Source organism: Photinus pyralis, unplaced genomic scaffold (assembly GCF_008802855.1).
Source record: "Photinus pyralis isolate 1611_PpyrPB1 unplaced genomic scaffold, Ppyr1.3 Ppyr1.4_LG1, whole genome shotgun sequence".
Classification (NCBI taxonomy): domain Eukaryota; kingdom Metazoa; phylum Arthropoda; class Insecta; order Coleoptera; family Lampyridae; genus Photinus; species Photinus pyralis.
In genome coordinates, this window is record NW_022170249.1 from 2,655,606 (window position 1) to 2,727,694 (window position 72,089).

Genomic DNA, 72,089 nt, shown 5'->3' on the forward strand with positions numbered 1-72,089 from the left:
ATCGATGATAGTATAGGAGTAAGTAATTCATTTACAGTGGTATAAAAAATTGAGTTCTAAAGAAACCTCTATGAATACAAAATCCTAATCGCGACTTTCATTCTCTACTTACATAAAAAATTTCTGCTGATATCGTGCATATTAATTAACTACAGATTTTTATATAACCACTGGCAACGTCAGCAATGAAAAAAGGTTGATTAATTTTATCAGAGGGATGAAATCTGTTCAGGATAAAGAGAATGAAAGTGGGAACAAGTGTAACCATTTCAGTTCCGGATGATTGCGTGTGTGCGTTTTTCCTTTTCAAAATGCATACATTTTAAGGTTTTAGAACGGGAAGTAAATTGGCACCTCCACTATCGGGCTTCAAGTCATTTGCGTGTTTAATGGGGATTACTGCAGTAATCCTCCTTATCTGACTTACCATTAAAACTGTATCGATCCTACCGAAATAAACTCGTTAAAATCTCGCTTATTTGTTTCGTTCTTGTGAGCAATATCGCACTTTCTTTTAGAGTTATGAGGACTGCTCGCGTTTAGACAAAACGAAAATATGCTAGCTGCTCGATATGTCTACGAAATACTCATTAATCCTAAGAAGCATGTTTCCCAATCACGAACATAGAGACTGTTTACTATTTCAAGGGATAAAATTATGGAACGGTCAAAATCGATCAATGCGAACGGTCACGTAAATACTGCAAAAAAATTTTCAATATTTTATCCGCTTTTTGTTTGTAGGTGTGGGAGTGTAATCGTTTTGGACGTGTCCTTTCAGCCATTACATTAAATTTCTCTAGAGGTAACTAAATAATTTCAGCCTCTCTATATCCCTCCTAAATATGCCGAACTTCTCTAGCGTAACGTCATCATAATTGAATTGAGCTTTCAAAATGTATTACGTAATTATTATATACGATTACTTACTCATACATCACGCTCGCTCGTACGTTGATGTGAAATAACTGCAGATTCCACTTACCTAAAAACAAAATTGAAATTTAGTACGACATTTTTAGATAAATATTATACTAAAAGTTAGAAAGAAAGGCTGATGAAATGATGTCATACATGTCTATCTCTCTTCTTTGCAATTTGATATCGATATGTCCAATGACAATCCGTTAAAATTATAAACACTTCCCCAAGTCGAAATTGTAGCAATGCCGAGAGACAGAGTTTTACAAATTAATGGTCAGTTTTGCTCATTTTACTAATTTTAATCATTATTCTTGTTACTATTAAATATCCCGATATAGCAGGTGTCTTATTTGGAAAGAGAATTAAAAATTCTATTAAATAGGTAATTTAAAAATCCAATATCACGCCTATTTAACTTCAGGAAGTTGGTAAATGTTCCTCAGAAGTAGCCTCAGGAATTTCCAAATTGTGAGAGTATCAAATTATATAAAACTTTTTTTGTATCTCGTATACTTTTGATGATATTATTTTGAACTTTCACAAGAAAATTTTAAATAAGCGAAACTGCAAAACATTGTCTATTTAACCAATCCTCTATCTTTAATAACAAAAACGTTACGCATGCCATCCCACGCGATCTGGGACACGCTGTATAGCCCCAATGTAAGTATGTTGGCGCAGTATTGCATATCTTTTTATAATATTGGACGTACATACATGTTAAATTCTGTGTCAAATTCATATGGAACATTATCAATGTTACACCTATAAATAGGACGTATATATTGCAAAGCCAACATTTTGAAAGTTTGTTCGATTAGGGTAGACCGGGTAAAAACGCCCCACATTTTGAAAAAAATTGATAATTGGCACAAAAAAAATTTAATACCAAATTTTATTATATAATATGTAGAAGGTAACATTAATCTTTCACAAAACATATAAACGAAATTGTATTCTTATATTTTAGCCAAAAAAACAAAAAAAAATTTTTAACCCGCACTGGGGCGTTTTTGCCTGCAACAATGTAAAAACGCCCCACTATAGATAATTATACTTAATCAGGTCTATCCTCTTTGGTACACTTATTGCAAATGTTTTTGTTGCTGGTACATGTCTCATGAAGCCAACCAGAACACTTGTCGCATTGTATCCAGTCAACTTTTGATTTGGTTGTATAATAATAATCACCACATTCTATGCAGAAGTCTTCACCTTCATCCGACACTTCATCATCCGTCGAGCTTAAGACACGGTTTTCCAAAGAACTGTCAGAAGAACTAGAAAGTTGTCTTCGTGGCTTAACAACTCTTTTCTTCTTGTTCGAAACAGTTTGCGTCCTTCTCTGACTTACGTTTGTACAAGGTTTGTTTTTCTCAGCCTTTTTACTGGCATTTGCTTCCTTTTTTTCAGAAAATACTCGGCGCTTTACACGATTTTCTGGGGACGTTAGTTCAACAGCCGATTGTTTTCTTTTGGAGACTCTATGAGGGATTAGTGGAAGCGGCTGAATTTCCCTTAAATATTTTGAGGGAGTTTCCTTTTCATCCGCCGCAGATGATGCCACAGTTTTCTCTCGATTCGAGGGCCCAGGTTCATTCATGGCTTGCATCAAATTTTGCTGCTGCGTGGGTTCCGGCGGAGTTGATGGCATCGGAAAATTTTCGTCTTGGTAAGGTTGAGTTGTATTCTCTAAAGATGCATCGGATATTGCAAAAAAATGATCAGGTATTGCGTGGGGATTAAACGGATGTATTCCACAGGCTTTAAATCCCGAGATTGCGTTTGCTACTGTTGCAGATTTGCCCCATGCGACACCTATCAATCTAGCAATTGTCGTTCTTGATAACTTTCTATCCTTGTTCTGAATCATCCAACTTTTCGCTTCTTGAAAAAAGTACGTTTTTAATGGTTTAAAGAAACACCTATCTAGTGGCTGAAGTGCCTGCGTAGTGTGGCTTGGCAGACATAGAAGCACCACATCATTTTCAGTGGCCAAGTCTAATAGCTCGATTGCATTGCAATGCGAGGTGTGGCCATCTAAAATAAGTAAGGCTTTGCCCGGTCTCTTTTTGGGTAAAAAACATTCCCTGAACCATTTCAGAAACAATTCAGCATTTATGTACGACGACTTCTGATTCATAAACACCATCGAACCTGGCGGGAATCCATCAGAAAACTCATCTTTTTTGTATTTCCCTTTGAATATTACAACGGGAGGTATATAATTACCCTCCGCATTGCAGCATGCAACCAAGGATACATTCTCTCCCTTCTCAGAGCTGGTTAATGAATAAACATCTTTCGCACCTTTCGTAGCGACTACTTTACCCGGTTTGTTGTTTATCTGTATCCCCGTTTCGTCGACATTATAGATTTGCCCGGGCTTGTCAAACAAATCGTTATTAGTGCAAATTTCTTGAAGTAATGTAAAATAATCGCCTACCTCCTTCCTATTCATTCCATTTGCTCTCGCTACAGACAAACCTTCGGATTTTCTAATGCTTAATTCTTTATTTCTATACAAAAATCTCTTAAACCATTCATCTCCAGCTCTTTCCTGAACTTGTGAAAATCGGTGGTTAATGTTTAATTTTTCGGCAAATTTGTAAGCCATACTTCTCACCGCAATAGCATCGGGGGCAAAACCGATCTTTTCCAGAGATTTGATATGGGCAACAAGTCTTTTCTCGTGCTCTGGCCCTAATTCTGGTCCTCGACCTAGTTTTACAATGGAGCTTCCACTTTTCAGATGTCTTCTCAGTGTTCTGGAGGAAATTCCGTATTCGCGACTAGCTTCATTTACTCCCATCTCGTGTGAATTAACTTTATTCATCGCCTCTGCCAAAGTATCTTGACTGAAGTTAGCTCTAGTTGTCTTTCTTACATAAGTTTTGCCCATTTTCTGGAAATACAATTGCAGAATTTAGTGGGGCCTATTACCCTAAGATTTGCGAGGCGTTTTTCCCAATGACCGGTGGAAAACGCCCCATCGTGCTAACCAAGTACTTGTGCACCGAACAGAGGCGACCGCATGGCAAATTGTATGGTTAGGAACGTAATATACAACACCGGTCACGAATCAACAATATCTAACTACGTTTACCAGAAATAATTTTTTACTGACACTTACCAACAAATTTTGCAGGTCGCAATTTACAAGACACTACCGTTTTTATTTTATTTCCAACAAACTAAACCACAACAAGTAATGCACAATGCGTCATACACAAATGTAACTGGCTTGTGGTGTCTGTATCGCCATCTATCCAAAAGCAATTGTATTTTTGCAGGTGGGGCGTTTTCGCTGGTGGGGCGTTTTTGCCCGGTTTACCCTAATATACAGTGATATTCATGAAAAAGTAGACATAGGGATTTGTGTGTATTGTTTTCCCTGTGTACTTTTACATGAAAAAATTTTATCTGAAAGACGTCCAATTTTATGCAACCAAAATAAAGAGCTGGCCGTCATATTAATTAATTTCAATTTTTTTATTTCTGTATTTTTATTTTCGTTTGTGTGGGATATATACAACTGAATAAAACGTTGATATTGCAGACTGGTATATTGCCGGTATCAGTTTCAGGGCGCCAGACCAAAATGAAACTAAAAATGTAGGACCATACGAGGTTACAAAGCTCCGGCACTAGGGGGTTCTGGCTTCTTGTCTGAATACTCAGCAATAGCTAACATATACAATTATTTAATTTCAATAACAAAATATTAAAGTAACCAATTCCGTATGTAAGTAATATCAAGATTATAACACTATTATTATTATAACAATAACCAGACCAGCTGTTTCTCGCCTCACCTTTATTTCCACTGTTTAAAACATGTCTGTGTATCCCGATACAAATATTCACATTCGTGAGTGCTCAATAGGCGCAGAATTATAACATTTGGCGACCGTGACAGGACATTTGTTCGTGAGTTTTGTTCTGGGAACATTTTTGTGGAAAATGGAGCAACTGGATGTGGAACGGCTTTAAAAACTTGATACTTCTTCCCGGCAGGCGTTTACAAAAGCGTACAACGTTTTAGGGGTTCTTTTAGTTGGAGATGTTATAACTACTAAGCGAAAATCTCTTGGCAATTATTACCGGAGAGATATGAGACATTACAACTGAGCGATTACACTACCTAATGTCAGCTGATGAAGAAATTTCGCAAGAGAGTTTCACGGGAGATATAGACGAAGCAGAGAAGTACTTACGCCGGTAAATTTCTAACGGTAAATACGGGGTAGAAGAGCCATTGCAACTTCTTGAGCCCCTACCTAGTACTGCATCAGTTCAATCTACTTCTGGAGGATCGACAACAGGCGTAGTTAATATACTTCATAAAATTTAGTGGTTCCACTTCCACCCGCGGGTGGTTACGGTTTTGGGGACAATTTGAAAAAATAGATCGTGACGCACAAATGTCTACCGAAGACAAATTCGAATATTTAAGCGCGGCGATGGTTTTCGGTTCGCGAGCTGCTGAGTTAATTGCACGTTTTCCACCTACTGGCGATAATTACGAAAACAGTTACTAATTAAAAAAATACGTGTTTTAATTGTTTGAAAAGAGGCGATGGTTTTCGACGGTGCAGCTTAAGTGTCAATGGGGTCCTAGCATCACGTCATGATCATGTGTAGAAACCTAGCGAATAATAATCAATCGACAGATTAACCTCCTAAAGCTGATGGCGAGGGGGTTAAGACACGGCCTCAAAAGCATCATTTGTACAGACTACATTTACGTAGTGTCGATGGTAGTTATGCTTGTACTTTTGAAGAGAAAACTCGAGAACATATGTGATAAAATTGTTTCAATCAAGTAGGGCACTATCTAGCGCATCGGCACATATAATTCCCAAAATACTTTTGGACTTGAGGAAAAAAGAAATTTTGGAGTAATATAATAAGGTAATATAAATAAGGCATTTTGGCAAATAAGTGTCGCTAGGGTTCGAAATTGTTTGATGTTCCTTTGGTGGTTCGATTCGCAAACTGCAAAGATGGTTGAGTGGAGAAATGCACCTGTTGTTTTCGGAGTATCGAGCAGCCCTTTTTTGTTGGGAGCAGGCATAAAATTACATGAAATACCGCGCCGATTTATTGCTAATTCAATGATGGAAGATGGATTGCTTATACACACGTCTTGCGATGCTAGCGGAAAAGCGTATGCTGCAGCTCTTTATTTGAGAGCAGCATCGTCTCAAGGACTCACAGTCCATTTGACTACAGCCAAGGCGAGAGTAGCACCTACGAAGTCAACCACGATTCCCAGACTAGAGTTGTTAGCGGCCCCTATTGGAGCCAGGTTAACTAATGTTGTAACTCAAGAGTTGCAATACCAGAATGTTCGAGTATACATATGGACCAACATCTGATTTCTGGAGATTTGTAACTAGGTGAATTAAATCCGGCGGACTTGCCTTGCCAAGGATGTTCAGCTAAGTATTTGTTAGCGCCGAATTGGTGGGACAGCCCTTTATGGTTAAAGCAAAATTCAGAAGAATGGCAAAAGTCAGCGAAAAGGGTTGGAGTAATAATTTCTAACTCAAATTTCGCTTTACTAATGAATCAATGGGTTTCCATCAACAAAGCTAGCTGTGAAATATCGCTATCGATAAATGGATTTTTAACAAAAACAAAGAGAGGTTCCATACAGAACATGTTGTCAAAACGCCTTTCGAATTACGATTTTCCTATATATACCTACTGTGCATTAGACCGATGAAGCAAAGCCCTGCTCTGAATCGCAGTAAATAATCTACTTTGAAATTACGCGTAACGTGTAGCCATAGTATCCTGCAAGTCAGATCACAGCTGCTCTGAATAATAGTACAGAATGCCAATACGCGTTCGGGCTCCTCGAACCTATGGCGATTTGTGTATTCTGTGTGACTTAGTTCACAACACACAAAATAGACGTTACGTCATCAACCCTAGGCCTTAGTAAGTCTGTAAGAGATTTTGTTGACAAGATTCCGTCTTTGAAATTCTAATGTGGGTCGGACCTGGCTGAAAACATAAAGAACACACAAAATGGTCCTAGTCCATGCACTAGTTATACAATGGAAAAGCCTCTCACAAAAAGTAAATCACCTTGGTGGATTCGAAAACAAGCCGTTAGGTACATAGGTAAGGTGCTGATTTCCGCTATATAAATGCAATCTGAGAGTGGAGATGGTATTCGTTCATCCAAACTCACTCTGTTTATAACCTTGTTAACAAATTCGTGAAGCCCTAATCTATATCCTGTAAATAATGGGGAGGATGGGGGAGCTCAAAAACGATATTTAGTGAATCCAAACACAATTCAACACCGCATCTTAAATTTTTCAGTTCAAATCCACAACTGTCGTTTTGAAGCTTTCGAATTATGATTTTATATCGATGACAATGTCCTCACTATGTATTTGCCCTTCCATTAACTCTTCTAAGCAATCGATGAATTGTATAAAAGTTTCATAATTGAAATGCGCACTTTGATCAACACCCATTTTCAACATCCTCGCACAACAACACTTGCTACATTAAGTAAATTGTAGAATGTTGCTTCCTGTATTATTTAACGGTATCGTCGTATTGTAAAACAGGCGACGCTTTTCCTTATGCGGCCGATCGGCACTTAAAAAAGTACATACTGTATTGAGTAACATTTTTATTACGAATACAACGATATACGGCCTACAAAAAAAAACAAAATTGTTGGTTTCAACAGGATGGTGCAACCACTTCCAACGCATTCCGAAATAGTTGTGGGGAAAGATTTTCGCATGCATACGACGCGTCTGTCGTTTACAAAATATGCTACCCCGTACCCACTTTTGTGTATTATATTAATAATGTGTCTTTATTAGAATAACGAGTGGCATTTAGGTAACCATGTAATTAACAAGTTTACCCGTTAATCTAATGAGGCAAAGTTCAGATGCTTTGGTACAAAGAAACCGCGCATCTGCTCTTCCACTTAACCCCTTTAGATTACATTACTTAAAGATAACGATAGTGGAAAAATAGTCTATTAGTCGCATAGAAAATAGTGGATACAATTCTTATCTCCTATGCACTAGCAACGATATTTAAATGTCAATCATCTAATTCCATTGTGTACCTGCCGAATATCCCAATCGAGGAACTAATTTGATTAATGGGTTTATAAGTTACTCAAAAACTTACTGTAACAAAGAAAGTAAACATTTCCCGCGTTAGCGTAAGTCCAAAATATGAAATTCTGCTGTTATATTATCATAACTGCCAACTCACTATAATCATAGAGCATTTTGATTGACAGTCATAGTAATTTTTTCGGGAAAAAATGTTTGACTTCTGAGACATGCACTTTGTAATAGAATTATAGACGAGCTGTCAACGTACGAATACATAAAATGTTAGTAGCCCTTAATGAAATTATAGTACAATACAATTCTCTATAAATTTTATAGACTTGCGCCTAATGATATTATTGCCACCATTAGTTCACGAAAACATGGTTTTACAATTTGTCACGTAATTATCGGTGTCGTATTCCTGTGCCCTTATTAAAACGGAGATAACATTTTTACCCGTAAATGTGATATGTAAAAGTCGCTGTAATACAGTAAAAAAGTGCAGTATATTTCATTCAGAATCCTTATGTTTATGTAGCTTTTAATATTAGTAGTATTGTTTGATCATTAAGCTTCGTGATTCTCGATAATGGATATAGCATTTCAATTTACGCTGTCATTAAACACCCATTTTGAAATCTTAAGCGGCAAGCGGAAAGCGGAGGAAAGAGAAAAACTTTGAGCGGGTCGTATTCTTTTCTCCTGGGAGAACAACTTCTATGCTTTCACAAAAACACCTGCAAATCGATGTGTATTGCTGGTAATATCTTTAACCGTTATTGTATTTTTATTTTGGATTGTATTTGTTGAATTTCTATAAGGAATGCGTAAGGCCCAATCGGTACGCCCCTGCACTATTTATTTTCCCTCTCAAAGTATCCAGAAGTTCACACGTTTTGCCTTCATCGACCTACGAGTAATGAATTATTAATACCCTCAGTCTCTTGTGCCTTAACTTATTCATGTTTGATTAGCCCCACGCGCTAGATCATTGTACGAGTATATTCATTTAAGAAATTAATACAAACGAAAAGATTTCAGGTTGGTTACAATGCCACGGCAGGCGGCTACGAAAAGTACGCATTTGCAGGATTTAGTGACAACATGAATTAAGTAGTACTTTAGTTTGCAGATTTCTTGGGATAGAATAGGTAAGTCAGACAGTCTGAGTGTTGTATTACTATTGGGTTTCGTTTATGAAGGAAAGAATCAAATACGTTCTGCTACAAGGCTTTAGACAGGTTTAAGGTGAATAGGGAGCTGCTGTTTGCATAGTTATAATGATTCTTCTTCGAATTACACATACAGATACCATACGTGGGGTTTTGTAAACCGTGCTACCCCGTTTTTATTTACATATCAAACATTCGAAATTATTGCTTATATTTAATTTGATGTCATTGTAACATGATAAAGTTGCAAATTTTTCTATATAAAATCTTGGCCCCTTTAGAAAGTGGAAGTGGTTGGCGATAATGCTTGTTTTTAAAAGGCAGTGTCGCAAAAAATTTGGGAGATTTACTTTTGAATTTGACGATCTGTTACGTCCGCAGAGGCTCTGAGATTTTCCTTGGATTAGACGTCCCGTGATACTTGAAAACGTTGAGTTTCTATCACTGTTTTGCCTTTAAAAAATTGTTTGTGTTGTGCCGGTACAATGCATCAGTAAAACTCGTCATTATAAAACTGAAGGACAACCTACATCGTTTTTGTTTTGAAATTAAATGCTTTAGTATGAATACTTCATCATCGGATATAGCAATCAACAAGATATCGTTTGAATTTAACAAAAAAAACTCCGTAACAATGCTCAAGTAGAACATGATACTTTCATCAATAATCGTGAGTATTTACCCGAAATGATCGTTTGTATCTTTAAGAATTTGTGAAACTGAGAGTGTCGACATATGAACAACCGACGATTATGCAAGAATATTAATTTTTGGGGAAAATTGCACATTTGAATTTGAATTACAGATGTAAAGCACCAAACTGAAATGTTAAAGCCAATATAACTTCTTGTAAACAATATTAATAAATGGAAATTGCTTGATTGAATTCCAAAACGTTCATTTCGCGCTTGGATGAGTTTGCAAACATCGGCAGTTATAGTGATATACGTTCCTGCAGACAATCTCACCCCTATATGTGTATGTCTAGACTCGCGCGCTTACTCAAGCGTCAATTTTCGTAAAATATTCTTAACTAATGGAAATTCATGACTAGAAAGTGTATTTCACGTAAAGATAATCATCGCAGTGTAGTAACGTCGGGTGGTTAATTTTTAACCTCGCCAATAAAGAATTGGGAGGTTATTGAAATTACTTCAAATTTCGAATCTGAGATTTCACCGGATCTTTACGTTTCAATGTCCCAGGAGTCCAAAAAAGTGGTTGTTAAACAATGTCTGTATGTACGTATGTGTGTATGTGCGTGTGGTAGGGTTCTTGTAAACACGGTTTAGTTGAAACTACCTGACCGCTTTGGTTTACATTTGAAACAAATGGTCTCGGGAGCTGAAATGCCTTTTTCGCAATAAAATCGATATTTAATGAATTACGTATATTTTTATAAGGAACAAATCGATTTGGTACCAATGTTCTCTCTAATGGTCCTGAAAGCTGAGATTTTGCGAAAAATGCGAAACGTCCTTTTGGCTATAAAACTTATATTTATGTAATAAGGTATGAGCAACAAAATTTTGATTGAGAGAAGATCGTGGGAATTTTAGGTTCCGTCTAATACTTTGACAGCTGGAATTAAGTTATTATTAAGCGAGTTGATTGTGTGATTAAAAACAGTTGCAGACAAAATACACCGTGTGTTGGAAACGAAAAAGGTATTGTGTAGGAAAACAGGTTAACGATCTGTCAGTAAAAATACAATAAAGTTTTCATTAACGTAAAACAACCGCGTAACTTAAGGGAAGATACCCCTTGAATTTGGTTTTATTTGCTCTCAATGTAAATGTTATTCCTATTTTAATTTGTTTGAGATTGGCCGCTTATTAATTTACATTTGATTGTTTAAACTCTTTAAGATTGATTAACGACTTCAATTCTTTGTGTAGAAATCTGCCTTTTTTGAGTGTAACTAACTTTTCGCCCGTGCAGAGGTAGATGCCGAAGTGATTAAGATACTTAGCGGCATCTCGAAATACAACTGTAGGTACTAAGGTTACCGTACCCAGGACCTTCCGATACCTTATTGACTGGAGAAGGTTGGGCTAATTAGCAATGTACTTTATGTAAAAGACTTCGGAATGTTATTCTTTCACAAATGGGAAAGAGATGGAATCGCTTTGAAATCTACTTGAGCTGGCGATTCTTTAACTTATCACGTCTTGTATTAAAGTAACGTCAGGTTTAAGTTATTCAAATCAAGGATTACTTCGGATTGTTAATTTTTGTAATTGTAGTTGCGATGTAAAATGTGTGCCATTTGCGTTTCACTTTTCCGATAATAAGCTTGCGAATACAACCTGGTTTTTCACAACGTAGGGAATTCGGCTATTGTTGAGTGTGAGGTTTGTTTTACTACGCTATTTCAATAACCACAGGATTTATTTTATGCTAAATATCCCGATAAGCAAATTCCGTCAATTGGCACAATCGAAAAATTTCACGTTGATGGTTGAATTGTTAATGAACATTACACCAGAAAAAGAACTTGTCGTTTTTTAAATGCAGAATTGAAGTTATGAAGTATTTCAACAAGAAACCCAAATTAAATTAAATTAAATTACTGTTTGTAATTTAGCTTGAGAATTTGAGATTTCACAAATGTCCGTATCGAATTCGAAAATTCACAGCAAATGCCAGTAACTGAACCTTCACCGAAGGCAAAGGTGGAGAGTGGCTACCATCAAGGTGGGCTGGAAATGTCACTGATGTCGAGTGTCATAATATAATGGAATTTTTTTCACTACTGGCGTCTGATGACATGATTATTAACCTTTTTTCCACTTGTAAAGTAGGCTTTCTCGGCATTTGTTCAAAGTGGTTAATAATTTTTTATGATTAACTAGTAGTCAATAATGAGAACTGTCACGCTGTCACTTTTAGAAAACACAACCCGAAATTTCGCTCAATGAACGTTTAGACAAGTTCTCTAAAACGAATAATTGCCACCATTCGCAATTTCCAGAGAAATTACATACCTAAAATTATCACATTTTGAAAAAATTCGAACGAAATTACTCTTTGAAAAATCTCAATGACAGAACAAAATACGGCCTGTTTGACTTGTACTTCCACGTACTTGATTGACATGTTAAATTAAGAAACAAACAATTCTGTCCAACCGTTAACTCTCTTATCAATATAATATGTTAATTTAGAGGATTTCAAGTGCTAGTAGTGAAAAAAATAATACCACGGAAGAGAAGTCTATTATTGCCTTCGCACCTTACACCCCTCGGCGCAAGCGCCTCGAGATGTAATCTTGGTGCTCAGGCAATAATGGTGGACTTCTCTACCTTGATATATAATGTACTATTATTGTGCAATATCATGGTATCCTAATTTAGATGCGAGTCGATAACGGCACGCCATACAGAAAATGTGGAAATCCATTACGTGAACAATTAATCAATAAATACGAGAAGGGAGAACGGTTGGGGATACCTACTGGTACACGCTTTGAGGATTACCTTTCCTCCACAGCGCGTAAAATTGTTTGAAGAATATTTGTTATGTAAATGTATTTAGAATCATATAAAAGTTTTTGATTAATGTTAACTACATCTCCGAGAAACGCTATACCATGATGAATGGTACAAGGAAATATACCCTTTTATATGTATATAAATTACCTTAAGAGAAATTTCGAACGTTTCCCTAGAGGGCGAAGCGTAAAAGTAAGTCTATTCAAACTTTTAAAGTTTTTTCATTACGCTTCGTATTCTAATCTCGCGATATTTGGAATTTTCAAACTTGGATAGTTTTAAAGACGAAAATGCGCGAGGATCTCCAATGAAAACGTAATCCCATTTACGCTAAATCTAACCGGGTGAAAAGGGCGAGCAATTCGTACGCTCTGACGGAATCACTCAATCTCAGATATTTATTGCTTATTCATAGAATATTGTACCGTGTTTAAAAAAAAACGCAAAGTCGTTTACATTGTTGGAAGGATATCGAATATGATTGCAGACGGCGGCGCCGTAAAAGATTAATCGTTTTAGCTTTTGAATTACACAATACAACACGAGTTCGATGTCAAATTGAAATTTAGTAATCTTCCGATATTGGATTCGTACCGTATACAGGTTTTATTAGGACAATCAGATTCTATTACACAGTATGTATAAAATTGAACCGATAGGATAATATGTATTTATTATTCAACAATAGCAGATGTTAATGAACAACTCTTTAATTTCGATTAACTATCTTATAGAATTCGCAATTTTGGATTAAAAAAGGAGACCGATTTAGATAAACTATTATTAATATTAAATGTCAAATAGTATCAAACGTGGGTGGTCTTACCAAAATGAAACGAAATATAAGTTAATTGATTTTTCATGTCTGACATTTTGATGATTTCTTTGAAAATACCCGCATTACTTACAGTTAAATGAAGTAAGGCAGAGCAACAGTCTATTTTTATTTAAACCTTGTTTCCCTCTGAGTGTCGAAATTTCTGTCGGATTGACATTGACATTGAAATGTACAAGTGTACTTGTGTGTTAGGAATCAAAAGTGATAACATGGTCAGTGGGTGTAGGTTTTCTATAGACCCTGATTTCCAGCAGTGAGTTAGATAGTTAGTTTCCCTTTATCGTCGTGTATACATCATTATAAAACCTCCCACGCCCCAAGTGGACTTATTACCTTTTCACCTTTTGCTTTATACAATTACCGGAAGAGGGACGCAATGGTATAAGATATAAATTAATATTGCTCGCGCGCTATGTAGTCCAGTAAGAATAGATAAAAAAATGGCAAATAGGGGAACTAAATGTATTACTAATTTCTTCGGAAATGTGTAGCAGAAGGTTCTCTGATCAACATATAATAAAGTCCCCCCGACTACAGGGTGTGCTAGAGGGGTGAAGGGAGAGACCGTGGTTTTGATGGTAAAATTTTAATTTTTTTAGTTACAATTCGAAAACGGTGCGTCCTAGAAAAAAATTCTTTTAATGTAAATACAAGTTTTTGACCCACCAAGATTGAATATGTGAATTATACACATGACCGTACTAGCCAACTCGATCCAAATAGCGTGGGATTTACCCTCCACAGCGGTGGGGTTGGATGAGAGGAGAGGATCGAATGCTGATGTGGTATCAAGACTAGCGACCCGCCAGCACCGTTCCATCTTCTGCCGCTGAACAACTAGAACTGGATGCGGCCCGAGGTGTGGGTGTCGTAAGACGGGCATCAACTGCACTTCAGCTTGTGGATGTGAAAGTGCGTACTTTAATGACCCACCGGTCCTCGAGGACAGCGATGAAGAAGACAACATCGACACATTCACTTTTTCGGACAGCGAAAATTAGTCTTAGATACTGTTAATATCTGATGTTACACATTGTATATAGCACGATCCACTTTCGAATTACTACCTCTCCTTTATACAGTTACGATGAGGTTTCCTGGAGGGAAAAAACCAAAGGAAATCATGATGTAGGTATTGGTCATACATATACTACATTGATATGTATAATCCACATATCAAAATATTCAACCTTGGATAGTCAATAACATAAAAACGATGCGTTTTTTCATAATTATGTATCCACTCAAAGTTATAGCAAATTTAATAAGCTTTCATTTTTATGTACAAATTTGTTTGCTATAGCGTACCTTTTCCACGGTGTAAGCAAAAAAACTATGAAATGGGACCTTCAGAGTCACTCTCGCTCCCCTTCCCCCTTTAGCACAGGCGGTACTCGGGGGGACTTTACTGTATGTTGAGTAGGGAAACGTCCCTTACATAATTCCAAAGGAACTGGTAATACATGAATTAGTTCCTTTATTTTTCCTATTCTGACTGGGCTAATGTTCAAACGAAAAACCCTGATCCGCAACGCCTGTCGTCAATCAATCTAGTAATCAGCGGTCAGGGGCGGACTCTAACTATATCATCAGGTATCCATTTCCCGCGATGGCGGCGCGGGTTTAAATGCCGAATGAATTAGCCACAACATAAGGAGGATGCGTTCTGGTGGAATCCCTGTCTCATGTGCTACAGGGATGTCCAGTGACCCACCACGAACGCATAAAGCGGCACGACGAGATAGTACGCAAGTTGGCTAGGCATACCAGATAGAAGGGCTGCACCACGGAGGTTGAGCCTCACGTCTACCATCCGGATGGACAACTGTTTAAACCGGACCTCGTCATTCACATAGGCCCCGCCGAGCTTGTCGTGTGCGACGTCCGGTGTGCTGCGAGGACCCACGTACGCTATCAGAATCGTGGGACCTGAAGCGGATCGTACCAGCCGAGGTTCCGGGAGGCAGCTGCAAGAAGGTGGCCGGGCAAGAGGCTCACATTCCTGCCTCTAATGAATGGAGTGCGAGGCATCTGGCCTCGCTGTAATACGCAAACCGCCGCAGCTCTCTGTCTACCATCTTCGTCCAAGGCAAGCGCTGTTTCCATTCACCGCGTCTTCATGGCTGCTGTATGGAGCAGGCAGGTCACCCAGATCATCCTCTGGCCAACCGACCCCGTCTTCCAACCTGCGGTAACCGACGGGAACACAAACGTCCACGGAACGGCGCTGAAAACAACCAGACTCCGGTGTACGGCTCGTCTAAATTTATACTATTAGGACTTGGATCTAAATTGTTAATTTGGTTTGTCTTATTAGTAATTAGCCTACCGTTGGGCAGCATCTTGTAACGGAAATGTGATTCAGCATCGCGGATGCTTCCCTATTCAACCTCCGCCAATGGCTCAGTGATGTGGAACGTGCTCCGCTGAAGCAGCATCAGAAATTCGGGCTCACGACGACGTAGGTCGTTCCCCGTACGCCCTGCAGAGCCTAAAGGGCACCGCATCTCTTCCTTCGGAGACCGACCGGATGATTCGAGGGAAGATACGGAGGATGCTACATCTTAGCACGCACACGGGGAATCAACACGTGTACGCTATCGTGAGAGACGGCGGCCTTGGGGTCCCCGAACTACGCCGCCTAGTCCCATGGGTGCTCTTAAACCCACTTGCAAAACTAAACGGCCTCAACGAGACCATGACGGCGTCACTCCTGCCGAATCCGGACCCCACACACGATTTCACTCTCAGGGGGCGTGAAAGCTCGCATCCATGCCCTTAGGTATGGGACTCCAAGAAGCCGCCGACGATACCTCCACCCGATCTTGGAGTTGACCCCCCCCCCCTCCAGAAGATGGAACGGCAAGGATTTCGGTTCGTGCCGTTCAGCTTAGATCTTCAAACATCCCCACCAAGGGCCACCCTTACGTCCCAAGAGAACAGTGTTTCTGTAGGAGGGGATGCGCTCAGGTGGAATCCCCGTTACATGTTCTCCAGGGGTGTTCCGTGGCCCACCACGAGCGCATTAAACGGCACAACGAAATCGTGCGAAAGGTTGCGGGTCACACGAGGCGAATGGGCTGGACAACGCCACATAGGAGTATTTACTCTAAAATCCTGGTCAAAATTATTTAACTTAATTTATTATCATATAATCATTTGAGAACAATAAAAACATAAACGAGAACTGTCTTAAAGGTATAAACTTGCATCACTATCATTACTATGAACATCTTCCTGAATTTCAATTAACGAATTTTTCGCGTAAGGAATCAAAAGACCTATTCTTTCTGATCAGAACGGCTTGCTCCTTTTTCGTGGCATAAGTCTAAGCACTACTACTAAGAAAAGGATCAAACGTTAGTAAAAGTAAGGTGACCAACCGTCCCGATTTGGGCGGGACAGGTTTAGATTTTTTATACCATGTCCCGAATTAACGAACCATCCCGATTTATCCCGATTTTACGGTACTATTTTTGTATCGTCCCGATTTCTAAGAAAATGTTAAATTGTTAACATTTTGTGTTTACTGCCTCAGCTGAGACTGGTTTCCTTTGTGTCGGCTACCGCCTACACCCCGCGGTTATTGACGCGACCGTTTCGTGGAAAGTTACCGTGACCAGCACTGCATTTAAACAATGATTTAAACGTAAGCGTAACGTCGTGCGTCTAGTACCTCGCCATGTCGCTAAAATTAAATTTAAAAAGAAAGTGCGTGTTTACCGATAATTTGAAAACCAAATATCCTTTTCTTCGGAAAGTACAAGGAAACGAATCGGACGTTTACTGTAGTTTTTGCAGTTCCAAGTTTTCCATTGGACATGGAGGTAATTAGCTTAATAAATAATTTATTAATAAGAAATTAAGTTTAATTGAGTTGTTATTATAATCAAATTCTAATACCGTTTTATTTCATGTGTTTATAATGAGTGTTTTTGTTTTACCCTTTGCTTTGCAGGTAATGCAGACGTAATCCATCATGTTGCAACGGCTAAACACAAAAGTGCCGTCACTTTAACAACTGCTAATGTTTCCATTACCAAATTCTGTAAGTCCAGCAGATTAGATGATTCGAACAAAAAATTGGCAGCGGCTGAAGGGACATGGGCATATCATCTCTTGCAACATAATCACAGTTTTCGTAGTGGAGATTGTACGTCAAAGCTGATTAAGTCAATGTTCGAGCCTAAGTATTCATCTGCTAGAACCAAAAGTGAAGCCATAATATGTGCAGTTTTTGAACCGATGGCCATGGAAACTGTTCAAAATAACTTAAATGCAGTGAACTTTGTTACTGTGTGTTGTGACGCATCCAATCACAAGCACATAAAGTTGATGCCAATATTGGTTCGGTATTTTTTGCCTATGGAAGGTATTCAACTTAAATTGCTTGATTTAAAGGATTTACCTGGTGAGACATCTGCAATAATCTGTGAATATTTGCTGAAAACCATTACTAATTTTGGTTTAACTAATAAAATAATTGGTCTTTGTGCAGATAACACCAATACAAACTTTGGTGGTGCATTGAGAAAAGGTGTAAATAATGTTTACGTTAAATTAAAAAATAGTTTAAATAATCCATCTATTGTTGGGATAGGATGTATGGCCCATGTTGTCAATAATTGTATTAAAACTGCATGTGATATTCTACCAATTGATGTGGAACTATTTGCCACAAAAATTTATTCATTTTTCCATATATATACTGTGCGTGTAGAAAAATTGAAGGAGTTTTGTGATTTTGTACAAATTGAATATCGCAACATCTTAGGGTACAGCAATACGCGTTGGCTGGCACTTTTGCCAGCTGTAGAACGACTACTTCAAATGTACGGAGCTTTAAAGTCATATTTTTTGTCGATGGATAAATGCCCTGTAATAATTAAATCATATTTTGAAAATTCACAGACTGAATTTTGGCTCTTATTTGTCCATAATGTAGCATCAATTTTTCATCAAACTATTTTAAAGATGGAGGGAGCAAACGTTTCATGCGTAGAAATTATTATGATATTTAAAGATTTGATTAATAAACTTCAATCAAGAAATGACAATAATTTTGTACCACTAATTTTACAAAATATGTTAAATTCCGAAGAACTTCAAGAACATAAGCATATAATTTCTACGCAAATGTTTAATTTCTTTGTTACGGCCATTGAATATTTAAAACAATGGGAAAATCCTGAAATTGAGAAGTTACAAAAATTTAACTGGGTACTTTTAAATAAAATTCCAGAATTTTGTGAGTTTCAATCATGCTTAGAAATTGTAAATCTAGGGAAAATGGTAAACGAGAATGAATTATTTGATGAAGTGATGATTTTAAAAACGTTCATGGGAAATCAAATATCTTCTTGGAAAGAGCAAAAAACTACTGTTAGCACTAGATGGGTAAGCGTGTTCAGTTTTTTTAAAGACAATGATCACCCATTTTCCAATTTATTATTATTAGTTGAGTACGCACTATGTTTGCCAGGTACAAACGCTCAATTGGAAAGAGTGTTTTCTCATGTAAATAACATTTGGACTGTGGATAAAACGCAACTCAAGGTAGCTACATTAAAATCTATGATTATTACGAAAATTAATTTTGAATTAATTAGTTGCCAAGAGTTTTATTCATTATTACTTAATAATGAAAATGCCTTGAGTGCGATTTCTTCTGAAAAAAAATATTCATTTAAACATAAGTAAACAAAATCTATGTTATTCATCGTATGTAGATGTATGTATGTGGTTTTTTAAATGCATTAAAAATAATAAAATGAAATTTGCCTTTCATTATACTTCCGTACCGAAGTGTGTATGTGTGTGTGTGTCTGGGGGGGGGGGGGGGGGGGGGGGAGGGTGTCCCGATTTTCATGACATGGTAAGTTGGTCACCTTACTTTTTGAGAAAACTTTTAAGTTGTTTTTCCAAGATAACTTATCTATAAATGAAGTTGGAACAATTTCCAAAATTAAGATACGTTCGTAAACTTAATATCTAGGCAATAACGCCAGGAAAATTTATTTCCTTTTTTCTTTTCCAAAATATGACACCCTAACAGCCCTCGACGTTGCCCTTAAAAAAATAGTATATTAAGATACAAGTGTATAATCAAGTCTTTAAAGCACGCGCAACGAGTTTAAGGGCACGACGCAAAGCGGAGTGCCTTTAACGTTGCAAGTGCTTTAAAGACCAATTATACACGTGTATCTTATAGTATTTTTTATTATACCTGCAGTATAATTTAAAAATAGGAAATACAATGAAGTCATATTGACGTTATACTCGAATACATGTCTAATTAAGTGGGCTGGGTGTTCGTAATTTCACGATTGCCATGGAAATGTCACTTGACGTTTGCTTATAAAAATCATCGTCTTTGTGAATTAAACGATTTCCGTTGAAAAAGATAATACACCGTCCATTAAATCGATTGTTGTAAAATCTAAACAAACGTTGGTAGGTATAAAATCCAACTCCAGTAAAGCCTATTATAAAGAATATGAAAGTTGTTTCCATGGATGAATAGGAAATTACTTACGAATACAGTCTTAAATGCATCCATAATGCTGGCATATATGAAGGAAATGTCAAAGGTATTTAAATCTTCTATATTTTGGTGCATTCATTCAAAACTTTAAAGCAATGCTGCGATTAAAAAGTGGAACAGATTTGGAAGCATACCCTAAATTACGCGCGTTTGTGAAAGCTTCAACCAAAGGATAGGTACAAAAGCCAAAGAAATGTTCTGCATTTACAGAAAGCGACCTAAGAGGATTTTTTATTTCATCCAGATGACAGTTTCAAAAGTCATACTTGAAGTATCGTTACTTAGCAACTTTAAAGCACGTGTGTTTTAAAGGCCCTTTTTCGCACGCATTTGAGTGTTTAAAACGGAGATTGTGATTCAGGTATAATAAAAAGATTATTTTAAAACATTTTAGTAAACCCCGGCGTTATTGTCTAGCTAAAGCATTCACCTTTCACAGGAATATTCGACCCCTTCTTCAACTTCACTCAGAATTAAGATATCGTGGAACGAAATCACGCGTTTTCGGGCAACGGAACGGGTGTACTGTCCAGCCTTAAGTGTTTCTCCAAAATCAGTCAACATATCTGGTGTAATATCGCCTGGAACTTCATTTTCAGTATTATTCTCTGTAGCCAAAAACAAATCTGGTGCACGCTGCTTGATAGGCCCAGGCAACATGTGGAAGTGATCATCATCTATGCCCTCGATTTCGTCACATCTTGGTATCTGAGTAGCATCTTGATCGTTCTGAGCACCGGAGCTATTCTCATCGTACGCTTTGATGTTCACTATACTTTCGCAGCTATTATGTTTGTCAAAGAATATAGCGCTTAGGGGAGAGTGGTTGAAGATGACGCACCTAACAGGAATCGCTTACTGTTTTTTTATTTATTGCACGAACAATGCCAAATCCGTTAAATAACTATATGGCAGTGTTGGTAATTATTATATACCCACATTATTTTTTTTAGTCTCATAAAAACCTGGTAGGCATAACATTCTGAAAAAATTGCATTGCGTCGTCTTTTCCTTGGGGTTTGGGTAAGTTGACGCACTTATTAAAATGCACTATGGTGATAAAGGCTAACAAATTGACTCAAATAAAAATATATTATATAAAATTAAAATAAAACAAAACAACTAAAACCTTCATTTTACAAAGTAAAAGCTAAATTCAAGTAATAATGCCATTAAACACAGTAAAAACAAAACACTCAATTTTGGCATAAGTCACATACAAAACCTTTAGGAGAGTCAACACCGCTGCACACTGTGTGCCCAATAACCGCAAATAGTGCACCTATACCACATTTCATTTTTTGTTCCAGTGTCTCCACAAATAATACATTGGTCGTATTCAGAAGCATTGCTAATATCGTCCAGTTCATCGTCGTCACATATTTCTTTTTCGTCGACACTTATTTCACTGTCAGAGTCAGATTCCTTGTAAACTTTTCTCACAACTTTGCCTTTCTTCTTTGTTTTCACGGTTGCATTTATTTTCCCTGCTACTGCCATGGCTTTTCGGTTTCGTTTATTTTCTTTTTCCTCCAAATTCTGTTTGAAAGGGGTGCTAGTTAAGACTTCTGAATGCTGCTTTTTACGTACATTCTTCTCAATTTTCTTGGCCTGTGCTTTGGGTACAGGTAAAAGTGTTGAAATTGGAATTTGTTCCGGTATAAAATAAAGCTCTGTTGCTGACGGTACTGGTTGTTTGCTTGTTGATGGTAGGAAAGGCACTGATTGTGTGCTTGTAGATGGTTGTGGAGATAGTTCTTGAGGTAGATGTTTAGATGATGGTGATTGATGCAATTGAATTTCCTTTAAAGGTTGTTCACTCATAAAGCTATCGGCTGGTGCAAAATCTTCTTCTGAACATTTTTCAGAATTAAGTGGATATATTCCAGCGGCGGCAAAACCTGAAACTCCTTTTTCCACATTTGCCACTTGCTCATATGCCACTTTAAAAATTTCGGCTACATCATGAGTTAATGTGTTTCCTTCTTGTGGGTTAGAAATTTTTCTCTTCAAAAATAGGTTACATTGTCTGCTGTATGCGTTTTTAAGTGGTCCAAAGAAAGTAAGGTCGAGGGGTTGCAACTTATGTGATGTATGGGGCGGAATGCTAACCATAATTATTCCATGACTCTTACAGAATTCATAAATGGGCAATGAAATGTGGCTGGAATGATTATCCAATACAAAATACAAGCAATACTGGATTATCAACAGTAGAAGATACCTTTGCTTGAAAATGTTTCAGCCACATTACAAAAACTTGTTCGTTGCTCCATCCATTTTTTGTGCACGTATAAATAGAACCAGAAGGTCCATTTTTTTGGAGATGAGGACTCATCCTCAGTCGAGGAAAAATAAATAAGGGGGGCACAAAGTTTCCTGTGGCACTGACAGCACAGATCACGGTAATGTTTTTCCCACGTTCCCAGGAACAAATAGTACCAAACTGTTTCACACCAGTTGGTGCCAGCCTTTTACCGACTTCTTTTGGTGTTGTAGACACCCCTGTTTCGTCTACATTATATATCCGATCCGGGCCAAATTTGTTTTTTGTTAATACTTGTTCTAGATTATCAAAAAATCTATCAACCTCCAGTTTGTTAAAGGCAGACACCCTACTTACACTGGTCCCTTCCGGTTTTCTCAGAGAAATATCAGAATTCCTCTTAAGAAAACTTCTAAACCAGTCTGGCCCTGCCATCGCTGTTTCCTTATTAAAACGATGCTTGATATGATTTATTTCGGCATATTTGTAAGCCACCTGTCGTAACTCAGTGGGCGTTATTCCAAAGAATAACCTTGCGAGAGATTTTACTTGTTCGGCAATTTCCCGTTCTTGTTCTTTAGAGAAAATTGGAGCGCGCCCTAGTGTCTCAGATTTCCTGTCCTTAATTTTTCTTTTAATTCCCAAATGACGTCGCAAAGTTGCCTCATGTATTCCAAAATCTCGAGCAACTGCCCGGATTTTACGACCTTTCTCTATAGCATCAAGCGCAGAGTCAAGGGAAGCTTGGCTGAAGTTCCTCCTTTCCGTTTTTCTCTGGTACTTTCCCATCTAGGACGAAAGCAATTGTTGTAAGTTCGGTAAAAAAAATTGCTGGCAAAGATAACGCAACGGTCCACTGTGCGTCATCTTTACCAATATGAAACGCGTCATCTTTGCCAATGCGTAGCCATGACAAAAAAAAATTATTTAGCAAATTCTTCTAATGTTTATGAGTGCCGCAATTACTTAAATTAACAAACATAACATGCAATTCAAGTACATACCATCCCCTAGTTCTGACAATGTTAACAAAGCTACTTTTTGGAAACAAACTTCTTGAACATTACAATAACAATCAACACACTATCACGTTGGCGTCATGTTTAACACTAAGCGGTAGTAGGATTCGGTTGAAACTTTGCACTGACAGTCCTGGCTACGTAAGCAATGAAATTTCCCGCGCAATTCGAAATTTAAACTATTAAATGAGGCAGTTATGAGGTGCGTCATCTTACCAACTGCGCCATCTTAACCCACTCTCCCCTATACCAAGATTCTTCAATGTTTCTTTAGCATCAGCTTGTGCTTTTTGAACACATTCTTCTATTTCTTTATCGGATAAAAAGGTATTTATTTCTGAAGTGCCCTGTCCTAGTTTCGTACAACTAGCTTCGCGTGGAAATTCAAATTTATCCAATAAATCACAAGAAGTGTGATGAAGAAATTCGATTTTACCAGTTCGCTGTATAATTTCTTCCAAACTAAAGTTAACAATAGTTGACATTGTTGATGTAAGGGAACGAGTCGCCCTGAACAGCTGTTCGCATGGTTGCGAGCTAAAAAGCCAAGGACAAAATATTTCATTTCCGACTTCCGGATATTCTCTGCAGAACTTATTCAGTTTAATGATTGAGTGACCATTTAACTCAACGCATATCTAGGTGTTTAGCGATATAAAGTTTTTAGCCAATGTTGATTTATCTGATTTATGTATCCAATATCTCCACACGCGTAAAAAGAAAATACTGTACCATATGTAGTACACTCGATCATAAACGGAAGTATCCTTGCGGACAAAGGCTGACAAAATATAGTTCATCAGTTTCAGATATTCGCAAGTGCCGGCCGCTTTTTCATTACTGGTTTTCAACAACTTTATTACCAAATGAGAAGCCATCTTTTCAGCAGACTTGAAATTCATCTTATCATCTGCTTTAACATCCGAGTGTGTAAGGAGATGTTTATCCTTGGAGAACGTTTCGATCAGCTCATTTAGATGTTCTACGGTAATATTATAGTTGCCAACTTTTAATTGAATTTTGTCATTTAGAAGACGAGTTCTCAACTTTGTGATGATGTGCACCGTGTCCTGGACAGACACTTGACTTTTCATGTCCTCATGAAACCATTACCACTGTTGGTTACCAAAAATTTCTTGGTCACATGGAAAGTTTGAAGTTATACGCATGGCCTTCAAAAGCCGTGTGTCGCCATCACTGGAAAATCCCAATATACGAATGCCATATTTTCTAGCTTCATGTGTCAGGAAATTCCAACGGTGTAAAACGTCGTGATATGTAAACTTGTTATTCGTTCCAAATATGTTCAGACAGAAAGCTGGCGCTTTGTTTACGGGACATTGGGCCTCTGCTGCGTAAGCATAATTCGCAACTTCACTTTCTAAAAAATATTCCTGTATTTTAGAAGCTGAAGATGCAGGGTAATGGTTTTTTACTGGATATCCAGTGTGTTCATCTAAAGGACTTACGAATCCCGAAATTCTATCTGTAGATGAAGAATATTGTATTCTCCCAGTAATGCCCGTAGCATCTTCTGAAATCCAGATTATCTTTGGGAAGTTTCGATTGGTTAGAAACTCTAACAGCTGCGGGAAACGAACGTTACTTTCGTTAATCAGCTCAGTGTCATGAATATTTCTCAATATCAAAGAAGGGGAGGGTACCGATTTTTTTAAATTAGCATAAAGAATTTCATATGTCAATCTTCCACCAGTTATGTATATATATGTACAAAAATTCACCAGGTCGTTATCAAATCTATTATTATGTTTTTTCAAAGAGTTAGATTTAGCACATTTATTCAAAACATTTAAAAAGTTCGTATAATGTTGTTCTTTACCGTGTTTTTAGGCACGAAAACAGTTTGAAGCTCAATTATTCTACGGCGTAATTCATCATTCTCATTTACAACTTTGGTGATTTGATCCATATATTTAAAATGTTGGGTAAGTAGTGTTTGATTTCGGTTCAGTGAATTAATTGATTCGCGAAACCTTTTTTGTCTCGCTGGTCTCGAGTATTTTGAATCTTTCCATTTACTTGTAGTTGGGTTCATTGAGGGACTTTCGTATATTTGCACTGCAGATAATAAGCTAGTGTCCGAGGTTTTTTCCGCAGAACCAGTTGGATCTAAACTAGTTCCGCTTCCCGAAAATTTGAATGAGCTTTCTTCTGATGGGTATGAGAGCTTGACAGATTGTCGTCACTATCCTTGTCACTATCGGAAGACAAAACTGCCTTTCTTTTAAAAGATTTTTTTTTCTTACTCATTTGTTTACGTAGTGTCTCGCTTTCACTGCATGTATCTTCTACTATGACGGGGAGTTCAAGGGATTCTCTACTGGTTTCGCTTGAAATCTCTTTCCACATTTCGTTTGGAGCCAATGGATTAGTCTCGGGATTAGTATTAGTCTGATGATTCTCGACCGTTTTCTCGAGTGTGTTGTTCGATGTACTTTCTTTGTTTTTTTCAAGGTTTTTTTGCGCCATTGAACTGAACAATGTTACAATATTCGTTTTTCTTCGGGTGTTATCAAGTTTTTTGTTTGGTTTTGACGATATGACAGAATTTGTACTTATTAAAGTGTTTTCTGTTCCACTTTCCTTCGAAGTAGTCGGAATTGAGACTGGGGATTCCTCGAGGGTTTCCGAAGAAGTTTTATTACTTAACTTTGTTTCGAATTTTGTACTCGACTTTGTAGAATGCAATTCAAAATGTCGAAATATGTTTGGAAGACACCATCGCATAGACTTACCATGTTTGTATTTTTTCACCTGAAATAATACATGAACGTAACGTCAATTCTATCAATTCAAAGGAAATTAGTAGTTTTAAATTTTCCTATTTATTTGATTGAAACTCGGGTTAATAGAAATTTGCTAGAAATCAAAATGGTGCAGGTCACAATTTGTAGCCCATAGGAAAGGTCATTTTTAACTTGAGTCGTATTCTTCGCCAAATCAGAATTCATAATATATAAAAATATCGAAAAAATATAAAAAAGACGATAAATAACTATATCGGAGTTCAAGAAAAAATTGTAGACAACAATATTCAGATTAAAAAAAGTCGTACTTGTTCTTATTCGCATATAAACACGTAGTAGAAGACATTTTGAATTTTGTCATAGAAGTTTCTATCAACCCGGGTATCAACCCTTCGTATTAACCGTACATAATGAAAAAAACTCGGAAAAATATGTCGAAAAGATAATTATACTTGGAAGCTTTTTTTATTCGGAAATTCATTGTGCCATATGTCAAAATTTTACTTTTCTTTACACATACTAATAAATACGAGAATAAATATTACTTTGAGAATAGTTTTGCAAAAGGGACAGCCAACTGCAGCCTTAACCGATTCGTCTATTACAATCACCAGTCGCGTTGAAAATTTCGTCAACTTCACAAGATACTTGGATTTGGTTAATTTTTCCAACTATCTCCTCCGAAATTTCCTTCTTTTCTTCATTGTTAGATTGGGACAATAATTGTTTTAAATTTTTTTTTAAAGTGACCCTTAGATTATTTGCCTCCACAGATTAGAACGAGAATTTGAATTTGCTCTGGACCCGCCACTTTTGTTGTCCACTTGTTTATCAAGTCGCTTATCAGGAATATTTGCCCGAATATCGGGAGTAATATTACTTTTGTCATTTTCAAGAAACTCCTGACACACTTTTTTCATTTTACACATGAATACTCTTTCGCCACCGAGGAAAGTAAATTTTTCAATATTTGAAACAAATCTATTATAAAAACTTTTTTTTTCGTCTTCTGTAATAAGTTCTTTCAGGGTATTTCTAGCAAACTCCTCAATGTTTTTTATGTGTTCTTCTGTGATTTCACTGATAGTACTTACTGAATCAAATCCATGAAACCTGAGTTGGTTTTTGATGTGCTGAGGTACAGAGTAGTAGTACAATCTTTTTTCAATTATTTTGAATGCATCTTGAGATTCATCTTGAGACTCGACTTGAGATAAATGTGATTGGGGTGGGCCTGAGGATGGACCAGTATCGGCGAAAGTATCGGTATCTATTTGAAGAAATGAAGATATTTTACTCGATATTTTGCAAACATAACGAAAAACATCGGGAAACCCGCGGGAACCTGTCACGACCAGAACTCGGTACGGTAGCAACTAGCAATATATTACTTTTTAGAGGATCCGTGAACTGATAATAAAATCCGAGTTAAAATCCGTGAATCAATTCATTTTTTTTTAGGATTCAATTTCATCGGATTTCTCTCGGGATTTCTATAATAGGAATCAAATCGTATTAAATCCTCCGATGTTTCAACAACAAAATCCGTACCCAGATCTGGTCTCGACCTCGGTCTCGACGTTTATTATTTAGGACTCAGATGAGGACGATATTTAAGGACTAACCGCGAGTTTAATATAATAATACAGGTTAATCTCCAAGTTAATTCTTACCTATCATCATGAAAAAAATAGTCCAGCCGGTTGAAGTATGAAAAGAGAGATGAAAAGCATAGTGTTGCACAATCACACCGAAACGCGACGCACATTAAATATCCGTAATTGCAAATATCAAACTGCCGTAATGCACTGCTTCCGAGTTCCGAGACTGCAAAAGGCAACATCGAGGACAAGAGTATCATAAACGCCGAGAACTTAAGAAATACTGGACTGTATTTTAGGTAGATAGGTATTTTACGAATTACAAAAGTTCATAATTTATGGGTAATGTCGGTGATGACTAACACTAACATAAAGACACTATTGTTAAAGGATTAGGGCGGTATTTTCTTTTTGATGGCGAGTTTGCTAAATTCGCAGTTTTTCAATCCATTGCGTCTAGGCGGGGCGAGAGGCGAGAGTCTTTGCGCCGACGAGAAAAAAATGTCAGTCAAAATATGTGACATCATCTTTTACCGTGGTTATATGAAAGAATAGAAATTTGTTTCTGAAAATGAATGTAATCTCGAATGTAATTTTTATTATATTTACGTTACAAAAACTAACGTTGTGGATTGGAAAAATTCAAACAATAATTTTGATACAAAAATATAATTATATAATTACTCTCGTATAATACCCTTGCTGCCATATTTTCCTAAAAATATTTTTGTATAGTTGTTGCTCGAGATATTATCTGTCGTCAAACCTATCCTCTGATAGGAAAACTGAGAAAGGAGTCATGAGTTTTTATCGAGTTTTTTTATATAAGTTTTTACTCGAGTTTTTATATAAGTGCGACAATAAAAGAGTACCATTAAGACTACCACTGTGACTACCAGCGAATACCACTGTGACTACCTGAGACTACCACTGTGACTACCAGAAACTACCAAGACTACCAATGTGACTACCAAAGAATACCAGAGACTACCAAAGAATACGAGACTACCACTGAGACTACCACTGGGACTCCAATTAATTTGTACACCAGACTCCAATGGAGGTTCGCCCCTCGCAATCAGCAGTCCATTTAAAAGTTACGTTGCTTCTTAATAGCTGATAGAGTGGATGGAGGATATCGGATATTTTTGGTATGAATTTTGAATAATAAGAGGCACATCCGATTAAGGAACGCAAATCGGAAACATTTCTAGGTCGTGGAGCGTTTAATATGGCTTCGACTTTCTCTGGGGTTTTTGCGATCCCTTCGTGACTGACCACATGACCTAAATACTTTATTTTAGAAGCGAATAATGTGCATTTCTTCCGGTTTAAATGGAGGTTAAATTTTCGGAGACGATCAAGACAATGGGTAAGATTATTATAACAATCATCTAATGACGAAGCATGTACGACAATGTCATCAAAATAGGTAACGACACCAATCAACCCGTGTAAGGCAGCGTCGATAAACTTTTGAAATTCATTAGGAACGGTTTTTACTCCAAAAGCGAGACGTTTCATAAGGTACGTACCTCGATGTGTCGATATGGCTTGTAATTTCTGCCCTTCTGAGTCCACCATGAGATGCTGGTAGGCCTTGTGAATATCCAAAATGCAAAATACTGTACTGCCACGAAGACTGTTTAATACATCGTCTATTAACGGAATTGGATAGCGGGCTTCCTGCAGGATCGGATTTATTGTAGTTTTTTAATCGACACAAAGTCGAACGTGACCATCTGGCTTATAATAATAATAATAATAATAATAATAGTGCCTTTATTGCAGTGAAAAGAGTTCTTTGTAGTACATAAATATGTAGAGGCGAAGTTCAGCGAATGCTGCTCTTCCACTTAACCTCTAGGTTTAAATACATAAAGTAAACTTAGCAACGTCAAACATATATTACATTTGCAGTACATGTGTGCGAGTCTTTAATGGGGTAATAAACAATATAGAACCATAATGTAGATAGCTAAAATTTCAAAAAGTACACACAGATAAAATTTAAATTTATAGTACTAGCGGTATACCAAAAGATACTGCATTTTCTTATACCAAGGTGCCACTTGGTACAGCTGTTCCTTAGAGCCATTTAGGCGATTTGGCCCGAAGAACACTTGACATTTTCCGTGTGGGTAGATTTTAGAGGGGGTGGGGGTGATTTATTGTAATATTTTTTTTAAAACTAAATATGGCCTAGAGACGAGATCTGGGTGTCGATTCCGTATGATTTTAACCCGAGGAATCCAATGGTAGCGCCATAAATGTAATCCGGATACAGGAAGTCCGTGAAAAGTCGCGATTTTTAGAAAATGACTTTTGATCGAATTTTATTTCTAAGGCACACCGGGTCGTGTAAGGTGTCTAGAATTATGTTTTTGGGGTCAGAGAATTCATTTATGATAACAAAAATAACCTACTGGCATCGGAACTGCATGAGAGGCTTCCCTACTGCACTTTTTGAAGACGTCGCACGCGGTGAAACCCAAGATATTCCAAAGTTTTAATACCTACGTAAATTTGTAATATTTTATTTAATAAAAATACACATTAACAAAACATAATAGTTATTTATGCAATGAGTGTATAAATGAGGCGTTTTATTGGTGAGTGAGATGTTTAGTCCACGAGCGCAGCGAGTACCAATATTTCCGCTGTAAACGTTGTTTATTATAAATACTTTTTCCTCAGTGAACCGCATTTTACAAAAAATAATGCCAGGTGTCATAAACTGATATTGATTTCGACGTTTGAATCTGCTTTTTGTCTTAGTCATGGCTAAACATGATTTTGGTAAGTGGATTTCTCGAGTTTTTGATAATACAGTGAGAAATACACCTGAAAATGAACTATACTGTATTCATTTTAAGAAGGTAGCGGTAGAAAGCATAGGGAGGCTTTGACCTTCACTGTGATTGGTTAAAACACGAGTCAGTATTACAATGAAACATAAAACGACTGGTGAATTTTGTAAGGTGGTAATTTATGTTGCCATCTAAACTGCCGAAGTGTCATTGGTTGTTATTGTCAAAGATTTATTTCTGTTCGCAGTGCTGAATATTTCTACTTTACAATAATTTGGTGCCGTTTTATATTTTTCCTGTGTGTGTTTATCTTCAAACACAGCGCCATCTACTACCTTCTTATAATGAATGCAGTATAATTCGTATATCATTAGACGAGGGAAAAAATCTTCTTTCGATTGGTGTCATGATCAACCCTCTAAATTAACATGGGGAGCAATTATCTACAAAAACCCCTTTTCCCATGTTAATTCCCTATGTTCGTTTTGGGAATATTCACCCGGTATAAATATTAAAGGTTCGGTAGTAAATTAGGTATATCCGAAAGTATACAATATATTCTTACCCTTGGTTTGAGCAATTTCCCATATATTTTTGGCATGCAGGGGAACATGGCAATCCGTGTCGCCGGCAGCTGCACCTAAGGGTCTCGCAGCCTGTCGCGCAGCCACACCTGTCCAGAGCACGGACTGCCTTCCATACTTGTGGCAGCTTGGACTACAGAACCTTCCAGCCCTTGGCTTCAAGAGTCCATCCCCATCCTTCTGGACTTGTAGAGCTTCTCATCACCTGGTTTGCACATCCCCAGATATGGCCAACGACATACGCCGCCCTCCTTATGTGCTCCTCCACCTCTTGCTGCGGCGACACGGATTACCATTGTTCCCCTGCATGCCAAAAATGTGTATGGGAGATTGCTCAAACAAAGGGTAAGAATATTGTATACTTTCGATATAATTTACTACCGAACCTTTAATATTTATATGTAGAATTCCTTTTCAGTGGTGATACGCAATCTCAGAGGAGGTCAGCGATGTACTTGGTGATTCTTCATAGGCTTATACATTTTTTACCCCATATTTTAATATATCTTATGTTTTATTAATATGTATTTTTATTAAATAAAATATTACAAATTTATGTAGGTATTACAACTTTGGAATATCTTGGGTTTCACCGCGTGCGACGTCTTCAAAAAGTGCAGTAAGGAAGCCTCTCATGCAGTTCCGATGCCAGTAGGTTATATTTGTTATCATAAATGAATTCCCTGACCCCAAAAACATAAGTCTAGACACCTTACACGACTCGGTGTGCCTTAAAAATATAATTCGATTAAAAGTCTGTCATTTTCTAAAAATGGCGGCTTTTCACGGACTTCCGGTATCCGGATTACATTTCTGGCGCCACCATTGGATTCCTCGGGTTAAAATCATACGAAATCGATGATCTCGTCTCTAGGCCATACTTAGTTTTTTAAAAAATAAATCACCCTCAACCCCTCTAAAATCTACCCACACGGAAAATGTCAAGTGTTCTTCGGGTCAAATCGTTTAAATGGCTCTAAGAAACAATTGTACCAAGTGGCACCTTGGTATAAAAAAATGCAGTATCTTTCAAGAATTTCCGTTATACCGCTAGTACTATAGTATGTTCCAGATCATAAAATAAAGCTTAGGATTGTTAACCATCCATATCCCTCCACAAATACCAGAAATATGAACAAAATTGCGCCAGACATGCGGGTTGGCACATCTTGGTAGCCGTGTAACATAGTAAACATTTAACTAGGGGAATTTGTATCTAGATTACGGAGCAACAATAATCGTCTATTAAAGAGTTTGCTTTGGAAACCTTCTAGCTTTCCGGAAAACTATAAAAAATGAACCGGACCCGGACCCGGACTTGGTGGGTAAAACCCGGACCCGGACCCGGACTTGGTGGATTCTTTCTTTTATATTTTCGTGAATTGAAACATCGAAGCCATAATGACAATCCATGGCGAAGAGTAAGCCTTACTTTTTCGGGATTTAATGCCTTCTGTGCGTCAAATGCGTTCACCCCATATTTTCAAATGCACGAAAAAATTAGAATCCAATTACTTACATTATTACATGAATAATATGGGAAATGAATTTCTTTTCTCATTTGTATTGTGATATTTTAGGCGAACGCTATATAGCGGAAGCTATGAACCTCAGATCCTTTATAGTTTTGTATAGTTATCCGTCCGCCCGTGTGCGTTCTTTTTAAAGGTAGCCGATCGCGGTGGCATTTGGTGTACGAGACGAGTAGGACGGTATTGATTTTCAGGAAGCTGGATCAACGTGAATAAAAGTTATAGGACTTCGGGTGAATCGGGAACAGGAAAAACTGCGAGCTCAATATAATAGAAATCAACATCTTTCATCCCTAGGTCATGTATCAAGTTCGGACATTCGCTAGATTATTCACTATGTCTCTTATATGTGTAACAATTCAAATATAACTCTTCTCTGTGATATAGGTCAAAACTTTTAGAACGAGATGAACCTACCCAAAATTATTTTTACGCACATGAATTTGAAGTTGTAAATACGAGTATGTATCTTGATGATGAAAGTGTACAGCACATGCACATTTGATAACTGCATGTGCTTGATTCAAAGATGTTACATTCTTTTTCTGAGGCCACATGTACTTTCGATGAAAACATGCCAAATCGTTGAGAAATAGACCAAGAGCATTATTTTGATGCTCAAAACATGAATTTGATGCATTTTTGACGACCGCATGAGTATTCTTGCACCGAGATCGTTAGTAACAAGACGAAGAGCATTATCTCAATGATCAATATATGAATTTAATATAATTTTGGCGACCACATGGTTTTTCATCAAAACATGTCAAAATCGTTATTCGTGCACCAAGATCGTTGAGAAATAGACCAAGAGCATTATTTTGATGCCCAAAACATGAATTTGATGCATTTTTGACGACCGCATGGATTTTGCTCAAAACATGCCCAAATCGTTAATCTTGCACCGAGATCGTTAGGAAAAAGACGAAGAGCATTATCTCAATGATCAAAATATAATTATGTTTAATGCACTTTATTTTAGAAATAAAATACAATGTGAGTTATTCACTAACAGGTGTTAATAAGAAAGAACTGCCTAATAATATGTTAGCAAGACTTTTATACATTCTTTTATCAACAAGATATTTTTAGAATAATCAAGCGATAGGTTTCTTCTAATTTTGGGGTGATGCAATGTTCAGTAGTCGTTTCATTATTTAAATGATCAATATTGATGAAATGACAATAATAGATTCTGATAAAATGAGGAGAATAAGATGATGAAATAATAGTCAGGTATTTCAAAGGATATAATTATATGCATTTAATACAATTTTCGCGACCACATGTAGTTTTATCAAGGCCGGTCAACATTGTTATTTATTCACCAAGATCATTGGGAAAAAGACAAAGAGCATTACCTCAATTCCCAAGGTGTGAATTTGATGCATTCTTCTTGATTATATTTATTTTGGAAGGTTAAATTAATGGTCGTTATAAAAGTGAGGGTAATACTGAGGATCACAATGATCGGGACACGTAATATAATATTATATTGTAAATTTATTGTTCTTTATGAAAACAAGTTTTTAATAGGACACCTATGGAAATAGTAAACGCAGGTAATACGCGAATAAATAAAAAATAAATAAAGCGTAATCACTTAATATTTCGTCAATGCACCATTATTACAATTTTTTTTTAAAGTGGCTCTTGCACCAGATAAAGTTGGACAACCCTGGTCTAGAGGATTTTGTTGCAATTTTGTCTCAGTTATATTCCAAGAAGGAAGTGTTTAGTGTTTACCTACTTTTGTGACAACTTTACACCAACTCCCGATCCTACACTGCAAATAAGAAAAATGCACGTTTACCATTCGGTCTAAGAACCTAACAGTAATTTGCATTTACGGTGTGCAAATCCGATAGATTTTTCTCGCGCCAAGACTACAAAAAGATCCACAGTCAGCGGAGACTGTAATATTTAAGTGTGTTAGTTTCAGTGTGTGAAAAATGCTTGTATTGACCAGAGGCGGTTTTTGTTCTATACCTATGTAGTCCGAGCTCATTCGATGCGAATTCATCCTCAAAGGTGCTACTATGCTACCGACTTTTTAACTTTCCAGCTCTAGTTGTAGATTGCTAAGGAATTACAACTTGTGACTAATTATCTGGAAATAGAGATGATGGATATGCAATATTTGTGCTATGCTGAGAAAAATCCAGGCCTTACAATTGAGGGCATTGTGGAAATATTGAGTAACTATGTAAATATTACACAATATATTATTACAATATATCTCATTTAGATAACCCAGTTGCCGAAAAGGTCTCCACCTTACCTCCAATAAAGCCTTCCGGTCAGACATGTTACGTGTTTAAAAAATTGGCGGGACCAAAAGGTAGGCACATAAAACATGCAATCCGGTGAATATAATTTAGGTAATTAATGTTTTATCCATAATAGGTTATTGGCGATGTGACCAGTACAGATGGATAAACTGTGGGCGAAAGAAGTTATTAACTACACCTGCTATGTACAAAACCTATTTTCGCGCGATGACAGTTGAGTTTCAAAAATGTGACTACGAATTCGTCAATGATGAAGCCGAATATGTGTTTGTTAGCTACGAAGGAGATCATGGTATCGCGAAAGAGTTGCAACATGGAAATACGATACATAATCGGAAGCCATTCATCCGTAACGCTGCAGTTGTTAAGCCTAAGGTGCTGATTAATGAAAGTCAAAACTGGAACCAAAAACATTGTATGAACAGGAAACAGGTACGCTATAAATATTTATTTCCTATTGGTACATGATGAAATTACGGTAATTATATTCATATTTAATTAATTAATTAATATTTAATAATCAACGAATATCCAACAAACGATGAACCAACAAACACCAGCAAATGAATGTAATGGTGGGTTTGTATACAATCATTATCCTTAGTTCCTAAGCTCAGAATGGTTTCGTTGGAAGAAACACACTCACAACGGGTGATTTGGACGTCTGCAAGAAATATATACATTGCTGATGTCAAAACTTTAAGAGGAAACTACTATCAAAGGCAAAATCTTCATAATGGAGTGTCTTAGGATTTTGAATGTATGCCAGGCGGTCTTCAAATGTTTGTGTGTAAAGAGCGTCCGCCCCTTATAAACCAACTGTTTCGGTTTAAAAAATGCGCTTTCTCTGCACAAAAGTTGTGCACAATAATTTATACTTGTTTATTATAAAACTTGCTAGCACTTTCCCTAACAGGGCACTTACTACTGTTCAATCTTTGACCACTTCCTTGGCAAGTTTTAGTAAAGATTGGGTTGTATTCAATCCTGTTAGTACTCTGACCACTGTTATCAATATCCATTTGAAAAGAGTTACAAAGTTGATTAAGTGGGCAAAGTTATGCAAAATTGTATGGTGATTAATTATCCTATTTTGTAATATTGTTGTAGCTTTACAAATAGCAAAGTTATGGCCAAAAAACCGAAAAATGTCATTTTCAAAAATGTTCTGGCGTTCATTTATTTTCAAAGATATGGAAAAATACTTTTAACAAACCCTTAGTTATTTTTTCTCAGCTTTCTGATAGCACTAAAATAAAATTTTTATGATTTGCGGGTCGAGTAAATCAAAAAAAAAAAGTTTTGATTTTATTAATTTTAAATTTTCAAAATATGCATATTCGTAGAAGTTGAATTACTTAAAAAGAAACAAATTTTCTTTATTACTTTTTTCCGTATTTTTGCAATTTAAACTGCCACAACGGCATTTTAAAAATTATGAATTTATAATTTTATTTTGAGCCAAATCGAGTGGTTAAAATACTATTATTTAAGCAAGATAAAGTTAATATTTATTATAAAACAAATTCACAAGTACATGTACTACAAAATCCGAAATGAAAATATTTTAGTATCTAACATAATAATGCGTTTATAGGTACCTATATACTTAAATATAGGTATACTATCAAACATTTCTTGAACAAATAAAACTCAATCTAATTTATAATCTTGCTTTGATCCAAAAGAAGGCATAATTTTACGTGATTCCAACTTCGCCCTTATTACGCCATCTCTGTTATCACTACCACAAACTGTACCTGAAGCTTCCGTCACAATTTTAACAGCACGTTCAACCGCTTGCGTGTGACATGGATACGATTTTATTTCAGAGAAACGCATTGATGTACCTGGATTTTTTACAAAGTCATTTAGTAGAACTGCCTCAGATAACCCTATTGTTAATGGCGGTTCATTTATGACAAGAGTACCCCAACTCCAATCAATTAAGTCCGTATAGCATGAGGCGTTGATATTCAGCGAATTTGGCACTTCAAATTGTCGTGGAAATTGCTGTATGTTAGATCTCCGAGCTTTCAAAATTCGACGCACAGCAAGCTCTCGAATATGCTCTCTGGTGTCACCTAGCATTCCAAGGAGAATATTTTCAGGATGTGCGAAGTAACTATTTCGAAATATCACTGGATCAATCACATCCTTCAAGTTTTTCGGTAAATACCTAGATAATTGTATCATTTTCCAAACATTAAAGGCTCCCTGCAAACATGATGGTTTGCTTTTAATAATGAACCACATTGGAGCATACACCTTTAAAATAAAAGTTACCAAGATAACCAAGTTTTCCGATGGTTCATCAGTTGAAACGTATAGCCGCAGAATACGATTAGCCGTTGTCAGCCATCGGGAATGCACCATTTTACCTGGGCTTCGTTTGGATAATTTTTCATCAACAGTTCCCTTCGAAATTGCACCACACATATCAAAAAGGTATTTTTGATCAGTGCTTAGATCAGTCTTAACAGAATCATTCAATATCGGAACATTTGACTCAATTATATTGAAATTACCTGTAATGAAAAAAATAAATAAATATATAGATAATAAAATGAACATAAATTACCAATGGAAAGACTCTCACATCCCTTCAATGCCTGTCCAATAGGTCCACAGAAGCCTTTAGGCCCCGTTGTGCTGCCATCAAGAAAACTTATGAGATGTCGCAATGGCAATTCATTACCATGTAACTGACAAATAAACCACTGCAACGGTCTATTTAAATGTTTCTCCAATTTTACAATTACGCCCGAATGTTTTCCAACATTGACGTTTGTTCCGTCGCATCCTATTACTCTCAGGTCATCTGTTGTAATATGGGATTCATCCAAGTAATTCAAAATACATTTTATGATGTTCGACGAGGTTCCTGATTCAGGACAAACATGTGCCAAGTATACCGATTCTGGCATTTTTATGAGAGTAATGTGTTCTTCTCGAACTTTTCGCCGACGACTGTCTTCCATCTTCAGCGTTTCATCTTTCCGTCCATCAAAAAACAAGCCTCTTAATAATGAATGTTGGGTGTTAACTATTATATCTTCACGTTTCTTACTTCTAGCGCGACGAATCTTGTTCTTATCTATGATACTGCTCTTGTCCTCTTCATTTATAATACCAATGTCCTGTAGAACGGCTGAAGCTACTGCAGCCCCAGCTCTATCAGAAATACCATATCGATCAAGTGTTCGCGCTAGCACAGGTAGTAGTAATGAATTGTATGGAATTTCTGAACTTCCTAGAGGCAAAGTTGAAACCTGTTGAGAAGTACTTGGCTCTTGATCTTGATGGGATCTTTTCACTAATTTCCTTGTATCTAAATCTTTCTTTACCTTTAAGTGAACTCTCTCATCGGATTCGGTTCTTGTTTTCATGTCATTTCTTTCAATCCGCTTCTGGTACTTTTTTGTTGTTTTTTCATCCACGGAACTCATCATCATATGTCTTACGCTTCTTTGGTCTAATAAAAAAGAGCGTTCTTCTTGTGGAACTTTGAATACTTTGTCGCAGATACACGAACTAGGTTCTAGACATTTACAGGCAGCCACATCAAATAGGACTTTTGATTGCGTTCTAAAATCCTGCAACTGCTTTTGATAGCTTGGTATTTTATTTCGTTGTTTATAAGGTTTTAATAAATTCCTTATTTTAAGACGATAACTCGTTATACGTTTAATAATAGTACATTGAAGTACAGTGGGAATTGACGCTTTACACCAAATTTCTGCAATTTTTTTCGCAACAACCTTAGTTGCTTCAGTTGCAGTTTGCTGTGGATTTGTGGATACGGGCTTCAGTTCATATTCCACCCAGTTGAAATACCTATTCATATCTTCATATGTTGGCAGAACAAGTTCACTAATACACTTTGGAGCTCCAAATATAGGACATTCTAATTCACTTCGGGTTTTACACGACATATTTAATATTTATGATTATATTTACACTCTAAACCTTCAACAATAAAAATCATAGAAGCACGTCACGTCGTCACAATCAGCAAGCAACTGGTAAACAAGGTATGTGGCTGTTGTGACTAAATTCCCACTTTACTGATGGTTCATCACGTGATCTTAAAACACGCCATATTTTAGTGGACGAACGGCGCAGTGGCAGACGTTGGTTAATTGGAGATGTGGCAGTTTAAAACATAAAAATACAGAAAAAATTATTTAACAAAAATTTTTCAGTATTTTCTCTTACATATGTTTTTCATGTGCAGATATTAAAATTTTAACCTTGAAGTTTTGGTGCTCTCGTGGCAGTTGAAATAATAAAAACGAAGGAATATTTTATTTAACAAAAAATGTTTACTTTTGTATCCTAAATAAGTTTTCCATATGCACAATTCGTTATTTACAAAATTCAAAATTCGAAATTTAATTGTCGTTGTGGCAGTTGAAAACATAAAAATATATATTTTTGTCAAATAAAAAAATTGTTTGTTTCCTGGTTTTGCAACTTTTGTATAGTTGCAAATTCATATTTTTTTAAAGCACGGAAATCGGCCCACCCTAATATACGTGCTCCTACTTTCAGAAATTGTAGAGAATGTTTCAGAAAAATGGAAGTGGTTCGACACTACAACGAGGTTGTATGTATTGATCTGGGACGGCCAAACACAAACACCTGCGTGGAACAACCATTTGAGGTAACTCTGAAAGACATATCTGGGCGACAAATTAATGAATCTTCGGGCAGTAATACAATATAAACCGGCGGCAGTTCTTGGTGGTATTGGCCATTTTGTTGCCATATGTCGAAGATGTGACATGCCTTGGGAGGTTTCCGACGACTTATCAAGTAGGGTCAAAAAAATTTCCCCCACGGTATCTGTAAACACATTTTTATTAATTTATAGTATCTAAGTAGGGTAGACCGGGGACGGTTGAACCATTTTTGACAAAATCGTTCACTATAACAACATTTTAACGTAAACGTGTGGTATAAATGCACTAATTGAACTTGCGTTCTAAGACTATAGATATATGATGTTATAATGGCTTTATCAGAATTACAAAAACCATTTATAAGCGTTTGCAAAAATCGTTGAAAATGTTTCAACCGGCACCATGCTCGCGACGGTTGTAACAGTGATTGGGGTTGGTTGTAACGCTCCAAGAGTACCTAAATAGAATTATGTGGTAATATAGGTATTACGAGTAAATCATAAAAAAATCACATAATATAGTCATTTATTAATGCCAAGGCACAGCTAATTAATACTAATCAGATTCACAATTGTGGCACAAATAAAAAGGATCACCAGCTGTGCAGGCCTCGTGAGCCCACATTTTACAACCGGTGCATTGCAACCAATCCTCTCCTGGCCTGCTGGTGCCATAACTTTCCATGCAGACCAAACAGTAATACTCTTCTTCATCCTCATCAGAAGACACTTTGGGTTTTTTAGTTGTTTTCATCTTTTTAATTCCTTTGGGCTTAGAACATTTTGATTTAAGGCTTCTATTGACTTTCATTTCTTTCGCCCTTTTTTTTCGTTCTCTTTCCTCCGCTTCTTTTTGTATTGCTTCTTTCTCCGGTGTATCTGTATATATCGTAGATTTTCTCTTTTTCCTTCCCTTGTTTTCTGTTTGTCTGGGTGGAGCTTTGGGGTAGGGTTTTACTATGTGGGGCGTAAAGACTTCATCACTCGTAGATAGTTTCGGCGAATTTGTTCTACTATTTGTGATTGAATTATCATGTGGTGTAGGATTTATTGGTGCAGGTAGAGAAGGCTGAAGAAATTGAAAGGTGGTACTTTCTTGAACGCTTTCTTCCGCCAGAATAGCCTCATTACTATTTTCTTCGACATCACTCGCATTTGGTGTGTGTTGAGAATCATAATTGGAGTTTGGCTTCTCAATTGAAGTCGAATTATTATTTGTTTCTGGCAAATTACTGTCATCTTGGGGCTTTGCTTCGTTCGGAGTTGGTCGATCAGTGACGTAAGCAGGTGCGAAATCAAGATCATTAAATATGTCGCGATTATATGGATAAATGCCAGTCTTCTTAAAACCTGCCTGAATATTGCCAGGAGTGAGAGCTAATGGCATAGCTCTGGCCACCACACCAGGAATGTCATAAATACTCATTGTCTTTCCAGGGTGGTTTCTCATCCAAGCGTCACACTGTGAATTTACAGCTTTTTTGAATGGGCCATACACCGATCGATCAAGCGGTTGCAACTTGTGCGAGCAGTGCGGCGGAAACGACAGACAAACGATTCCATTTTCTTTACAGAAATCCAATGCGTTGATATGAACATGGGACGAATGATTGTCTAATACTAATAGCACTTTATGGTTAACTGAACAGTTTGTGTGTTTCTGAAACTGTTTCAAAAACAGCATGAAACCTTCGTCTTGCATCCATCCTGAAGGATTTGCTGTTCCCACTGCACTTAATGGGCCATCTCTTATGAAATGGTCTTGGTACCGAACACGCGGAAATACAAATAGAGGTGGTATAACGTTTCCTATGGCATTCGCGGCGAAAGCAATCGTAACGAGTGTACCACGCTCTGCTGAAGTGACCGATCCAACTTGACGAATGCCGCGTCTGGCAACAACTCTGTCAGGACGCTGGACTGTAGTCACGCCTGTTTCGTCCATATTATAAATGTCTTGTGGCTCGAAACTATCACGGTCCATAACTTTTTGTAAATTGTCGTAAAACGCATCCACGTTCGTTCGATTAAAACTAGTCGCCCTGGACAAACTTGTGGCTTGAGCAGCCCTTAATGAAAGTTCCGTATTTCTACGCATAAAAGCACTAAACCAATCCTCTCCGGCCATTCGGTTTTCATCCCAGGAACTTGGCCGTTTTAGGTTATACTTTAAAGTTAACTCGTAACTTAGCTTTCTCACTTCTTTTGGGGGTAGACCAAAATAAATGTCAGCACATCGCATCAAATATTTCGCTAGAGTCTTCTCTTGTGCGTCCGTGAACACTTATGAGCTACGTAGCCCATGGAAGTTGATGCTCCACTGTCATCTCCATTAGCCTCTCGTTTTCTTTTATATCGTAGGAGGGATACGTGATTTAAAGTGTATTTATCAGCGGCTTTTCTAAGAGACATGCCATTTTTCACTTCTTCATAGGCTTCCAAATACTGCGCTATATTACTCTGTCCTTTATTTGTCTTTTTTACACGTTTTCGAGGCATCTAAAAATACAAAACACAATTTTAACCGCTTTGAAATGTCTATGGGGTCGGTTGAAACGGGGTTAGTTGAAACGTTTCAACCGACCCGGCAAAATTTGTTACAACCGGCCCCGAGTGTCCATTTAGAAAATTTGTCCTCGTAACTTGGAAAATATACAACTTAAGATAAAAAAGAAGGGTACCCATTTGAACTCCAATAATCAAAGTTCTTACATAAAAAACTGTAATTGCTGTAACTGGTACAGTTTGGGAATAAAAATAAAAAGAACAGCAACAAAAATACTTACTTTTGCACACCAAAATACAACTACTACTTTGACACGATATGATTACGCTCGAAGTGACACCATTTTCTCACGAGTGGTTCCGATACATAAGCAGCGTCTCCTACTCCTTGCGCGCGCCCCGATATGATATTAGTTTTTGAATTACTAGCGCTGTTTCAACCGTACCCTGTTTCTACTGACCCCGGTCTACCCTACCGGGCACCTAACCATTTTTGATTTTTTAATTAATGGGCCGTATGAATAAAAGTAAGCAAATGCTTATACATACTTGAAAAATTCAAAGTAAATACTTGTAAGTGCTCCTTCGCACTGGGCAACTTAGCAGCGCTTCTAAGCAGAAGGACAGGACGCAGTGCAGCGCTGCTAAACCATGCTAAACAGACCAGTATGAAGGGGCAGTTACGAGTATTTACTTTGAATTTTGCAAGTATAAGCATTTGCTTACTTTTATTCATACGGCCCAATCTATAATTGCTTTATTTGGACAATACATTTTATTTATATATTAATTAGATGTTTTATTCAATGCTCAACTCAAAGTAGGGCTTGGAAGGTTACTTGGATCGACTTCTGTGTCCCCCTGTATCATGGGTTGATGTCAAATAAACCGATACTCGGTTTACGAGAACCTCTGTAATGTTCATAAAAATTGCTTCATATTCCCAATGGACAAGGAAGTTGGTTCTGCTTATGCGTGACACAATTTTTCAGGCGCGCATTGAATGTCTTTTGTTCAAAGGATCTACCGTTAAAATTTCACAAATTTCTGCATAAAAAATCCCATACAACTGAATACCGAATACTGAAATACCTGTCCCACCAAATCAGCATAGCTTGTAAAATAAACTTTTGAATCTGCATACGTTTTAATTTTATTCGAGATGCCTACATACAAAATTTCATTTAAATATCTTAAGAAATAAAAAAATTGCAAAAAAGCGACTGCTTACGCGCAAAACAAATTTTTTGAGGGGCATTAGTTTTACTTTTATTCGAGGAATTGGGATTGCGCAAATACAAAGGTTGTAATGCGCATGCGCAATATCGCGCATCTACATAGTTGCCTGAAGTTTAAGGAATATTTAGTAACACAGAAAAGGGACATTAATACGTTCTTTGTAACAAGAGTTATAAAAGAAACCCTTTTTGGAGGTTTGGGCAGTTTTTGTATTGTAACTTTACGGCCCGTTGGAGTACGTAGCCGAAAAGCAATAGCGACCTTTCATATATCCCGAAGAACATGTGTATCAATTTTCAAAGCGGTCGAACGTTTCTACACAAAGTTATCCTGCACACGGACAGACGTACAGACAGACAGACAGACGGACAGACAGACGGACAGCAATACAAAATTATAAACGATCTCGAGGCTCGTTAATAAGAAGTAGACTCTCCGCGTGAGCGCCATATCTTTGGAGACTTGAATTGAATTTTCTTTCCTGCGAGGAACCTACTATTAAAATTTTTCAAAAATCAATCCAAATAAGAAAGACCTATTTTTTACTTGAATTATTTACCTTCATTCGGAGTACCCGCCGTTGCAATTTCACAAAATTCACTCCATTAACAAGAAAGGTGTTGTGCACGTGGGCGATAATTTTTACATATGCGTTGAATTTACTTTTATTTGAAGAACCTACTCCTAAAATATCACAAAAAATCGCTCCATAAATAAGTAAGTTGTGTCTAATTGTATGAGGTCGCCTTTGTATCATTGTACCGTTCCCGATCCACAAGAATCCTTGTCAGCTGTAACTTTTGTCGCGACTAATGGGGACAAATCGTTCTTTCCTATACTGTAAAGAAGCCGCAGTCCAAAGTCAAACTCTTTAATAGACGATTATTGTTGCTCCGTAATCTAGGTACAAATTCCCCTATTTAAATGTTTACTATGTTACACGGCTACCAAGATGTGCCAACCCGCATGCCTGGCGCAATTTTGTTCATATTTCTTGTATTTGTGGAGGGATATGGATGGTTAACAATCCTAAGCTTTATTTTATGATCTGGAACATACTATGACGATTTCAATCTCGTACTGTAATAATTCCTTCTAAAGTTAAAGCGAGTACAAACATCGTGTACGAACGAGCGAAAATAAGCTCCGCTTCCACTTTAACGTTCGCCTAAAATAAAACTTAATACAGCGACTACAAGGAATATTGACAAAACAAACAGATTTCTTCTTTCTTCGTGCATTTTGAAAATATGAACCAAACACATTTGACGCACAGAAAGGGTTCAATCCAACCGAAAAAAGTAATGCTTGGAACTCTACCAAGCCCCTCATAACGGCTTTTACGATGCACGAAAATATAAAAGAAAGAATCCACTAAGTCCGGGTCCGGGTCCGGCTTTTACCCACCAAGTCCGGGTCCGGGTTTTACCCACACATTGCGAGCTAAATCGTTTTTAGAACACAGCGCAGTGCAAAATTTAAAAATGTCAACGAAAGTATCTACTCATAACCTATATAAAGTCGTTAAATCAATCAGCATATTTGTTCATTCTGCTAAAAAACAAAGAAGCAGATTCTTATATACTTATGTGTAATTTCCGTAGCTAACTAATTTTTATGGTGCAAATAATAACCATAAAGGCCGTATTAGACGATGCAATTTTTATTGCAATTTTTGCAGCAATTCATTGCCGCAAGAAATTGCACGAAAAATTGCTCCGTGTATGTTAAAATTGCACGTGCAATTTCTTGCGCCAAATATTGCAGCAAGACATTCTGCAATTTTCTGGTTATAGAACTTGTGCTATTTTTCTTGCAATTTAGTAACTATTTTAGTAACATTTAATTTATAAAAAAAAATAAAGTGGTATGCACTGGAGAACATTACCTCCTTATGCTATAATCAGGTTTGTTATTTAAAGTTAAAACTGAAATAACCTATTTACGAGGAATTCAAAAATGGATATTGCTGCCGCATCTTTAGATTGCTTCTGCTGTTGCTCTTTTAAAAAAAAAGAAACAAAGCAGACAACGACGTTTTTGGACCAGGCAGTGGCTTGCCAATAACGATTTCACAAAGGGAAACCTAAACCTACTCAATGAATTTAACGAACCTGAGATTTACCTGAACTATATTAGGATGGATGAAATAACTTTTCAAAAGCTACTCGACCTAATTCGTCCTGACATTGAAAAACAGGACACTATGATGAGGGAAGCAATTTCTGCAAAACATCGATTAATAATAACGTTGCGCTTCCTAGCAACGGGAAATTCATACCGAAGCTTAATGTATGACTTCAGAGTATCTGAGTCAATCATTTCTCAGATTGTTCCACAGGTCTGTGCAGCAATTTATAAGAATTTAAAAAGTGACTATTTAAAGGTACGTTATAATATAATTATTTCAGTCCATACATTGACATTTTGAAATAATTGTTTCTAGGTTCCTAGTACTGTAGTTGATTGGCTCAATATCGCAAAGCAATTTGATGATATGTGGAACTTTCCACATTGCTTAGGAGCAATGGATGGAAAGCACATTGAATTCAGAGCACCATTGAGTGCTGGTTCAACCTATTTTAACTATACCTAAGGGTAGCCATAGCATCGTTTTACTGGCACTTGTTGATGCCTACCATGGAGGTAAAAGATAAGGGGAGACGACACCAGGCTTGTGACGTGCATTATGAACTAGTATCAGTAGGCGGAGCCTATGGTCATACCAACATGGACGACACGCCAATAACAATAACACTTGGAAATACTTAATCGTCAAGCACCAATTAACTAATAATAGCTGCCAGCTACTGACAAATACCTAGATGACATTTGTGTCACACCAATATGGCTAATCTGCTGTCGCGCGGTAACTGTCGTGTCGTCTCCCTACTTATTGTACCTCCATGATGCCTACTAGGGGAGACTGGGGGAATACCGGCCCCCTAACGGAAATCCTTAATATCTTGCGAGATTTTAAGATTTTTTAAAATATCGGCAGGTTTCATTAAAACGTAACACGGTTAGAAACATAATGTGCTTTTATTAAAAATCAGAAAACAACGTTTAAAAAAATATAGATTGTCTACATAATGTAGGGTAAATGTGTACAAGAGCGCGCACCTACATAAGAGTGCGCACTTCTAAAATTGCATGTTACGGCCATCTCTGTAGTATTCTGCACAACTAGGAATGAAAAGGCGCGAAACCTAATGCAGAAAACATAAACTGCATGCAACTTCATAACCTCGCTTAGTCACAGTTTGCAAATCAAAATTTGATGGGTAGCACGTGTAACTTTCAGTAGTTGAATTTCTAGTGATTTATTGGGTAAGTAACGAAATTATGTATTTCTTTTACTGCTAAGCAAAAGTATGTAGTTTTAGACGAATTTCTAACAATAAGCAGTTGCATTCAATTAAAAAATAAAAGAAATATTCGTATCATTAGGAAAATATGTACGACCGTACAAGAGTGCGCAGTGTGGTTTTTACAAGAGCGCGCACTGCGTACTCTTGTACAGTATATTTAATTTGCTTTTATTTTTTGTTATTTATAGTGCAGTCAAAAACCATTCGACATAAAAATGAGCAGATATAAGAGAAAAAGTGATAGAAAACTTATTTTTACGGAAGAAAATTTGGCAGAGGCAAAACGAAAAATTTCGGAGGGTACGAGTAAAAGAAGAGTAGCGTTAGAAATGGGTATAGCGGAATCAACTTTAAGAAAAAGACTGAAGAGCGGAACTGTTCCAACGTCATTGGGGCGTTATAAAACTATTTTTTCAAAAGAAGAAGAACAAGAACTAGCTCAACAGGTGAGAGACTTAGATAAAATGTTTTATGGACTAACAAAAAAAGGATTGCAAATTGCGACCTACAAGTTTGCTGTTTTAAATAATGTACCAAACACTTTTAATAAAGTCAAACAGATGGCCGGTGAAACATGGATTGTTGGATTTTGTCAACGACATAATATTACTTTAAGACAGCCGGAAAAGTGCTCAATGGGTCGGGTTATGGGCTTCAATAAAACACAGGTGCAACGATTTTTTGATAACTTAAAAGAATTGTATGAAAAGAGAAAATATATACCAGAGCGTATATTTAATATGGATGAGACGGGGCTTTCCACCGTCCCAAACAAATTACCGAAGGTGCTAACAACGAAGGGTAAAAAACTTGTGAGTAAAGTATCCAGCGGAGAGCGTGGACAACTAATCACTGCCGTTTGTTGTGTAAGTGCCTCTGGGATTTACGTTCCTCCGGCTCTAATATTTCCCAGAAAAAGGTTAAAAGATGAACTTTATTTGAATGCACCACCCGGGACACTAAAATTAATATCTGACTCAGGATTTATTAACACAGATTTATTTTATAAATGGATAAAACATTTCAAAACTGCCACGAACCCTACAAAAGAGAGCCCTGTACTGTTAGTACTAGACAATCACAGCTCGCATCGCGATTTGCAAGTGATCCACTATTGCAAAGAAAATCATATTGATTTACTGTCTCTTCCCCCACATGCGAGTCACAGGCTGCAGCCCCTAGATGTTGGTTTTTTTGGTCCATTAAAGACCGCTTACACCAACGAATGCGATAATTGGATGGTTTCGAACCCAGGAAAAGTGATTACTCAAATGCAGGTTGCAGGCTTGTTCAATGCGGCTTATTCCAGGGTAGCAAATTTGCTCAAAGCCCAAAATTCATTTAAATCCGCAGGAATTTATCCGTATAACCCTTTACAATTTGACGATATTGATTTTGCTCCATCTTTAGTGACGGAGATACCATTACCTCAACGACAAGACGAGGAGGCGGAATTAGAAATAAATTTTCCCGGCCATGTCACACCACCGCCATGCAATTCAAAGGACAATGATAACCCTGTTTTTAATACACCGCCCCCATGCTGTTCTCGAGATGTGGTTCCTACTTCAGAAGATATGCCACCCCCATGCTCTTCTAGAGATGTGCTTTCTACTTCAAAAGATATGCTCACTGACATTACGGATCTGGACATCGTTTGCGAAGACGGTACTTTAATACCCAGCACCTTTACAGTCACCGAATCCCCCAAAAACAATAATACATCTCTTGTAACTGCAGTAAAAATATCCGATATTTTACCTTTGCCATCAATACAACACGAACAAAATCGTCGCAAAAGCAAAAGTCAAAGATCGGAAATATTGTCTAGCACTCCATTCAAATCCGAGCTGGAAGAAATAGTAAAACAAAGACAAGCCAAAGAAGACCAGAAAAAAGTAAAACAAACAAAAAGAAATTTATCTAACACGAAACTTTTGACAAAGAAAAAGAAAAAGGCGACAAAGACCACTGAAGAAAAAACTGATTGTCCAGGTTGCGGAGAGACTTTCACGGAACCACTAACCGAAGATTGGATAATGTGTTCAAAATGTTCTAATTGGTGGCATGAAGCCTGTACAACTTATGTTATAGGCGTTTTTACCTGTTTTGCATGTGACAGTTAATTGCAACTACTTTAAATAAAGCTTCACAAAAAGAACTACGTTTTTTTATTTTACTTTACCATTCAACACCCTACTAAAGAGCATTGCGAATAGAGTGCGTACTCTTATGCATTCAGGTGCGCACTCTTGAACGGGCGCCCGTTCAAGAGTGCGCATTAACATATAGTCACAATTAATGTTATAATAAGCCAAATTGTAGTTTAAACAAAAAAAGGCAATTGGTTTTTGCTCTAAAGTGAGTATATTACATGCTAACACTAAAACGTACTAGACATCTCCAAAAATAAAAAAGCAGTAATGTTTAATTCACTAAGTGCGCACTCTTGTACACATTTACCCTATACATGACCGATATTACCCCCAAGCATTGGGGTAATTCCGGCCAGGGGCCGCATTTACCCCACACATTGCTCACTGACAAAAATCGCATACATATGAACACTTTTTTTCCCCATCGCTACAATTTTTATGTGCCCATCCACCGCAAATCACACACCTAAGCCAAACTTCGCGGTTCTTTCCGAATTCCCCACAAATTATACATATGTCCTCGGTAACATCACCGTCTTCTGAATTTGCTTCTTCTCTCGCACAACCTTCGTAGGTGACCTTACTTTTTTTTCTAAGGCCTGTTTTTTTCGCCACAATGTTGGTAGTGTTGTTGGTATTTTTGGTAAGCAAAACGCTGCCGGTATCACTGGGACCATTGAAAATTTGCCTTATTACGCCTTTTGCTTTCGTTTTGTGGCGGTGGTGGGCACCGTCTCAAAAATATATTAGGAATAAACCCCAATAGGGGGCGTGAGGTCCGCAGGGCGCAGGGGGACAAAATCTATTGGATCAAATTTAATATACTGAAATTTGAAAACCTGAAATGCCAATTTGCACATATATCGAAATCAATAATAAAGTAAATTTAAAACATCCTCACAAAGTTTATTAATTATCCAAGTAAATGAAGTAAACGTTAGTAATAAAAACTAGTTAATATAATTGAAATGAATATTTGATCGAGCTCTTTATCAGCGCTTTAATTTAAATTTGAAAGAAAATGTACCCAAGGGCACCAAAGCAAACTTTACAAAATGGCGTATACGACTGTGCGCGGCGAGATAAGATAGTTTGTTAAGAACTTGCAACTATACTTGCGATCGCATGACTTGCACTGCTGCGATAATGCCTTAAGATGGTGATGGCGATACGTAGGTCTAGCTGACTGCCGACCCGCTACCTGCTGTTCGGTAGTTGACAGTGGTAAAGGTGCTGACTGCACCCAATGTCTTATCGATGACAACCAATCTCGCTTATGACGATTACAGATTACGCCGGTCGCTCCAATCAGGACGCTTATGACAAGAATTCCAATTACTCCAATTATGATTCCAATTATGCCAATCTACAGTTAAACTAAAATTAGCGGCAACAAACACAAGCAACAAATGTGCACAAATACGAATACAATAATTATAATTACAGATTTCCATACTTATATAATCGGAAAACAATAATAGGTATATTTAGGTACTTACTTGCACATACAAGATGGATGTTTTAAATGCAAATCATTAATTAATATTTATTAATAATATCAGAACATTACATTTCTGGCTTTCAATGTCGTTGCATTCGAGAAAGAGACCGGTTCACGTATTTGGCCAAACGCTGGTTCCCATATCTCCAATGACATGCGCGCTTGTTTTGTAGTGCGATTATTCTGTATAAACAGGGTGTACCGTAACAGTTTCCCGCACACCACAATTCGTCTTCTGCATTTTCTTCTGTTTTACAGATTCCTTTTCCTCTAGAACTCCTTTCATTGGAGTGGCCGTAAATATTTCAGAGTGCTGTTTCTTGGAAACCCCTGTTTGATTTTTGTTACTGATTCCTGAACATCCAGGAGTCGAAATTATTTCTGCAAAAGATACATTTTCTTTCGATTCGTTGGCTGCGATGACGTGCGTTCCTACGTCTACTCTTCCTTCCTCTGTTCTAATTATTTCTTCATTTGTAGGGATAGGTTCATGTGAGCTTGTAGGTTGTAAATTCTCAGCGGCGACAAAGTCTTCAGCAGTGAAAACATCTGGATTAACAGGGAATATTCCAGTTACCTCAAATCCTTTTGTAGCTTTTTCAACCGTTGCAACTCTCCCGAAAGCTTTGTTGAACAAGTCAGCAACGATATTGGGCGTAATTTTTTCGCCGGGATGATTTCTCATGAATTTGTCGCATTCTGAGTTATATGCGGTCTTTAAAGGTCCATAAAAAGTTACATCGAGTGGCTGAACTCGATGGGATGTGTGGGGAGGAATCGTGAGCATAACAATCCCCTTTTCTTTGCACAAGTTATATGCGTTTAAAGAGCAATGACTGGAGTGGTTGTCAAGCACTAAAAGAACCGGATCTTCTTGTGAAGCTTTAACTGAATATTCAAAATGTTTCAACCAGTCAACAAACAGATCTTCAGTTATCCATCCGTTGTCTGAGCAACGATAAATAGCCCCTGGAGGTCCGTTACTCTTCAAGTGATCGGCCATCCTCTTCCTAGCATAAATGAACATTGGAGGAACGTAAACTCCTGTGGCACTAAATGCACACATAGCAGTCGTGGTTTTTCCTTTCTCCCAACTAGTCAAATATCCCACTCTTTTTTGGCCTTTTTCTGCGTAGATTTTGCCAGGCCGTTGCACCGTTGTAATACCGGTTTCGTCAGCGTTGAAAATTCTTGTTGGTGAAAATTTGTACCTTTCCATTACTTTATTTAGGTTTTCATAAAATTTTCCAACTTCTAGTTTATTGAAGGCTGTCACACGGTTTACGCTGGTTGGTTCCGGTTTTCTTAAACTAATTTGTGGATTGCGACGTAAAAATCCTTCTAGCCAATCGCGCCCCACGGACTCCTTTTCTTTGTTAAAACGATTTGCTAAATTATTCAGTTTGGCGTAAGTGTAGGCGCTTTGCTGGATTTGAGCCGGCGTAATTCCAAAGAATAGCTTTGAAAGATGAATTATCTCCTTTGACAGTTCGCCCTCCTGTTCTTCACTAAATACTGGGCACCGTCCCAATTGCAATTTGGATGTATTCCCCCGTTTACGTTGATCTTGAAGAGTTGATCTTGGAATTCCAAACCGTCTAGCAACTTCCCGAAGTGGGCTACCGTTTTTGAGTTCTGTAAGAGCTGATTGTAGGTCGTCGGCAGACCAAGAAGATTTCTCAGTCTTTCTTTTATAGGTCCGCGGCATCTGAAAGAATGATACAAATTAAATGAAAATATTTTATGGGGTAATTCCGGCCCGTAACATAAATATGCCTAAATAAACATGATCTTGTAAATAGATAATTGAAAGACAACAGAATGTAACTCATTTATTTGTAATAACCTATCCTCTATTACTTACCGTTACGGAAATATACCACTTTTAACACCGATTATTCTTATAACACCACTTGATTTTTCGAAAATTTTTCTATAAAAATTAAACAACTCACCCTTACACTTCCAAAGCAACACTGAAGCGCTGCGGTTGCGTGACGCTTGGTTTCCGAAGGTAAAGCGCGCCAAATATTTACTATGGTGGGAGAAATCTTATGTCCGAAATTACCCCAACGGCCGGTATTCCCCCAGTCTCCCCTATAATTTCTTGTATATTGATGTTGGGACAAATGGGAGGGTTTCTGATGGAGGAGTCTTTAGAAGTAGTAAGCTGTAAGTATAGCACTTTACAAAACAATACTTTAAATTTTCCAAAGGAGAATGCTTTACCTGGTTGTACAAAAGCTGTGCCATATGTAATAGTTGCGGATGCAGCATTTCCGTTGTTATCCAATGTAATTAAACCATTCCCATTTAGGGATATGTCAGACGAAATGCAAATATTTAACTATAGATTAAGTAGGGCAAGACGCGTTGTTGAAAATGCATTTGGCATTTTATAAAATCGTTTTCGTATTCTGCTTACGACAATTAATTTAGATGTTCACAAAGTACAAACAATTGTATTAGCATGCTGTACACTTCATAATTTTATAATATACGTTTAAGTATGGTCTTAGTCAGCAAGGGAGCAATAGATCAACTATTAATGCTCAAGACATACGTAATGAATTTTGTACATATTTTAATGGAACAGGAAGTGTAGTACCTGGCAATATAATAGGTAGTTATGAACAATAACTATTTTTGCGCGATCGGTCATTTCTGACTATTTACCATGTGTGAATCCATATGACAGTACGTGGAATTTACCAGTTGCTATGATTATACGACGACGCCAAAATTACTTACCGATCTAAAAACAGAACAGCAAAAATACTTACCGACGCCTTTTTAAAAACAATCAGTTCAATGTTAACAGTCTTACATTACATTTAATCTTTAATTATTGTTACATTAAACGTACAATTAGTACTGATGTTTCCTATAGAAAGAACACGTTCTTCATTTAAACCTGAAGCAATAGAGATCAATGTGTTTGAAGATGTGCCTTCGTTTTTCTTAATACATTCCAATTACAATTTTGTTCTGTAAAATCTTCGACATACCATTCGGCCACTGGCGAATACCTCGCTCATAAAGTCATAACGGAAGTGGCAAGCTAGCAAACTACATCAGACACATGCACAAGAAATTATTAATTTCAGTTTTGACAAATAAACTGGTTACCTAGTGATGTACACCATACCACTTCGATCCTTCGATTTATTCTGCTCGTTAATTTCTTAGTGCATATTTATATTGGTTGCATAATTTTAATTTCGAACGCGCAAAAAATGTTATAAGCACGTCGAACGTTAAGGGTTACCGTTCTCAGACAATAATTGGAGTCGTCGCTCCGCTCCTCCTCCAAACAATTGTCTTCGAACGGTAAAAATCCCTTACCGTTCTCCATACTTAATATACTATTAATTCTAATTATATACATGTTTTTTTAATTAAACGTAAAATACTACACTAATCTTTTATTTCGTCATCTTCCTCTTGTGCATCATAGATGATGTTCATTATTTTTCTTTTGGTTTTCTGTAATATCTTTTGATTCTTTATAACAGCTAACTCCTGAGCCATAGATCTGTAAATATACACTTACCTAAGTACCTTAGAAAATAGTTACGTATGTAACTTACAAAGAAAATATTTCGGGAGATTCCAAATTACTGGTCACATTTTTATTAGCTACACTTGACAAAACTTTTGAAGCGTCGGCAATGAGCGCTCCTAATGTGTCATCGGTAAGATTATTCGCAGAACGTTTTCTCTTGCCTCGACTATCTCTACTTTCTGTTGAAGTACTTCTAACTGAAGTGGAAAGAGAAGGAACAATCGTTTGTGACATTGCACTGTTATTAAATTCTTCTAGTGTTCCTTCAAACACCACAGTTTCGTCCAAATCTTCGTCCTTTAAGATCTCATTAAACATTACTTTCGTAATTCTTGGATATACATACCTGAATAATAATGTTAAGTTACGGATAAACTCAATAATAGTATATTATATACCGCGGGACTGAGGTAGTACTTTTAATCCCGAAGGTAAAGTTTATGGCCCGACCGAAAGGAGGGCCATAATTTACCTGAGGGATTAAGACCACTACTTCAGTCGCAAGGTATATACGATATTTTTCGTACTTCCGAAACTGAAACACTTAATATGTATGGAGTTTGAGAACGCGTTCTTTCAAAAAATCGCTGCTCAACAAGTTACCATAGGAACTGTCATTGCTAGTGTCATAATTTTGGTGGTGGGTGACAAACGTGTATTTGATATTGATAAAAAGCAACCAAAGTAGGTAAAGAATTGATACCACCGAAATCCAAAAACTATATGAGCAGCAGTACGATGCGTTTAAGAAGTAGTGCCGCATACAAAATGTGGAAAAACCTACTGAAATTGCTTTGTTAGTAATTTCATCCTTCCGGGATTTTCGTAAAATTTAATCCCGGCGGGACAAAAAGTGACACTTCAGTACTTGTCATAAAGGAGTGAAGTTGTCACTTTAGTCTCGGAAGTACGAAAAATATCAAATAAAAGTAACGTAACGAATATCTACATTTGACGTTTTAAGATGTGTTCAAATATTCCTCCCTCGTGTCTGATATGTCAATTTCTCGTTGGATATCAATAGGCGCTTTCCATTCGAACTTGATTTACTCCGGAAGTGCTCTGCACCTGCTCTACTCTTTGACTACACCGCTTTTAGCGAATGGAACAGTCCAGTTGAATTTGTTTGCGTTTGTACATAACCTTAGAAATTGATACAATCATGTGTTCAAATAATTCAGTAAAGGAGTTAATATTAGTGGACCGTGGAAATTAATATTCAGAACACTTTTAATTTAAATGACGAGGATTTTAAGAGAGCAATGACTGGTAAGCACCCGATTCATTTGGATTGACGAATAGAGAATCTTTACAGATGACAGATTTGCATATTCGTTACTTTGTAGTCAAAAGGAAGAAGTCAATGAAGAGGAAGCTTTTGTAAGACTTATGGAGAATTACAAACAGGTTTATTTTTGCATTCACTTTACAGAATAAGAACACACTAGATGCTGTATCAAATGAAAGTGTCGCATCGCTTTCCGAAACAAAACATTCCTGGCAGTACAATGAAACTAAAGCATTAATCGACTCCGTCGCCAGTCATATCGAAAACTTTGATCACCCGAAAAAACGAAAGACTGTTTTCAACGATGTGGTCAACGACATGCTAAGTGCAGGTTTTGCAGTCACAGCTGTGCAAGCGCAAGTGAAATGGAAGAGCTTGATTCGTAGCTAGAAGATAGCAAAGGATGCCAAAAATAGAAGCGGCAGGGGACCCTCTAGATTTATGTTCTTTGATGAAATTGACGAAATATTAGGAAACAAACCTTCTAATTCATGTGAGCATGCACTTGCATATACTTCTAGAGATAGCTTACATCAGGAAGTACCTGCACAAGATACTGAGGCAAACCCTGAAGACGAGGATGTAGTACATGCGGCAGATGAACAACTAGATCTTCCTAAAGAGTCTCAAACAGAGCCTCCGCAAGAAAAAAAACGCAGAACTACACAAAAAACTGTTACACAATCATTTATAAATATGAAAAACGAGGAATATCAGAGAAGGCAAAAAAGGCACGAAGAGAAGCTAGCAATTGAAAACAGAAAATTACAATTGCTGGAGCAATATTTAAATATGAAGCAAACATAATTAATCGATCAAAAGAACTTACCTGAAGTTCGATCGTAATTATATGAAGGTCCAGTCCGAAAATATTACAATAATTTGTTTACTATGTAGATGTTTAAAGCAGAAACCGAAAACAGGACATAAAAAATAAGCTGCGCGTAAATTGAAAAACAAAAAACCTTTTATTCTCAACAACTAAACAAAATTTACTTCTTATTTACCCGTATTAGGTAAGTGGTAACCGCAAAAAGGTAAGTATAAAAAAGAGATATAATATTCTTATCTCTTACGAAAGAACTCAAAACAAACTTATAGGTACTAAGGTAACAAAAAAGTATAGTAATTAAACTATAAGACACCGAATTTAACTATTTTGTGCCTCAAAAATCGAAGCCAGAAAACTCTTATCTTTAATTGGACGGTTATAAAACCGAGCAAAAGCGTTGGAATTTTTACTCCAACCTGCTGATTTTTTAATGGAGTCCAGAGAGAGTCCATTTCTTAATGCGGCTGAAGTGGATGCGTGTCGAATCGAATGAGGTTTGAAAACTGACGAGTCGACTCCCGCTGCCTGTAAGGTCTCCCTTACCCATCTACTTAGAGTTTGCTTCGTAGCAGGTTTATAAGGCTTTTTATACGTGATAAACAGCTTAAGACACCCTTGTCGCAAATTTTGTGTAGCTTCTAAATATTTCTGAAGCGTTGAGGCTACACATAAGTTGGCATTGTTAAAAAAAGGTAAATCTAAGCAAGGTTGCACTGAATTGACACTGGATGTCTTAATAAAATCAGGGACAAAAATTTTGACTCCTTCGTTAGTAAATTGAATATTTGAATGCGTTATAAGAGAAAAAGTTTGCATCCTATGGCCAGTTCCTAAGGCAAGTAACGTGATTAATTTATGGGAAAGACATTTTAAAGAATCTGCCTCTGTTTTTTCTAAATAAGTCAAAACAATTTGAGGATCCCATGTACAGTCGTACTTTGGTCTCGGTGGTCGAAGCCTAAAAATCCCCTTCATAAACCTTTTAATTTGAGGATCCTCTCCTAAATCGTGCGAAGTTATTAAAGATAAAGCAGCGCGGTGGGAGTTAAACGTACCAAACATGTTTTCTGTTGTTTCAAAAACATTTTGAAAAAATGATATTATATGAGAACTATTTTTTTCAAAAGGTGAAATGTTTTTGTTTACACAAAAACTCCACCACTGCTTATATGTTGAATTATACTGCTTTAATGTGTTGTCACTTATGGATTTTTCCATAACGTTTATCGCATTATTCGGTATGCCTTGTATTAGAAACGCTTGCCTGATAACCTGGCTACAGCCAGGATAAGGACCGAGGCCAGAGGATGTTTCTGATCGCTGAAAGGAGAAAATAAAATATTATCCGCTGGTCCAAAAAGTAGCAGATCACCTTCAATCATTTTCTCAAAAAGAGGAAACCACGGCTGTGATTTCCAATACGGTACAACTAATATTCCAGATGCATTGTCATTTAAAATTTTTTGCAAAGTTCTTAAAATTAAAGAAAATGGTGGGAATGCATAAAATTTTAAATTTCTCCAACTTATAGTGAAAGCGTCAACCGTTTCGGCTTTTGGGTCTATCTGCCAAGCGATAAACCTTTGACATTTACGATTTTCCATGGAAGCGAAAAGATCGATTTCGGGTAAGCCAAAGTTTTCTATGACTTTTAAAAAAATGTCATTGTTGAGAGCCCACTCAGTTTCCGTATTCGTGACACGAGAAGCTTTATCAGCATGACAATTTTCAGCTGACGGAATGTATGATGCAAAAATCCAAATATTTTTGGATTCGCACCAACGCCAAATTTTTCTCGTAATTTCATTTAGTTTCAAAAATCTTACGCTACCCATCTTATTCACACTAGAAACTGCAGTAGTATTATCGGTACGAATTAAAATACTACAATTAGAGTAATTTTTGGCAAAACATTGCAACCCAAAGTAAATAGCTTGGAGTTCCAAAAAATTGATATGTTCTTTCTTATAACCAGCTTCCCACCATCCATTGGTAGTTACGCCTTGACAAAAAGCGCCCCAGCCTGTTAAGCTTGCGTCTGTAAAAATTTCAAGGTCAAATGAATCTTTCCTCAAATCATTTTTTGTTGTATAAATATTAGAAAGCCACCACTTTATATCGTTTCGAATAGGATCTGAAATAATCATTTTCGCATAATAGTTCTCATTATTATGTTGCAGAGCCAGATGTTTTTCCCTTTCTAAAAATTTGGTATACACCCAGCCGTATTTTACAGCTGGACATGCTGACGTTAAAATCCCTAAGAATTTTGCAAGTGTAATAATCTGGCAATTTTTCCTGTTAAGTAAAAGTTGAGACCATTTAAAAATCTTGTCTCGTTTTTCGGGTGTAAGTTCTATGGTCATTAAACTCGAATTATACATAAAGCCTAGAAACTTAAATTTTGTGTCCGGAAAAAGCACACTTTTTTCCAAATTTACAATGAATCCCAATGATTCTAATGTGGACCTGAGAATTTGAACACTTTGAGTGCATTCGTCCTTCGTAGCCCCCAGAACCAAAAAATCATCAAGAAAATTTACACAAAGCACGCCCCTGGCACACCGTACATGTTCAACCACCGGTCGCAAAAGCTTCGTGAACGTATAAGGCGCGGTTGCCAGGCCAAACGGCAAACAGGTAAATTCATAAAGGGTGTTATTAAAAGAAAATCTTAAATATTTTCTATGGGCTGGTGCTATTGGAAGTAAATAATATGCATCTTTTAAATCGAGAGAGGCTGCAAACGAGTTTTTCTGAATTAACCTATTTGCTGTTCTGAAATCCTCCATTTTAAAATGCGGTGCATAAACATATTTATTTAAACGTTTTAAATTCAAAATAAAACGTTTTTTGCCATTGGGTTTATCGGCTAAGAATATTGAAGACAGAAACTGATCTTTCAAAAAAGTACATTTCTGTATTGCCCCAATATTTAGTAAGCTAGCAATTTCATTATTAATTTGGCTACTTTCTTCCTGACCAAAAGATTTTGGGCGTAGAATTACTTGATTTGGCTTTTGAATAAAAGGCAATTTATATCCTTTAATCCAACTCAAAACAATCGAGGAAGGATTTATAAAAAGCCAATCTGAGTAAAAATGAATGAGGCGACCTGCATAAACAGCATTGCATTTTAAATTTTTCCTTACCTTTAAATCCTCTTCTTCCACGTGCTTTGGTTTTTGTTGCGATAAGTCTTGGCTGGTTCCGACCGGTAGGCAAATTTTTGTGATCGGGCCGGCCTCGTCTCGGGGTAATGACGGACCGGCCTGAACGCGTTTAAAGGCCGACTTGATCCGGGTTTACTTCGGTCACTTACAGTATCGCCCCCCCTCTTTCTATTAAAAAAAGGTTTTGGCACCGATTTAAGTTCCTTACTTGCACTCTCAATAGCTTTGAGAGACTTAAGCTTTTCTGATAGATCTGTTCCAAACAGAAATTCGGCAGGCATGCATTTTTCGGCAACCGCCTGCAGGTTCTTTAAATGGGGTGTTATAAGATTTTTTCTTATAACAGATTCACGATGGAAGAGATTAGTAAGTATACGGCCGGAGTTAAACAGATCTGTCAATAAACCACTCCTCATATCTCCGGGAATACTCTCAATATTTCCCAGGATATTAGAGATTGCTTTGCCTAGAGCACAAAGCCCCTTTCCTAATTGATTTTGACCCTCGGAGTGAGAAAAATCTACCGAAAGAATAGGTTTTTGTAAGGCGGCTTTAACCTCTGGATTGAGAATCGGGGCCGTTAGCAAAGATAAATTTGAGGGTGTGTCATATTTACTTAGGATCGTTAATAAATCATCCTTTTTAAGGCCATTTTGCAAAAAAACCTTCCACCTCTTTGCAAGTTCATTGTGCAACAATGAACCGTTTTCCGCAGTGCTTTCTGGATCGTCGCCGAGCATATCAATGACATCCTCTGGTAAAGATACGTCATTATGAATTACAAGTTCATTATCTCGGGACTCACTTGACAAAACGCTACAGGCATCGTCAATTTTCCTTTCCTGAGTGGNTTTTGACAAATAAACTGGTTACCTAGTGATGTACACCATACCACTTCGATATTTCGATTTATTCTGCTCGTTAATTTCTTAGTGCATATTTATATTGGTTGCATAATTTTAATTTCGATCGCGCAAAAAATGTTATAAGCACGTCGAACGTTAAGGGTTACCGTTCTCAGACAATAATTGGAGTCGTCGCTCCGCTCCTCCTCCAAACAATTGTCTTCGAACGGTAAAAATCCCTTACCGTTCTCCATACTTAATATACTATTAATTCTAATTATATACATGTTTTTTTAATTAAACGTAAAATACTACACTAATCTTTTATTTCGTCATCTTCCTCTTGTGCATCATAGATGATGTTCATTATTTTTCTTTTGGTTTTCTGTAATATCTTTTGATTCTTTATAACAGCTAACTCCTGAGCCATAGATCTGTAAATATACACTTACCTAAGTACCTTAGAAAATAGTTACGTATGTAACTTACAAAGAAAATATTTCGGGAGATTCCAAATTACTGGTCACATTTTTATTAGCTACACTTGACAAAACTTTTGAAGCGTCGGCAATGAGCGCTCCTAATGTGTCATCGGTAAGATTATTCGCAGAACGTTTTCTCTTGCCTCGACTATCTCTACTTTCTGTTGAAGTACTTCTAACTGAAGTGGAAAGAGAAGGAACAATCGTTTGTGACATTGCACTGTTATTAAATTCTTCTAGTGTTCCTTCAAACACCACAGTTTCGTCCAAATCTTCGTCCTTTAAGATCTCATTAAACATTACTTTCGTAATTCTTGGATATACATACCTGAATAATAATGTTAAGTTACGGATAAACTCAATAATAGTATATTATATACCGCGGGACTGAGGTAGTACTTTTAATCCCGAAGGTAAAGTTTATGGCCCGACCGAAAGGAGGGCCATAATTTACCTGAGGGATTAAGACCACTACTTCAGTCGCAAGGTATATACGATATTTTTCGTACTTCCGAAACTGAAACACTTAATATGTATGGAGTTTGAGAACGCGTTCTTTCAAAAAATCGCTGCTCAACAAGTTACCATAGGAACTGTCATTGCTAGTGTCATAATTTTGGTGGTGGGTGACAAACGTGTATTTGATATTGATAAAAAGCAACCAAAGTAGGTAAAGAATTGATACCACCGAAATCCAAAAACTATATGAGCAGCAGTACGATGCGTTTAAGAAGTAGTGCCGCATACAAAATGTGGAAAAACCTACTGAAATTGCTTTGTTAGTAATTTCATCCTTCCGGGATTTTCGTAAAATTTAATCCCGGCGGGACAAAAAGTGACACTTCAGTACTTGTCATAAAGGAGTGAAGTTGTCACTTTAGTCTCGGAAGTACGAAAAATATCAAATAAAAGTAACGTAACGAATATCTACATTTGACGTTTTAAGATGTGTTCAAATATTCCTCCCTCGTGTCTGATATGTCAATTTCTCGTTGGATATCAATAGGCGCTTTCCATTCGAACTTGATTTACTCCGGAAGTGCTCTGCACCTGCTCTACTCTTTGACTACACCGCTTTTAGCGAATGGAACAGTCCAGTTGAATTTGTTTGCGTTTGTACATAACCTTAGAAATTGATACAATCATGTGTTCAAATAATTCAGTAAAGGAGTTAATATTAGTGGACCGTGGAAATTAATATTCAGAACACTTTTAATTTAAATGACGAGGATTTTAAGAGAGCAATGACTGGTAAGCACCCGATTCATTTGGATTGACGAATAGAGAATCTTTACAGATGACAGATTTGCATATTCGTTACTTTGTAGTCAAAAGGAAGAAGTCAATGAAGAGGAAGCTTTTGTAAGACTTATGGAGAATTACAAACAGGTTTATTTTTGCATTCACTTTACAGAATAAGAACACACTAGATGCTGTATCAAATGAAAGTGTCGCATCGCTTTCCGAAACAAAACATTCCTGGCAGTACAATGAAACTAAAGCATTAATCGACTCCGTCGCCAGTCATATCGAAAACTTTGATCACCCGAAAAAACGAAAGACTGTTTTCAACGATGTGGTCAACGACATGCTAAGTGCAGGTTTTGCAGTCACAGCTGTGCAAGCGCAAGTGAAATGGAAGAGCTTGATTCGTAGCTAGAAGATAGCAAAGGATGCCAAAAATAGAAGCGGCAGGGGACCCTCTAGATTTATGTTCTTTGATGAAATTGACGAAATATTAGGAAACAAACCTTCTAATTCATGTGAGCATGCACTTGCATATACTTCTAGAGATAGCTTACATCAGGAAGTACCTGCACAAGATACTGAGGCAAACCCTGAAGACGAGGATGTAGTACATGCGGCAGATGAACAACTAGATCTTCCTAAAGAGTCTCAAACAGAGCCTCCGCAAGAAAAAAAACGCAGAACTACACAAAAAACTGTTACACAATCATTTATAAATATGAAAATCGAGGAATATCAGAGAAGGCAAAAAAGGCACGAAGAGAAGCTAGCAATTGAAAACAGAAAATTACAATTGCTGGAGCAATATTTAAATATGAAGCAAACATAATCATGTATTTATTCATTACTTAACAAAATCAAGTTGGAAATTTTTTAATGTTCACAAGTTGAAACATTTTTTTACTTTATGTATGCATATATAACCATTATTTAATAAACATCTTCTTTTAATAAACGAAATACTTCCTCTCTTCTATTGTTACAAGTAGTACTGCTGTGATCAGGATAGTTCTCAGTTGAGCTATCGGGAGATTCATTTAGTTCAGGTATGTTGGACTCATCACCTAGCTTAAGGCAGATGTTATGTAAAACGCAACATGCCATAATAGGGGAGAGTCGGTGAATTGTGCGCATCTAAGCGATAAAATTCGTATTTTCCAAACTATTGTAAATACAACTCTTAAATTTGGTAGTATTGTTCTCTGTTATGTTGGTTATTACCCAAATCAATCAAAAATGATTTAAATATTCATGTTGATGATAGGGAAAAAATAAGAGGAAAAGTGGCACTGCGCATGATTATCCACCCTATGCGGTTAATTGTGCGCACCAGGTGGGGTAATTGTGCGCAAGTAGAAAAACATTAAGAGGAAGGTGTATAATCAATACGAGGTACATTTTATTTTACTGAAACATTCTATGACCTTTGAAATGTCACCTAACGGTCGCAAAAGTCACAAACGTAACCTTCTGCGGAATCGACACCACTACAAAGCTCATGCGCCCATCTGGAACACAATATGCAACGAAACCAATATTCATCTTTTTTGCTTGAATCATCACAAATCAAACATCGGTCTTCAGAATCGCCATCCATATCATCCAGTTCATCATCATCACATAACTCGCTCTCTGAAATCGATTCATCAGGCTCACTTTCTTGGAAAAGGTTTCTTTTAAAATTCTGTTTATTTTTCGCGGGATGTTTCAAACTAGATTTACCTTTTTTTGACTTCCGTTTTAATTTTTCTTGAAAAGCTACCGATCTCTTGTTTCTTTTTTCCTCACAGACTATCAAAACTTGTTTATTGGGCGTTTCCGTTAAAATTTCAGACTTTTGCTTCTTCCGACGTTGTATTTTACTTGTAGATGGAGTGGGAATTGGATTCAAATCTTCAAATGAAACTTCAGGCTGGGGCAAACCAGAACCACTTTTAATAGCAATTTCATTCACAACTGCAGTGCTTGTACTAGGTTCACCTTCCTGGAAAACTTCGGAAATACTTGGCTCAGGAGTTGTAGTCCGCATGTCAGGATCGTTTTGAGGCTCTTCGTCTATTGTTACTGTCGGCGTATGGTGATTAGATGCCAGAAAGTCTTCCTTTGTGAATTTTTCGGAGTCGAAAGGCCATATTCCTGGTGTTTTAAATCCTGACTGGGCTTTGTCCATAGTGGCAACTTGACTGTAAGCTTTATGAAAGAGTTCCGCCAAATCATATGGTGTGATTCTTTCAAAATGTAAAAGATAGTTGTCACACTGCCGGTAAAATGCTGCTTTAAGTGGGCCATAAAATGTTAGATCCAAAGGTTGTAAGCGATGGGATGTATGTGGCGGAATAGTGAGTAGTACTATCCCATTCTGCTTACAACATTCATAAATTGCTATGGAAATATGGCTGGAGTGATTGTCTAGAATAATTAGCACAGGATGATCTTTGGAAGGTTTGACAATGTCTATAAAATGCTGGAGCCATTCGTAAAACAATTGTTCATTACTCCAACCAGATTTTGAGCAACTGTATTTTGCATTAGGTGGTCCGTTTTTTTCCAAGGTAGTGGTGCGAGTGCGGGGAAAAATAAACATCGGGGGCACATAGCATGTACCAGCAGCATTAAAGCAACAAATTACCGTAACGGTTTTTCCCCTTTCAGCAGAAGTTTTTGCTCCAAACTGCTTGATTCCTTTGGGACCAACGCGTTTAGACGGTTTTTGCATCGTCGAAATGCCAGTTTCATCAACGTTGAAAATCTTTTCATTACTAAAGTGATATTTTTCGTAGAGCTTTTTTAAGTTTTGGAAGAATTGATTAACCTGCGTCTCGTTGAATGCAGATATTCGGTTGATGCTTGTGGGTTCTGGTTTTCGTAGTGATATTACCTTGTTCCTTTTTAAAAAGTGATAGTACCAATCTTTTCCCGCCATTTTAGTTGTAGCATTAAAGTTGTTTGGAATGTTATTAGACAGTGCATAGGAATACGCTAACTTACGAAGTTGTGTTTTTGATACACCATAAAAGAGCTTTGCCATTTTTATTACGTGACTAGTCAAACTCTTTTCCTGGTCCACTGAAAAAATAGGATGCCGTCCCATTTGAGGCCCCGTAACATCAAGTCCTCCATCATAGTCTTTCTTCCTCTTCCGAATAGTTGATTCCGGAATTCCAAATTTTCTACCTGCTTCTCTAATTGTCCCACCATTTGTAATAAACAATAAGGCTTTTCTCATTTGACTAGCGTCCCAGGAGGCTTTATTGGATTTTCGGGTATATTTTGGCATCTGTGTGAAGATAAATACCAATAGAACATGAAACATTTTAAAGTCGGATAATTGTGCGCATCGCGCACCATTAGCCGACATCTACAAAATATTTATAAAAATTCACCAAAACAAAACTACAAATGATTTACCATAAATAGCATGCTACAATAATAATCAGATCCGTATTGCATAGCTTGCTATACTTACCGAAGCAAAAACGTCCTAATTTACAAAGGTAACACTTAGGGTTCGTTCGCGATTAGCGTCAGATTTATCGAATTAGTTAAGTGCGTTTTTAAATTAGATCTGGATCGTATCTTTTGCGTTTTTAAAAAAAAAATCTTACTGGTTTGATTGAATCTAAATGGTCAGAGGTTTTTGAGCGATCTGCTAGATTTATCGAAATTTTAAGGTTAGGGGCATTGTTTGTTTAAATTTTTAAAGAGTTAAAATAAATATTGTAATGGAGAAATTAGAGGATATTGCACTAGGGGTGGCGTGCTATTTTATACAAGACTTATTTTTTGAAGATGATAAAGAAAATACTATATCCTCTTCAATACAAAAGGTTAACAATTACATAGAAGAAACGGTATACTTTATGCAAGATTCACAATTTAAAGCTGATTTTCGTTTAAGTAGAGTTACTTTTGAAACACTGTTATCAAACATAGGGGGCATGTGGACTGAAAATGTACGTAGGGGTGCTATCTCTGTTAAGATTGAAAAGCAACTTATGATAGCTATATGGTACTTGGCAAATTTGGAATGTTTTCGGTTTGTATTCTGACCTTTTGATTACATGATTATACATTGTTGTCTGTTATTGAAGTAGTGTCGCAGAACGCTTCGGAGTATCAAAGTCTTCAGCCTGGAAATGTTTACACTGCGTGTGTGAAAAGCTGATAGAATATAATAAAACTGCAAAAGTATTGGCATGGCCGAATGTGCAAAGTCAAGAAAGAATCAGTAGAATGTTTTATAAGAAAGCTAACTTTCCAAGTATGTTCTGTATTTAAAGCTTCCATTTCCTGTGTTAACTTTATGTTTAAGATGTTATAGGTTGTATTGATGGAAGTCATGTGCCCATCAAAGCACCATTACACAACCATACTTCCTATGTAAATCGTAAAGGATTCCATAGCGTCATCTTGCAAGCGATTTGTGATGACAAATACCTTTTTACGGACGTCTATGCAGGTGAAGCTGGGTCTGTGCACGATGCTATGGTCTTCAAACGTTCAGAGTTTTCTGTAAATGAAAATGCATACGAATTCCTTCATAATGGACACATACTTGGAGACAGTGCATATCCTTTGACATCTAAATTATTGGTTCCATTCAAAGATTACGGCCAGCTAACAGAAGTACAAAAGCATTACAATACAGCACATGCTAAAACAAGAGTGCCTATAGAGCAAGCCTTTGCTCTATTGAAAGGACGTTTCCGCCGTTTGAAGCTTGTTGAAAATACACGCATTGATCGCATCCCTATAATGGTGGTATCTGCATGTATTTTACATAATATATGCATGCTGAACAAAGGTATAAGACAATAAACAATTCTAGCCGTATTTTGGACTTCCATTTGTTTCAGATATATTAGACATAAATATACAATCTGAACAGAATGAAGAAAGAGAAATGACCATTAATTATGCGGCAGAAAGTGTAACACAAGCAGGGAAGAATAAAAGGGAAATCATAGCGCATAATATGACACGGGCCTTTGATTTGCTTGTACATTGTAATTAATTTTTTCCCCATAAGTTTAGAGTAGGTACTATCAAATTTTATTATAACAAACAATAATAAATGTACATTCTACATACAAAAAAATACATTACGTCTTAATCTTATTTTGAACTTTCTTTTGTTATGTGATCCACCAATCTTTTAAAAAGTTGTAAAAATTGATCCTGCCGATCAAGTTTTTCCTTATGCCTATCGTCATCAGAAGACCTCTTTCTCTTCTTGGGAGTTTCCGAAGTGGTGGATGTTGATGAAGAGGTATTAGCAACGCATTCCGTGTTAATTTTCACTCCGGAAACTGAGCATGTGGCAGGTGGATTTATCTCCGGTTTATTAAACAACACTGCATGTACCGCATCATAATATATCCATGTTCTAGTGTTATTTCCCGATTTCTCATGATTTTTTACGGCCTTATAAGTTTTTTTTAAATTCTTCCATTTCGTATCACACTGTGTTGCTGTATATTGAGTACTAGTCGTTCTTGATAATTCCGTTGCTATTTTCTGCCAAACATTTTTCTTCAAACGTGTTTCAAATTCGCTATAGGGGAGGGAAGGGTAATTGCGAACACTTAAGAAAAAAAATCAGTAACTCTATAAGTGTAGCCATTACCTAACTACCAATTAGGAGAACAGATACTGGAAACCCTAACAAATCAATTGTAATACCAAAAAATGCGAAAATTTAATTGTAAAATGACACAATATTTTTTTTAAAAAAAGTGCGCATGTTCGGCATTGCCCGAAGGTTTCGGGTAATGATGTACAACAGGTGGGTAATACCGAACAAAACAAAATTGGACAACTAAGTTTTTTTATTAACTGCAAGTAACATCGCAGATATAGTTTACAGCGCTATCTTTTTCCACTGCACATTTTGTGTACCCAACCTCCACAGGAAATACAACGATACCAAATTTCGTCTTTTCCATATTCCCCACATACTAAGCAGGATTCTCCTTCGTTTCCTTCAAAGTCCATCATATTTTGGGGATCCATATCGTCGAGTTCATCGTCGTCACACAATTTACTCTCATCTATTCATCTTCACTAGACGAATCGAAAACTTTTCTAACGTGCGATTTTTTTTTCGGTTTCTGTTTTTTTGTGGCTCTTCTTTCCAAGGTTGCTTCTTTCGCTTCTCTTTTTCTTTGTTTCTCTTCTAACGTAGCCTTAAAAGGTGTAGATGTAAGAATCTCAGACTTTTGTTTCCGGCGCTTAGTCGCATGTCTGGTAATGCCGAACACAGTGTCCGTGATTCCCCGAAACGACCTTCAAAATTATTTCAGGTTACAAAAATAAAAAACACAAACCTATGATAAAGCTATCGTCCCTGCTGATAACCATTAGCTTAGAGATTATAACTGTCCATAAAGAATTTTAAAATTCCAAAATACAAAGCTAACTTACCTTAATTTTGCATAAAACGTTTTAATAACAAAGCACATACAAATTCACAAATCGCCATAACTCTCATAAACGGGAGGCTAGGTTCCTTTGCGCTGTACCGACCAACTTGTCATAGCATTTTCTTTTATATTTAACTGTATGTAAATGCCAATAGTTGGCACTGCAAGATACAAATGGATGTTCGCCATTAGCCGCTGTTCGTGATTACCCTTCGCTCCCCTAATACATCTCGATTACGTGTATTAAAAGGAACGTATTTTCCTGTGGCCATAGTTTATTTTCGTCTCCCTCGTGTGATTCTGTAAGCTAAGTATGATGCCCACTCATTAAATTTGGATGGGGTTTACCTGTCGATTCTATAGGTGTTACTCGAGAGGTCTCTTCCTGTGTTTCGCTCTGCTGTCTTTCCTGATTTACACATTCCGTAACAATATGAGCATCATTGAAATATGCTAAAAAGGAACATTTTTGCTTTTAAAGATTCCAAACAAATAACCAGTACGGAATACCTACCATTTATAGAAGTGCTCGCATTTGAATGGAAGGTTTCACAGTGTTCAGTCGCGTCTTCCAAATTTTCAAATTCGCAGTTACACTGTTGGCATAAATAGTATGTGTCCATTTCAAAAGCTGTTAATTAAATTTACCACAAATGGGAGAATCTTATAAACGTTTTTTTTCACCGTACCATAACCTTAACCTCAACAAAAATAAACATTACGACTCGAGCGCGTTCGTGTAGTAATAAATAACTCAAATGCATTTATGTAAATCCCGATCTGATCTCGTCGATGTCTGGATCTTAATCGCGAACGACCCCTTAATTACACAAGCACGAAAATTACAGTAAATCAGTTGACTTAACCTTCAGACAATATAGTAGGCGTGTTTACCTCAAAAATAGCGCGAATTTTACCTGTAGTTCATGTAATACCTAGAAGATGTCGCTATATGTTTCACTTCGTGAAAACAAAGGACGATTCAAATAATATCATGGTGCGCACCATTTGCCGCTGCGCACGGTTATCCGACTCTCCCCTACATTGCACAATTAACTGAATATCTAAATTTTCAAAACTTGATAATCTACGGAATCTTCCCTTAAGCAAGCCAAAAGCATTTTCAACACACATTCTTGTAGATGAGTGTTTATAATTGAACATCTTTTGATCGGCAGTCAAATTGCCATTGTCCTTAAATGGCGGCACTATCCAATTGAGACATGGGTATGCAGAATCACCCAATAGAAACATATCATAAAATATATCATTTTTGTTGTTTGTTCTTGCATACAGTGGTGATTTACGTAATAATCTGGCATCATGTAAGCTACCAGGTTCCCCACAGTAAACATCGATAAACATTTTTCTGTGATCTACTACACCCTGCAGCAAAACACTATGATAACCTTTACGGTTTATGTAAGAATCTTGATTAAATTTAGGTTTATTATTTTAATATGAGAACCATCAATTGCCCCTATAATATTCCCAATTCCTTGTTTACGTTTAAATTGTTTAGCAATATATTTTGCTTCATTAATAGAAGGCCACACAATATACTCATGTTTAATAGAAATTATAAACTTTACTACACGAACTAAACATCTATGTGCAGAACTTAATGATATGTCAAAGCGGTCTGCAACCTGACGAAAGGTTTCCGTGTTTGCGAGGTACCACAACGTCAACAATAGTTATTTATATAACAAGAGCGCGAAGTTCAATTTCGCGCATTGAGACTGAAGGTATTTTGACGAGGCGAAGCCGAGTTAAAATATCAGTCAAATGCGCGAAATAACTTCGCGCTAGCGTTATATACAATATTTTTTCTACAACTGAACCGATTGTTAATTAAATTGCTGTTAAGTTCAACTTTGTTCCGTGCGCGAAATACTTTTTTTCACTGTTGACGATTTCGCGCACGTTGTCAAGAGCAACCTTACTTATTAATTAACCGTTTAAAAATCTAGTACTTCGCGTTTCGAAATCCGTCAGAAAATGACAGGTTTTTTTGACAGTTGTAGAAAAAATGTTTTTTTACCGGATATTTGTTCACGTCCCCCAACACTTAATTGTTTAAATGCACTTGCTGCAAAGGAGTCTAAAAGATGAAGGTGAGAAATACGTATTTGTTACATAAATGTTTACCAATAAGAAAGGTAGCAACTCGTCGACACATTCGAAAGTGTTCTTGAAAGACAACGTCGCTATACTGCTGCACCGTTTCTTCCACAAAGTTTTTAATTCGCGCAATCTTAGGGGGTGGTTCCTTGACAAGTTCCTCTTCGTTTTCATCCGAAGACTCCGTTGTGGACCCACCATCAGTTTCCATTAACATATCCTGCAATAAATGAATATTAATACTTTTATACAACCTGTGAAGGTACATTATCTACTTACCAAGACCAGCAAATCGATATTCATGGCTAAACTGGTAAAATAAAATAATAATAATAATAATAATAATAATAATAATAATAACATTTTTCGTCGCATTGGAATAACAAAGTTCTAACTGCAAATTTGGGGAAAAATAAATTTTTATGCAATATGGTTCTATCTGCTGAAATGTACGCATTTTGACTAACCTTAGCGACATCAACCAAATAATAACCGAGTTAGTTAAGTTACAAAGTTCTATCTGCATTGCAGAAATTTTGCTTGTTTGGTGTAGTAAAGGTGTATCTGCAATCCTTTGTGTAATATGGTTCTATCTTGATGTAGATAGAACTTTTGTTTTTTCTAACTGCACAGATATAACTTTTTTGGTGGTTTTGGGGTTGTTTATTGCGTGTTCTTTACCATAACATATATACAAACTATATCTATACAATGTACAATTTACAAAATGTGTCGGTGGCGTTTAACTGCTCGTCGTGGGTCGTTTGTTGACAGCGAACTTAGGGCGACTCGAGCGTACGGGATGGAAACGGTGATGAGCAGTAATCTCCATGCAGGCGGCGTGGTGGCGGTGCTGGTTGCGTGCGGTTTCACCGGCGACGGCGGTAGTGGGCTTACAAGTCGTGGTACTGGAGATAGCTGCCGTGCTTTTCTTCGGGCGTTGCGGCGTGCCTTCCTCAAACGTTTAGGCGTCGTTGGCGGCATGGGTGTCGTCTGTAATTCTATTAGTGTGCCCCTACTATAAGTCAGCCGGGGACTTCGTTGCCTCTACTATGGGTAGCCGAGGACTTCGTTGCCTCTACTATGGGTAGCCGAGGACTTCGTTGCCTCTACTATGGGTAGCCGAGGGCTTTCTTGCCCCTACTATGGAAAGCCGGGGTCTTCGTGATTCTCCCTTACTATGGTGAGCCAGGGTAGAATGAGAATCTTCCTTCGCGCTGCGCCTTATAAAGGGCAGCGGGGCGTGGGGGTGCGCGTGTAAGTGGTGGGACTGGTTCTCGCGCACTCTCGAGCGGCTCTCGTTCTCGCTTTTCGCGCGCTTGCCGCGGGCTACCACCACATACCCTCTTGCTGGAAACGGAGTTGCACTGGAAATGGACTCTCGGGCGAACTCGTCTTCCGGATCGTGTCGTTACCGTCTTCGGTGTGGCGTCGGCAAGTTCTGCTTTCAGGTTCGCTGGTTTTTCTCTCTTGGGGTGCACTCGTCTCTATGTAGGCGGGTTTTATCCTGTCGTTAGATACTGTAATTGTTTTTCCGTTTTTCGTTACCCTCGTCAGCTTGTCTGTACGGTGGCTCACTGGGTATGGTCCCTCGTACAACGGGCTTAGTGGCTTTTGAGTTGCGTCGATTCTGATGTATACATGGGTGGCTGTTTCTTGGCGTTGGGATTTGAATATTCGTCGTTGGGTGTCGTGGTTGGATGCG

At 37.2% G+C, this 72,089-nt stretch overlaps 4 protein-coding genes and 2 long non-coding RNA genes across 7 annotated transcripts; 2 read left to right on the top strand and 4 right to left on the bottom strand.

Annotated features, from left to right (window-relative positions):
- Positions 1-17,211: 17,211 nt before the first annotated feature.
- Positions 17,212-35,604, top strand: LOC116159911. Its single transcript, XM_031473008.1, has 5 exons — positions 17,212-17,361; positions 17,493-17,966; positions 34,907-34,999; positions 35,065-35,381; positions 35,554-35,604. The coding sequence occupies exons 1-5, from the start codon at positions 17,217-17,219 to the stop codon at positions 35,602-35,604; spliced, it is 1,080 nt and encodes a 359-aa protein (XP_031328868.1). The 5' UTR covers positions 17,212-17,216.
- Positions 35,605-40,189: 4,585 nt separating this feature from the next.
- LOC116159918 lies at positions 40,190-41,761 on the bottom strand. The gene has a single exon (XM_031473017.1). The coding sequence runs from the start codon at positions 41,759-41,761 to the stop codon at positions 40,190-40,192; it is 1,572 nt and encodes a 523-aa protein (XP_031328877.1).
- A 5,316-nt stretch (positions 41,762-47,077) lies between these two features.
- On the top strand, positions 47,078-48,874 carry LOC116159925. Its single transcript, XM_031473023.1, has one exon. The coding sequence runs from the start codon at positions 47,078-47,080 to the stop codon at positions 48,872-48,874; it is 1,797 nt and encodes a 598-aa protein (XP_031328883.1).
- Positions 48,875-52,036: 3,162 nt separating this feature from the next.
- Positions 52,037-52,312, bottom strand: LOC116171903. Its single transcript, XR_004145559.1, has 2 exons — positions 52,270-52,312; positions 52,037-52,113 (listed from the first exon to the last, which is right to left on the bottom strand). It is a non-coding gene; the product is annotated as an uncharacterized LOC116171903 (long non-coding RNA).
- A 10,964-nt stretch (positions 52,313-63,276) lies between these two features.
- On the bottom strand, positions 63,277-64,761 carry LOC116159976. The gene has a single exon (XM_031473086.1). It carries the CDS (start codon positions 64,759-64,761, stop codon positions 63,277-63,279), a length of 1,485 nt encoding a protein of 494 aa, XP_031328946.1.
- A 3,234-nt stretch (positions 64,762-67,995) lies between these two features.
- Positions 67,996-69,065, bottom strand: LOC116167690. 2 transcript variants are annotated; one of them, XR_004144604.1, is made up of 5 exons: positions 68,909-69,065; positions 68,775-68,856; positions 68,609-68,713; positions 68,262-68,560; positions 67,996-68,123 (listed from the first exon to the last, which is right to left on the bottom strand). It is a non-coding gene; the product is annotated as an uncharacterized LOC116167690 (long non-coding RNA). The 2 variants fall into 2 exon arrangements; XR_004144605.1 differs by having other exon boundaries at positions 68,775-69,065.
- Positions 69,066-72,089: the final 3,024 nt, after the last annotated feature.

Coding starts and splice junctions, on each gene's coding strand:
- LOC116159925 (XM_031473023.1), top strand. CDS start 47,078: ATGGGTATAGCGGAATCAACTTTAAGAAAAAGACTGAAGAGCGGAACT.
- LOC116159918 (XM_031473017.1), bottom strand. CDS start 41,761: ATGGCCGGAGAGGATTGGTTTAGTGCTTTTATGCGTAGAAATACGGAA.
- LOC116159911 (XM_031473008.1), top strand. CDS start 17,217: ATGTCGCTAAAATTAAATTTAAAAAGAAAGTGCGTGTTTACCGATAAT. Junction 17,362..17,492: donor GTTTTCCATTGGACATGGAG/GTAATTAGCTTA, acceptor TTTGCTTTGCAG/GTAATGCAGACGTAATCCAT. Junction 17,967..34,906: donor TGAGACATCTGCAATAATCT/GTGAATATTTGC, acceptor TATCTCATTTAG/ATAACCCAGTTGCCGAAAAG.
- LOC116159976 (XM_031473086.1), bottom strand. CDS start 64,761: ATGGCGGGAAAAGATTGGTACTATCACTTTTTAAAAAGGAACAAGGTA.